Below are 53,865 nucleotides of genomic sequence, written 5' to 3'. Positions count from 1 at the left end.
ATGTAGCCATGTTGGGGGGTGGGCGCGGGGGGAACCAAAACAAAACCACAAAAAAAAAACCAAAACAAAACTAGTATTGTCTTTTCGATAGTCCAATGTACATTTTTAAGTTACCCAACCACTTCACTATTCTTCTGCCTCCAAAACCAGAGATGCAGGGTCTATTTTAAGAATAAAATTAAATTAGTTGTAAATGAAAATCCTTCCTTGGTATTTGTAAAATGGCCTGTATGTTATGCAAGCACTTAACATCGCTAGTTGAAACCAAAGTCCAACAATTTGGAAAAAAGTTTTGCTACCTAATTTTAATCTTGTAAAATTTGATAGATTATATTCTCAAAACAGATGCAGAGATTGAGGTCTACAAACATATTACTACCAGACACTGTTTGGAACAACGTTCTTTAAGCCTTTTTTTTTTTTTTTTTCACATTCTTTTAAAACAATACATATGCATTCTTTGTGCAAATTCTTGTGTTTGTCACTCTTTCGCTGTTTACTACAGTACAGATTTATTACTCAACATTTGTAACAAAGTGTTAGAAATCATTTGCGATTAGACCATCAAAAGAATATTGTGTATGTTAAAACTTATTGGGAATTTTCATGGTCTTTTGTTCTTTGCTCTAAGCATGGACCTCCGTTACTCCACCTGGTCCAAAACTGAAGGCTAGCCCAATCAAACAACAAAGAGTTCTCTCAATATTCCAGTGTCGCCATTGAACCCACCCACCCACCCACCCACACCTTGACTAAGTAAAGAAGCACCCCACCCACACACCTCCACTCCACCTACCCCTTACCTTGATTAAGGAGAGAAGCACAATTAATTTAGACACTGTATTGTTCCACTGATTGGCTGGCTGTGGGTGCTGAAAACTGTCACCAACTCCATTATTCCAGTTAATAGAAGTCCAGGTCACTCCCAAACCCAGAATTACTGTCACCAATTCTGACTAAAATTACCACCTTTGGTATATTCTGCTTTGCCACAGATGTATTACTTAATCAAAAATCATTGTAATTGAATGCAAAGTAAAGGAAACTTGAGTTTTATTTAAGCTTCCAATTTCTGGGAGGTTCAAGAACTGTAATTATTCTGGACAAAAAAAAGAAAATAGACTGTGCTTACAGATCATCTTCTGCCATACTCTTTCTTTAGGACCACTGTTTTATTGTTGTCCTTTCTATTACATGGGTTGTACATATTATCAGGTGTTAATAAAAGGTCAGTGCCTGTACAATACATTCTACAACTGAGCACCACTTTCCGTAACTGAACAGGCAAAGAGAAATTACACTGAACATCAGCATCTGGCAGTATTTTTCCAAAAAAAGTGACTAAAATGGGTTTAAATTGATTAACACTATTAAATCACATCTAATATTTGATACTACATGATTTCATTACAGCTATACGATACAATTATACAAAAATGTGTTAACATCAAAGAATACAACCAAAATTAAGATAGCAAACAAAACCTATATAACTTTTTTCTTTACAGGAAAATACTTTTGAAGTATGCATGTAACTGCCCATTCTTTTAAAGAAAATCTACTGCAAGCAAAGTTATCAACCTCCAGAAAAATCACACATAGCATTACTAAGCATATCCCCAAAAAGTGTACAATATGCACACTTGGAAAATACAAAATTAAAAAAATTGTAAGCAACAGGTGAGCTTCATATTTATAAGAATGTGAAAAGAAGTCCAATTTTAGCACTGTTGTATAAAGAATTGTCTCTTTTTGATGCAAGTTCATCAATTGTCCCCTCCTGTTGGGAGCACACTTTACAAAACACCGTGTTCTTGAAACTGGATTACAGAGCAAGGTAGAGCATCTTAGCAACGTCATCTTAAAGTTTTTATTTATTTACTACTTTATCAAAACATGTCCTTTAGGTGGGTAGGGTTCTTTTTTTAAAATTCTTTCCTAGAAACAATATACAAAGGGGAGGCATATTTATTCCCATACTCCTGTAAGATGCTTTGAGAGTTCAAGAGCTTTCTTCTCGCTTACTTTCACTGGTTGTTTTTGGCCTTAGCATGTGTTAAGATGTGAGATTTCAGGTTAGTTGATTGAGCAAACTTCTTATTACAGCCGTCAAACGGGCACACATAGGGCCTGTCGCCAGTGTGAATTCGCACATGTGTGCGTAAATTGAAGTCCAGTGAAAATCGCTTTCCACATCCTTCAAACGTGCACTGTTGGGAGGAAAGGTCATAGATTAAAAACAGTCTCAACAGGAGCAATGGATACTTGGTAAGTCAGCAAAAGATTCTTGCTTGCATTACTGAATTCCCTTTACAAATATCAGGTCCTGATCCTGCAGTCCATTTTCCCTGAAAACTCCCACTAAAACCAGTGGGAGCTTTGCCTGAGAAATAAATTGCAGGTCTTAGCATATCAACACTGAATTCATTACATCTCATTTAACATACGAAGTTTTGTTTTTTTTTAGTGAAAGCCTAAAGAGAAAACTGATGACTGGTATTTTTCTCAAAATAGTTGCAATGTACACAGTAGACTACTGTGAACGAAAATTCTGAAGATAGCAGAGCTCCAAGCTTGCAAAAAGTAAGCACTTTCTCTACACACTCCCTCTTTTACTCCTAGAAGGATTCTGCACCACTGTGCAATGCAGAATTTTGCAGAAATTAACACTGTGCACACAGAATTTCCTTTCCCCCCACAGAAATGGGCTACAGTGCCTGCTAGCCGCCACTAGGGGTCACTTGACATGCTGGGGAAGGGAGAGGGAGCTAGAGAGTTCCGGGCAGCTGCAGTTCCCAGCATGCCTTGAGGGAAGGAGAGGGTGGCACGGAAAAAACTCCATGCAAGCCTGGGACCAAGCATCAGGCTGCTTCTCAATCTGGATCCCCAGGAGGGAGGAGGGTGTCTGGGCTGCGGAGGGGGGGTGGGGAAGAGAGGAAAGGGATTGTGGGTGTCTGGTCCCCTGGCTGGGCTTGGGGGAGGGGAGGGAGCAGAGAAACAGGAACTGGGTTATCACAGAGTTTAACTCTCAGTTAAAGAAGCCCTCAGCTTTAGAATTTGGTACCCCTCCTTCCCACTTGCTCCAAAAAGCAGCTAGACTCCATTCAACTGCAGGGACTCAGACTGCAATTTCCCCCAGGTTTTTGGGGAGAGAAGGGCACAGAACAATAATGGTTATTTGTGGGTCAGATGGGCTACTGTTCAGATAAGATATTTATTTTATGAGTTGTTGCCACACAGGGGTGAGATGAGCAGCTAACTCATGCTTTATACAATTGTTCTTAATGTACATAAAGAGCCACAAGAGCCTGGATCAGAGTGGTTTTTTTTTTTTGTGCTACAAATAAAAACAGATAAATGTATGAATAAAAACTCCACAGCCACAGGAATATTTGTTTCTGGGAAACAAACAACAAAACCCACAACTTACTGAATTCAAGCCATCACGTTCTATGAAAAAGTATAAATTCTAAGGCCAAAAGGAACTACTGTGATAATCTAGTCTAGTCTGACTTCCTGCATAACTCATGCAATACTGAGTAGAGCAAGAACTTGAACTTGGGTATCCCATCTTCCAGGTGAATACTCTAACCACTGGGCTAGAGAATCACTCAGAGGTGGATAATTCAGGCAATGACTTGGGGACTTTTAATTCTTAAAATGATTAGGAACAATATTTAGTGGCTTTTTTTTTTAAGACCAGAAGAAGTGGTAGGTTTGGAGGTTTTCTGTATTAAAGAATCTCATTTTTAGAATATCAGTTTCTGTCTTATGACAGATTAGTTTCTTGAAGAAACAAATTAAAAGAGGATATCTTAACTGAACTGATGTGCATCAGTTATTTCTGCATGTTGTATAATTCAGAGTCTAAAGTAATTTTTGAATGATATTTACCATATGAAGAAGGCTGGGGACCTCTGGTGGCAGGAGCTCAAGCGTCTCCTACATTGTCGTAGCATCAGAGGATATTCAGTGGGTAGTTCATGGCTTTAATTTTAAAGTTGATTAACACTCAGAACTTGAAAGTTAAGCATTCTGATTAGCCAATGGTGCATCAAACAGCACAAGAAAAAAAGTGTCTGCTGACAACATGGGGGACATTAAAAAAAGGAGAGAGAATGAAACAATTTCTCCCCCCATGGGGAGTATCCCCACTGTAGATTTTAATGTAAAGAATTCAGGCAGTTTGTTTACAAATGTGTTCCAAAAACAGCCTCTAAAGAAAACAAAAATCCACACAATTAATATATTGTTATCCAGCTTTGCAGTCTTAATCTGCCAAGCTACACAGTAGGACTCTTAATAGCGAAAGACATTCCACTTACACACCCTAATCAGCATAACCTGAGGCCTTGTTTACATTGGTAAAATACATCAAGTTGAAAAAGAGGAAGCAATGAGGGTTTCCTCAAATATGGTTTTAAAGTCTAATTTTCTTGCAAGTAGGCTAGAATGATAGTTACATTTAAATGTGCTGATGTGTGTGCTATAATGCACCCCGCTTCCAAAGTACACCTGGAAATAAACAATCAATTTTGTCTAAGCATTAATAATTAGTGAACAGAGAACTTGTTCTAACTTCTCTAAGGATCTGATCCAATGCCCTCTAAAGTCAATGGAAAGGCTGCTATTGGTATCAACAGACTTTGGATCATGTTTTGATTCTGCCTGTCAAGTAACCACATGCAATTTTATTTTGAGACAAGATGCTTCCTTGCCTCAACTGGAAGGAAAGCCAGATAAGCATAGTCTCTTGCCTTTTTTTTGTTTTTATTATTATTATTATTAAAAAACTTGAGTACTCTGCATGTCTCGAAAGTGGCCATACCTGAAAGGGCTTCTCTCCAGTATGAACTAGCTGATGTCGCTTTAATTTGGAACTCTCCACAAAGGCCTTGCCACATTCTGCACATACATGTACTCGAGGACCATGAGTGTGCAGATGCTTCCTCATAGCAGAGTTGTCCCTGAACATTTTTGTGCAGCCCTTAAAGAGAATAATAAAAAAAAAGTCAATACATAAACACGTTCCGATAATAAAATGTCTAGCATTTTAGTAAATAAAAGTTTAGTTATCCCTCCCTTTTCCCTGGAAAAATACCTTAAAATAGAAGCTGGCCCTGAAAAGACACACTCCCTCACATTGATACATATTTTACTTTGACTTAGGAGGTTAAAAATAAAACACTTTTACAGTAAAATTATCACAAACTCTTACTATAGACACACAGTAAATATCAATAATTTAAGAGGTGAGGAAAAAAATCCAACTCACTCACCCATACAACATTAGTGTACTACATGCAGTCAAGTTTTATTAACATATACTGCATCTTCCCCATAAGATTATATCCTATTAACAGAAGCACAGGTGACAAACTGAAGAAAATTTACGGTAGTCCGAGGGCTAGCAAAAGGTAAAATGATGGTAGTCCACCGCTACCTTTGGTGGGCCCCATATTCTTTGTGCAAGTGATGTCTGTCTCTGTCCATCTCCTACTGTCCCTCTTTCTTCTTTCTTTGTCTGTTTCCTGTTCCTGACAGAGAAAGAAGCAAGAGGGTCTCCAAGGCACAGCAGCTACAGAAGAAATCTATTCCATAATGCACTGAGAGCAGAATGAATCTGATAAATTGACTAGGATTACAAAGGTAACAGCTGTGTGGTTTCTAGGGAGGGGAAAGGAGGATCTGGTGCTGCTGGGTCATGAAGACTGAAGACCACCACCTGCCTCACAGGAAGGCAGAATACAGATCTCACTCCTGAGCAACAAGAGAGTCTATGACCCCAAGTAATGGGAACTCATCCCCACTTCTTGAAGATCCTGCATCTGCAGATTCACTTATTTTTTGAATATTGCATTTGCAGAGAGACTAAAGACAGACAAGATTAGGCTGAAGTCCTACCTAGTCATAATGGTTCTTCATTGAGCTATTCCCTTTCTGCATCCCTAATCTATGAACTTCCCATTCTATCTTTCCTGGTTGCTAAGATTTGGAAAAGAGAATTATGATCATTTTTACAGAATTCTGTTGTCCCAGATATCATACTTGTTCAAAATTCATGCTACCTTTAAAATTCTCAACTCTTTCACCACACATTTTTTCTATCCCCCTTCTTACTGATCAACTGTGCTCTATTCCTTCTTTGTTTGCCTGCTGCTTCTGCCATCCTCTAGGCATCCTTTTTTAAAAGAGCTTTTCCCAACCCCCTCGCCAACTTTAAATGCCACTAAACACCAACCAATAGACAGACGAAGGACAGAAGTTACTTACTTATAAATATTACCACCTATCTTTTTCATCAGATCTCGAAGGACTCACCAAAAGTGGTAAATATCCTCCACATTTTATAGATGGGGATACTGAGGCACAGAGGGGTGAAGTAACATGCCCAAGGTCACCCAGCAGGCCAGTGACAGAACCAGGAGTAGAGCCAGTGTCTCTTGAATCCCTCCCCCTACAATACTAGGCAGCCTCACTTTCTATACCACTGAGCAAGCCCAGACCCTTTTTGAAAAAGCACCCCCTTACAAAGCTAGTCCACAAAAGGACTAAGACTAGCTACAATGTTAATAATCTAGAGGCTTTATATTTCATACATAAACCATTACATCAGAAATAAACCAACTGGATTATGAAAAAGTCCCCAAATGCCTCTTTGGCTAATTACCATACATAGGGCCCTATGAAATCTGCATTACTGAGAACATGGACAGAATCAAAACATTAATGCGAAATTCTGCTCTCCCCAGCACTTGGATCGCAGGGGCAGGCAGGCTAAGAGTCAAACTTTCTGATCTGATGTGCAGAGCCAGTCCAGGGTGGGGGCTGATGTTGGGGTGTCTCCTTCCCCTTACTGGTGTACCCAGTCTCCACTGAGCGAGGGGGGGCACATGGGAGAACGGGGGGGCACTTGTTTGTACACCAGCCTCTGGCTCAGGAGTGGTTGCAGTAGCTGCTGTCTGAACAAGCGTTCAGGCTGGTGAGTGCTCGGCTTAAAGAGACTGTGCAGACACTCCCCCACCACAGTTTTGTGGACTTCTTGTGTTACTATTCAGAATTGTCAGTTTGGTCATATTACTGAGTGCTACTTTAACAAGCAATTTAAAATGTATTACTTTTACCTTATACTGTATATCTGCCGGACGTTTTGTTTAAATTGTAGGGGTTTTTTTTTGTGTAAGATCAATTTTTCCCATTACAATCCAATTCTGAACATTTTAATGCATTTACAGTAATGCTACTTAAATTGTGGTCAATGTATCAAACAATTTTGATTTAAAAGACCATAAACGTGGAATTAAAAAAAAAACCCGAAATCAAAATAAATCCAAAAATCCACAATAAAACTGATTTCTTCAGGCCCTACATACACAGAAGATCTAACCGGATGACTTTCTTAGTCACTCATACCAAAAAAAAAATCACCTCTACTATCCAGCATAAAAGTTGGGGCAATGGATTTGTGGGATGAAGACTGTACTTCATGATAAAGACAGAAACCCTTCTTACAAATTCAACCCAGTTAAATTAACTGCGCTACCAGGGCTTCCCTGTTGAATAAATGTAAGATGGGAATATAGATGAACTCATTTGTCAAAGGTCCCTCAAAGCATATCAGAAACTTTAATAAATTCTTAAGTTTTGTTAAGGAGTTTCAGATTCCATATGAATTTTGAAGTGTACATCAAAATAAACCAGAACTGATAGTACCATACAACTGCATGAGGAGTGCAAGTTCGAAAACAGCAACTGATTGAGTGATCCACCTTCCAATCTATCAGGATGTAGCCATGTTAGTCTGTATCCACAAAAACAACAAGGAGTCCGGTAGCACCTTAAAGACTAACAGATTTATTTGAGCATGCTCAAATAAATCTGTTAGTTTTTAAGGTGCCACAGGACTCCTTGTTCCACTCTCTTTGGGAGCTACTTCTGCCAAACTGGGAATAACCGTATCTGAACAGGTCTTAAGTTCTGAAAAACCAAGGAGCCACCACTTCTAAATAAAAAAGTTTCCCCCACAGGCTTCACAATCCCTTTGACTAACAGGCTTCAAGATTTCTATGTCTTTATTCAAAAGTTAAACTTCACAAATGGGTGGGATGAAAAAAAAAAAAAACCTCTTTATATTGACTCTGAAATCCCAACTACTCTGTGGAAAGGAGAAGGGAACCCTTAAGAGGTATTTCTTGGTTACACAGAAGTAACAAAGTTGTCCTAAGAGTTACCTCTATACTGATAAAGGAACTTTTTTGGGAGGGGAAGTGGAAAAGCAGCAATCAGGAAGTATTACTTTTCTTCTCCCACTTAACATAGACAACGTAATGTTTATCAGAAGTATAATTAAATCAGAGAAATAAGAGCAGGATTGATTTCAAGTTGTGAAGAACTAACATCTCTCCTCAGAGGAAGAATAATTTAACTCTGGATCTCCAAGTACAACTTTAAGGAAAGGTGAACATACATCCTGAAAGTGTGGGATTAGAACAGGGGTTGGCAAACTATGACCCACGCCCGCATCTGGCCCACCAGCTGATTTAATCTGGCCCTCAAGCTCGCACCGGGGAGCAGGGTCGGGTGCCGCATTGTGCATGTGTGCTGTGGCTCTGCGTGGCTCCCGGAAGCAGCGACATGTCCCCCCTCTGGCTCCTACGCATGGGGCAGCCAGGGGCTCCGCATGCTGCCCCCACCCTAAGCGCCGCCCCCACTGACCAGGAATATGGCCAATCAAGTTGGGCCATTTCCAGCACAAATCCAGGTTTTCTCACCCCCCCCACCCCCATACACACACAAACTCACTCTCCTGCTGGTAATAGCGCATCCAAAGTGACCACTCTCCACACAAAGATGGACTACAAGCCGTCAAGAACACTATCCCCGATAACGTCACGGCTAACCTGGTGGCTGAACTTTGTGACTTTGTCCTTACCCATAACTATTTTACATTTGGGGACAATGTATACCTTCAGATCAGCGGCACTGCTATGGGTACCCGCATGGCCCCACAGTATGCCAACATTTTTATGGCTGACTTAGAACAACGCTTCCTCAGCTCTCGTCCCCTAATGCCCCTACTCTACTTGCGCTATATTGATGACATCTTCATCATCTGGACCCATGGAAAAGAAGCCCTTGAGGAATTCCACCATGATTTCAACAATTTCCATCCCACCATCAACCTCAGCCTGGTCCAGTCCACACAAGAGATCCACTTCCTGGACACTACAGTGCTAATAAACAATGGCCACATAAACACCACCCTATACTGGAAACCTACTGACTGCTATTCCTACCTACATGCCTCCAGCTTTCACCCTGACCACACCACACGATCCATTGTCTACAGCCAAGCTCTGCGATACAACCGCATTTGCTCCAATCCCTCAGACAGAGGCAAACACCTACAAGATCTCTATCAAGCATTCTTACAACTACAATACCCACCTGCGGAAGTGATGAAACAGATTGATAGAGCCAGAAGAGTTCCCAGAAGTCACCTACTACAGGACAGGCCTAACAAAGAAAATAACAGAACGCCACTAGCCGTCACTTTCAGCCCCCAACTAAAACCCCTCCAACGCATTATTAAGGATCTACAACCTATCCTGAAGGATGACCCAACACTCTCACAAATCTTGGGAGACAGGCCAGTCCTTGCCTACAGACAGCCCCCCAACCTGAAGCAAATACTCACCAACAATCACATACCACACAACAGAACCACTAACCCAGGAACCTATCCTTGCAACAAAGCCCGTTGCCAACTGTGCCCACATATCTATTCAGGGGACACCATCACAGGGCCTAATAACATCAGCCACACTATCAGAGGCTCATTCACTTGCACATCCACCAATGTGATATATGCCATCATGTGCCAGCAATGCCCCTCTGCCATGTACACTGGTCAAACTGGACAGTCTCTACGTAAAAGAATAAATGGACACAAATCAGATGTCAAGAATCATAACATTCATAAACTAGTGGGAGAACACTTCAATCTCTCTGGTCACGCAATTACAGACATGAAGGTCGCCATCTTACAACAAAAAAACTTCAAATCCAGACTCCAGCGAGAAACTGCTGAATTGGAATTCATTTGCAAATTGGATACTATTAATTTAGGCTTAAATAGAGACTGGGAGTGGCTAAGTCATTATGCAAGGTAGCCTATTTCCCCTTGTTTTTTCCTACCTCCCCCCCCCAGACGTTCTGGTTAAACTTGGATTTATGCTGGAAATGGCCCACCTTGATTATCATACACATTGTAAGGAGAGTGGTCAGTTTGGATGAGCTATTACCAGCAGGAGAGTGAGTCTGTGTGTGTATGGGGGTGGGGGGGGGTGAGAAAACCTGGATTTGTGCTGGAAATGGCCCAACTTGATTATCATACACATTGTAAGGAGAGTGATCACTTTAGATAAGCTATTACCAGCAGGAGAGTGGGGTGGGAGGAGGTATTGTTTCATGGTCTCTGTGTATATAAGGTCTTCTGCAGTTTCCACAGTATGCATCCGATGAAGTGAGCTGTACCTCACGAAAGCTTATGCTCAAATAAATTGGTTAGTCTCTAAGGTGCCACAAGTACTCCTTTTCTTTTTGCAAATACAGACTAACACGGCTGTTACTCTGAAACCTATCAAAAGACAACATACAGAAGTGCTAACCATAAGAGTAGGGACCAGAGTGCTCTCCTTTATTTAAGAGGTGGCCACAGAAAAGATCTGATTAAACAGTCTAGGGCAGCGGTTCTCAACCAGGGATATGTGTACGTCTGGGGGTACTCAGAGGTCTTCCAGGGAGTACATCAACTCCTCTAGATATTTGCTTAGTTTTACAACAGGCTACATGAGAAGCACTAGTGAAGTCAGTACAAACTAAAATTTCATAGACAATGATTTGTTTATACTGCTTTGTATACTATACACTGAAATGTAAGTACAATATTAATATTCCGATTAATTTTATTATATGGTAAAAATGAGAAAGCAAGCAATTTTTCAGTAATAGTGTGCTGTGACACTTATATTTGTGTCTGATTTTGTAAGTTTTTAAGTGAGTTGAAACTTGGGGAGTACACAAGACAAATCACTCTTTAAAGTGGTACAGCAGTCTGGAAAGGTTGAGAGCCACTAATCTAGGGGTATATCTACATTGCAGCTGGGAGCCAGCCTTACAGCATGGATAGAAACTTGTGCTAGAGGGGCTCACACTAATGTGCTAGAAATAGCTGTGTGGACATTGTGGCACTGGCGGAGGCTCACACTAGCCGGACAAGCTTGGCACCAAGGTGGGCTTGAGCTACTCCTGAGGGAATTATGTGCACAATATTTTAGAATTCTGCAGATTTTATTAAGAACACCACTATATAATCATGCCGGTTTCAATTATTTGGAAATTTATTTCAAGATACCTGTCGGCAAAAATTCACCCACAAGTAGAGAGTTAAAGAAACCCCTACGACAACCCAGTTTCTCTGCCCCCTTCCCTCCCAGAGCCCAGCTAGGGGGCCAGACACTCACCCCCGCCCAGACACTCTCACCCTCCAAGACCAGAGGGAGAAACAGCCTGATGCTGGGTCCAAGACTTGCACGCCGCCACCTCCTTCCTTCCGGGCATGCTGAGAACTGCAGCTATTGGGAACCCTCCAGTTCCTGCCTGTTCCCCCTAGCCCTGTGCCAGGTTCAGTGGCCTCTAGTGGCGGCCAACATCTCTGCAGCCCATTTCTGTGAGGAAAAAAGGAAATTCTGCATGCATAACATTAATTTATGCAAATTTCTGCATTGTGCAGTGGCGCAGAATTCCTCCAAGAGTAGCTTGAGCTCAGGTGCCTCTGCCAGTGCCACAATGTCCACACAGCTATTTCTAGCACAAATCCGTGTACCGGAGCTGGGAGGCTAGCTCCCAGCTGCAACACAGACATACCCTTGACCTTTATTGAATAAAGTTCTCCAATGGTCTTTCACGTTATCAATATCATGAGCCAGGTGTGAGTCACAGCAGTACAGAAACTTAAAGGAATATAGTTTGGGTTGAATCTAGAGGATTAATGGGGTATTTCATAGAGTGACAGAAAATTACATTACTGGGACAAAGGGTCCTGCCATACTCCTATGATCACCTTACATGCATACAAGGTTCCCTTTTGTGTTATGACATTCACACTGTGTAGGAAGAGTTGAGGAAATCTTTTGGCATCTGGAAAGCACCTAAAGAGAGGCAACTGCATTTAAAGTAATAGGCCTCAATATTTAGCTTTAATACAAATATTTAGCTATTCCTACCCTAACAGAAAAAAGCTAGCCACACAAAATTCATTTCCACAAGTGACTAATCACTGAAATGCTTTAAGTTCAGAGAGTTTCACTTACTTTGTGAGGACATGCTATCGTTCTTGGAGCATCATCTTCTTTAATTTTTCGTGGCTTCATTCTTACAAAACAAAGAAGAAAACACTGGTAAGTGTGTAGAAGCAACCTTCCTAAAACTGTTTGCTTTAATATTAAAAAAAATCCTGCAAGTTACATACACATCAACTGCACTTGAGTTTAATCCTGTAGTGAGGATATATTAAAATTAAAAAAATACCGTAACAGTATATTTTTGCATTTTGAAAAAGCAATTTAGTCCATACAACACGAACTTTAAAATCTGAAGATCTTTATATAAGCAACTTTCAGATACAGAACACTGTACATTTAAAAGTATGACTGTCAATTAACTGCAGTTAACAAGCAACACACACAAAACTAGATTAAAAATAGTTGCAATTAATCACAGGTTTAAACGCATTGTTAAACAGAATACCAATTTAAATTATACATATTTTTGGATATTTTTCTACATTTCCAAATATACGGATTTCAATTACAGCATGAATATAAAGGGTACAGTGCTCACTTTATTTATTACAAATATTGGCACTGTAAAAAAAAAATAGTATGAGGTGAATTGAAAAATACAAGTACTGTAGTGCAATCTCTATCGTGCAAGTGCAGAGCTGTGGAGAGAGCACACGACCTGTACTGACAGAGATGTTGTCACTAGGAACCCGAATAGTTTCTTGTGGGCTGGATCAATGGATACCTGAAAATAGGCATCTTGCAGATCGAGAACCACAAAACAGTCTTGAAGTATTTAATGAGGGAACTATAGAGGTCAGAGTCACCATTCTGAACTTGAAACATTGGATGAACTCGTGGACCTTTAATGTCTCAACTCTTATAGATTCCAAATCCAGAAGGGACCACTGTGATTATCTAGCCCAGAGATGGGCAAACTACGGCCCGCGGGACCGTCCTGCCTAGCCCCTGAGCTCCCGGCCAGGGAGGCTACCCCAGCTCCTCCCCTGCTATCCCCCCCGCCCTGCAGCCTCAGCACAGTGTACCGCCAGTGCTCTGGCTTGCCACTCCTGCCGGGCAGGGTGGCAGTGTGGTAAGGGGATGGAGAGGGACTGGATAATGGGCAGGCGGTCCCGGGGGGGCAGGGCAGTCAGGGAGCAGGGGGCGGTTGGATGGGGTGGAGGGGGAGGGAGTCAGGGGTGGATAGGGGTTGGGGCAGTCAGGGAACAGGGGGGTGGTTGGATAGGTGTGGGAGTCCCAGGGGGCCTGTCAGGGGGCAGTTGGATGGGGCAGAGGTTCTGGACAGTCAGACGGGGGAGGGGGTCCTGGGGGTGATTAGGGGCAGGAGTCCAAGGAGGGGGCGGTCCGGGGACAAGGAGCAGGGGATGGTGGTGTTTGGATGGGTTGGAGGTTCTGAGGAGGGCAGTCAGGGGGCGGGGTCCAGGCTGTTTGGGGAGGCACAGCCATCCCTACCTGGCCCTCCATAAAGTTTCGCAACCCTGATGTGGCCCTCAGGCCAAAAAGTTTGCCCACCTGATCTAGCCTGACCACTTGATAACACAGGCCACAGAACTTCTCCAAAATCATTCCTAGCGCTTATCTTTTAGATAAACATCCAATCGTGATTTTTAAAAATTGCCAGCGATAGAGAATCCACCACAATTTTTGAGTTTGATAAAAATGTACACCTTCTTTCCACTCTGAATTTGTCTAGCATCAACTTCCAGTCATTGGATCGTGTTATACTTTTCTCTGCTAGACTGAAGAGCCCAATATTAAATATTTGTTCGAAGTAGATATTTATAGACTAATCAATTACCTCTTACCCTTCTCTTTATTAAGCTAAATAAAGAGAACTTCTTGAGTCTAATCACGATAATGGCAGCTTTTCTAATCCTTTAGAAATTCTTGTGGCTTTTCTCTGAACCCTCCCTAATCTATAAACATCCTCTTTAATCCTGGATATCAGAACTGGACAGTATTTCTAACAGCAGTTGCACCAGTGCCAAAAACAGAGATAAAAACCTCTGGTCTGACCCAAGATTCCCCTGTTTATGCATCCAAGGATTGTTTTAGTCCTTTGTTTTTCTTTGGGATGAGAAAGATAATGGGACTAACCCCTTGTCCTATATCTGAGTCCCTCCTCCACTGCTCCAAATTGTAGAAGGGAGTCCACTTTTTGTTTGAACAGTATCTTGTGAAAATGGTCCCTCAAAAAAAAGAAGAAAAAAAAAGATGGAGAATGGGGCTAACAGGTAAGAAAGACTGGAACTGGATAGAATATCCACTGTTTACTATTTCCAAGACTCAGCTGTCTGAGTTGATCTGAGTCCAAACTTACCAAAAATAAAAAGGGGATAGTTGCCAAGGTGGGGGGTGGGAGGGGAAGAGACACAGAAGGGAAGAGATCTCAAGGTTCTGCCAGGCTCTCGGTAATGGCATCAAACCTGCTTCTTAGGGAAAAAACAGACTATGCAGCAGCAGAGAAAGGCTGAAACCTCTTCTTTCTGGACAGTTCCAAGGTCTGAGGATGGTAACAGTACGTGGGCACAGAAACAGTACCTGAAAGAAGTCCTGTCTCACTTACTTCCATCTTAGTACTGGAAAAGAGGTCCAGAGAATATAGTCACCCTAGATTCCTTTAAGGAATAGAGGAATTCACCACGCTTTGAAGTAAAAGTTAACTTCAAAAGGTCCTCAATTTTGGTTTGGACCTCCCTGGAAAATCCCTCAAGATTGGAAAAAGTAAGGTCTTTTCATGACCACCAATACAGACAAAGTATATTCCACTATATTGTTTACTGCAGCCTGCAATTGGATGCGGGTTATCAGCTAGCCCTCGGATGGGGATGGTCTTTAGTTCTTTTCAGTGATCGAGGTAGCCTATCTACAAACAGTGTGTCTCAATTCAAATAATTTTATTTTGACAGAAGCACTTGGTAATTATCCAACAGCATATGGAGGCTGGTAAATGAATACTTTGCATCCAAACAGGTCCAGTCTCTAAGTCTCTCCCCTTACATATGGATTTGGGAGATCCCTGCCACTTTGATTGCTCTTAGACCGCAGCTTCCAGAAACAATTTTGATACTGAGTGGGAATAAAAGTACTCCAAAGTTCTTTGGAAGGGATGTGGAATCTCCTGTCAGCCCACTTGGATGTGGCCAAAACAGAAGCTAGCGCATGTCGCAGGTCTTCTGTGGGCTGATCCTCATTTATAAGCAAGACGAGCCTGCCAACAATGGAAGTGTGTAAAACGTGCAGGAGTTGGAAAGGTTTCTCCTGCACCACTTCTAGAGTGTATCTAGAGTCTCTGCCATAGATCTGATGAGGTCCTGGAATGCCTTGAAGTCATCAGCTAAAGACAATGTTAATTTACTGCCTCATTCTTCCCCTTATGGCATTCATCACTTTCCTCCTGATACTTTTTGAGGCTCTAAGGCTACACTAGCTGACTTGACTTGTTATCTTGACTGCCTCTTTGGGCAGCAGTATCTAATCCACAAAGAGGCAGATTACTCAGGCTTGCATGAATACAGCTACATTCCCCTGGGTGTCTAGTCAAGCCAGAGCTGAAAAGGGTATGGATACTGGATTGAGGGACACATAGGGGTGTGCATGTAAAATCAGGAAGAATATTCCCCATGAGCCCTAAGTCATTTACTGCTGTCCCTTATAGATCCCTTTCTGACTCACACTGTACAACCCAAAAGGGATGGAAGGAGGAGTCCCTATTGTGCCCCAACAGGGATGCAGACAAGGAATACATGGCTTCCAAGACAGGGGTCATCCTGTCAGGAGTGCCGTGGCTCTGTTGTGCTCTCCCTAAGCAAGCAGTAGGTTAATTCAGTACTAGAGATATCTTCTTGACCTGCCACACCAACAACTTGGTAGCTGATGCTTTTTCTTCTTCTGGTATATGGCTTCTGATGGCACAAAAAATGAATTAGATCATGGGTATGTGATGTAGTCACTCTTAAGTGCATCCACCCACCATCAATATGATAAAGAGGGCATTCTATAACCAAATAGCACATAGTTCTTGAGCTGCACAGGAGCAGGATGGGACGCTCAGGAAGACCCAATGGTAAAGATGCAAATTAAACTGCCCATGACCACAACACATCCCATTGTAACAAAGAAGGATCTTTTGGTTCATATGGTTATTCTGAAGGGCTTGAGAGAGCTAATCCTGAGAGCCTAGGAAACGTAGATCTGAGTTGTCTAACTGCCAAGAAATGTGCCATTGCTCCAAAAATATAGTCCTGCAGTACCTGTTGCCACTGTGCCTTAGAAAGGTTGTCTGATGGGGTCAACTCTTTCAGAAAAGACTTTAGCAAGTGTTTCTGATATGGCTTTGAGATAAAATTATGAAGTAAGCTGTCTTGATAGTTGGCTGTGCACAGTCATGCGGCCAGGGCCTTGCCTTATTCCTAATTACTGGGGAAGCAATTCCAGCCAGGACTGGAATGTTGGAAACTGGAGTTGTCTGGGTTGTACCACTGATGATATGCAAGGCAGAATTGATCACTGAGTCCAACTTGTCACAATGATAACTGGAGCCCTAAGGTGCTTCACAGTATTAAGCAGGTGCAATCATTAGGGCATTGGTAGCTGTCCGTAAGGTTGCAACACTAATGCTCATGAATTGCCAGCAAGTCTGCAACGCAACCAGATTTTGCAAGTCTTCTTGAGGTTTTGATGAATGGACAGAGCAGTCACGCTTTATTGCCAGATATGTAGAGTATGGCTCAAAAACGACTGGCTGATGTATAATGCTGTCTTGAGTGCATTTATGTCACCACTTCAAAAAAAATACTTGGCCAAGGTGGATTAGTCATCACCATCTTTCAAGCTCTCAACGAGAGGAGACTCTGGTACTGAGCACACAGATGAAAAAAAAAAAATCACTGTACTTTATATGCCTGGTGTACTGACCCAATAGGTATCAATCCACTGGACACTTGGAACACATTTGTGAGGTTACCTGAACAGGAGCCCTGGGCGATAAAGGACTGGTTCCGAGGGAGATGCAGTCCATAGCTTTAGTGGTTATTGCCAATGTACCAGGGTGCCAAAGGGACCCCTCTCAGGCTGTTGGCGGTCCTTTGATTGTTGAGCCAGAGATGAATCAGACTTATGAGTCAAGGCAAAAGACTTAGGGTCCCTATATCTTGGGTCAGCTCTGGAGCACTGCTCCTTCCTAGCCATCAGAAGCTGGAATGAAGGCAGATGACCACATCTCTTGGTCGATGAAGCTCAAGAGCTTCGCATGGACTCTGGGCTCACCAGGGAACTCTTTCACAGGGAATGACCAGTCAACTGAGGTCTAACTGTGTCCAAGGGGGCTTGTTTTGAGTGCTTCAAGTGATATCCTCACACTTTTGAGTGCACTTGAAAGTGAGCAACATACAGTACACCACTTAGGACTGTATCCTCAAACTAAACGGGCACCTAGAGTGTGTATCACTAAGTGGTGCTGAAGCTTCACATTAAGGCAGGTTTTAAACCATGAAGATTTTGCTTCTACCATTCTTCTAGAGTCCCTGAGGTGGTGGTCTAGCCTAAGAAACAGAACATGCATAAAATAATGAATCTGAGTGCGCACAGGCTGCACCGGGGCAACAAGACTAACCAGTACTAAAAATAGCACGGTGCTCAGAGAAGTAGGCGGGGAGTTCCATCTCACTGCTGTGCACGGTAAAAAATGGAGGTTGGGCCTGCTCTGCCCTTTAAGCCCCAAGAAGGGGTATAAGGACATCTAGGGCACAGACGTGGCCCCATCAGACACTGCTGGCCAAAGAACCTGATTTTTTGTGTACCTAGAGCACATGTGCACCAAGAATGGAATCCTAGTGGACAATTGCTACTGCAAGAACTCAACTTTATATTTAAATTTATTAGAAAAAAGGAGATTTTGGTCTTTAAGAAGTCATTTTTAAATTTTGCACCACGAGAGTGGTACAAAGCTACCCTAATATAATCTATGATCTTTAAAGAGTTTTTAAACCTGGTGTTCTAGGTAGTGTTTTAGCATAGTTGGATCACAGTAAGGTAGAGAGTTGCAATAAAATGCAATAAGAATTTCTCCCTCAATTCAAGGCCCTGGAAAATGCAATTATCATTTCTGTTGCAAATAGAGAAAACAATTCATGTTTTGCACTGTGAAGGCCACATTCTCACAAAGTTGAGCAGAACAAGGTATCTTATTTTGAAATGAACGTACAAATGCGCCATTTTTGTGAGGAAACAAGGTTTTTTTTAGTTTACTGCTTTTCAAGCTTTTTTGGTGATAAAACACCCACTCAAGCATAACAATCACAGATGTCTTTAAGGCTATTAACCTGGGAGATTTAGGGCAGGTTTACACTTAAAACTGCAGCAGAACAGCTGCACCAATGCAGCTGTACCACTGCAGCACTTTCATGAAGACTCTCTACACCAATGGGAAAGAATTCTCCCGTTAGCATAGGATTAAACATCTCCACAAGAAGCAGCAGCTATGCGGTCAAGAGAAGCTCTCCCGCTGACATAGCACCATCTACACTGGCGCTTAGGTCACTATAAGTACGTCACTCAGAGATGTGAAAAATCCACACCCCTGATCAAGGTAATTATAGCAAAGTAATTCTATAGTTTAGGCCTGCCCTCATTCCAGGAACAGAGTGCCCAGAACGCTTCAGTTGGTGGCAGAAGTGGCAGTGGTTGACATGACCAATAGCTAAAAGTTTCCTCTCCTTTGCTGTATCAATTCTGGGAGGTGGGGTCAACTGCAAGGAGAGTTGCCACTACTGGCCCTCATTCAATGAGTGCACTAGGGAGGTGTGAAGGGGATGCAGGAGAGGAAGAGGATTACTGCCTGGACAGCATGCAGAAGGGGAGAAAGAAGAAAGGAGTGTGAATGAAAGAACAGAGGGGCCAAAAGGAAAAAAAAGGGAGAAGCTGAACAAGGAAGAACGTTATGACTAAGACTCAAGCCTGTGGCAACTTCCCACCCGTTATATTTTCCCCTTTTTCTTTCTTCACATTTTACTTCCTTTTTCTTAGTTTGCACTTTTGCTGTTTCTAAGCAGTTCAGCCACATAAACAGTGCTTAGAAAAAAAATCAGAGACCAACTTTTTAAACTTAAGTTTAAGTAAATGGATTTATTTTTTAAAGAAAAAGCGAAAAATAAGCCACCACTGTTCATAACTGCCAGAATTACAGCTACTGTTTACTTACTTCCACTAGGTTCTAGTACCAGACAAACATGGAATTGTTACACTTCAACATAAGTTTCGCTTAACACCAAATTTAGAAAATGCTCCATATTAGTCTTTCATTTAAAGGGATTCTCACATCCCATGCAAAGACATAAAATCTATAGGATAGATCTATTAAACAGCTGACTGAATGTAAAGAGCTTAAAATCATTCACATTTTATATTTTAAATCCCCAACAGAATTGTTGGTCTGTAATAAGCAAACAGAAGAGAAAAAAAAATCGGCTATCAGTCACACTGTTAGAAGTATATGGTTATTTATATTTTCTGGTCCTGTTTAACACAAATAATGCCAGCACTCTTCATAAACCTTGTAAGAAGATTTGGAAGTGACTAGGACAACTAAAGTTTATGCTTCCATTCATGTGAGAATATGCCTTAACTGAATAGTGCTACCCAACAGATCATACTATTCTGATGCAACTTGTTATATACAATATTTTCAGCAATTTTAGAACCTATGAACTACTTTCAGGCATAGCTGTACTATTTCCTGCAAGGTTTAAACAAGGGTCCAAAATTCCTGCTCCATAAATCAGAGACAAGGAACAACAACAAACGCTATTTTAAAAAGCATTTTAAGGGACAATCTGCCTACTCACTGTAACAGCAACACATGCTCCGAGATTAGTTTTTAAAAAAGAGTAAGTGAAATGGTATCTTTTAAAAAAGGGACAGGAGAATGTCCTAAATACCAGAAACTTGTCTGAAGTTGACCACTAAACATGAATGCAATCCGAACAAAGGCTCGAGTAGCAGAATATGTTACAGATGAGCATGAAAAAATTCTGCTAGGTTACCCAAGGGCACCTATAGTGTTAACTGACCCACAGCTGCCTGTGGGTTTGGAAATGAACTTTAGCCTCAGAACTTTGTTTTCGAGGATCAATAAAGATGCATCAATAGTGAACTTGGTAAGGGGATTTCTGCAAATCACTACTGAATATCCTCCTATCAATTTAAGGAATGTAGGGCTGCCGTGGTTGCCTCCATAACACTGTCTAGCCAGTTTTCCCATTTCCCCTTTAAGTTTGTGTGTATCTTATACACAGCAACAAGGAAGAGAAAACACATTTTTAAAGCTAGCAAAATATGACTGGATTGTTAAACCATGAAAACTGCCAATGGGACTCAGGGGTAAATTTTATACCGTAAATTACTTCATCAATTCTTTAAATTGACTGGATTTCAAGTTCAGTGTCACTTTCAAAATATTACTAGATGAGTAAAGTTTTAGAAATCCTTAAGTCATCAACATGGCTCAAATTTTTTGAAGTCGCTACGAACGAGAAACCACACACTAAATATGACCATTTGCTACTATAGCAAAAACAAGCCTCCAAGCCCTTTATATGCCCTAATCAACTGTCAAATTTCAATTCTCACTTTTTATTCTGTCCTTGTTTTGTACTCACAGTTCCCTTTCCTTGCACTCGGGTATCTTAATCAAAATAAAAACTGCATTAGTAGTAAACTTTAACGAAGGGAAAATTAGAGCCTGATCCTGCATCATTCAAGTTGACATTCCCTCCCATTGACCCAAACACTAACAGGACTGAGGCCCTAAACAGCAATGCATGGGCATCAGAGGATTAAAACCTGTTTACTGTGCCATCCATCCATAGTTTTATAAAACTGAATTATACACTAGTATGTCACTAGTTCTCTCTAAAACTGGCCCTATAAACTTACAACACAACAGCAAAGGTGGTAACAAAAAGAAGAGACTTCTTGAAAGCGATTCTCTACTGACTGAAAACCTCAAAGCATTCACTTTTTTAGGAAGGTTTTGTCCATCCTGTTCTTCATATAGGACACAATTATACTAGCAGGCAGTGACATGGTTGGGTTTTCCTGACAGTGATGAACACAATGGTTGGTAAGTCAAGTTTGAGGCTTGTCAATTTTGACAGTATTCCTAATGTGTTCAGATACCACAGGAATGGCTCCAGTATAAAAACTGATGGAATAATTTTAAAGACATAACTGACTTCAAGGAAAATCTGAATAGCAACTGTATGCTCAAAAACTTTAATTTACCTGTTAGATTCATAATGCTACTTGCTAAAAATTCTAGGACAGCAAAGAAGTTATGAACTAACTTGAAAACGTCATCAATATTTGCTTATAAGTCTCTTTTCTCTGTAAGATAAAATATACATTTTATTTATTTATTTTTTAGTAAAAAGACCCAACAGAAGCAGCCATGTGGCAGTTAGAGCTAAAAACCTCAAACTCTAAACCTGGCAACAGACAATTCATCAATAAGAGAACAGTTTGAGTAGTCAGACAAGCCACAGTATAGCAACAATTCAGTATTTGCAAGAGTAATTCACATTAAAAAAAAATCCAGAGGAGCATTAAATAAATTCTGTAGCAGGTGACCACACTCAGTTATAAAGTAGCACAACAGAACCAAACACTTAAATTCATTTTAAAAACAAATGAACACCCAGATACTAGCCTGATGGATGCAACCCACAGCAATATGTATATGCGGGATAGCATACAGAACTAAACTTGCTTTGACAAAAATTCTAGATAATACTGACATAAGTTAAGATCAAAGCAAGTGTTTTTCTTGTAATCTTATTTTCTGAAATTAGTTTATTATGATCAATAGCAAATGTAGGAATATATACACCAACACTTCATAAGTAGTTATGTAATATTATAAGCCACATAGGTGGAACCACCTATAGTTAATGTTCAGGCTGAACTTTTTCATGTCTGCTGCAGGCTGACTTACTGGAAAAAGTTTCAAATAAATACATAAATAAATCCCACAGTTGAACCATTTCCTAGAATGAGGACAGGAAAAATATATATTTTTGCCCATATTAAAAAATTCTTACCACCATTTAATTAAAATACGGTAGTCAAAGCGTGGAGGTACTGGCGCATTTCAAGTCCATGCTCCAATCATGTCAGCAATGTACTTTTTGCTATCCTTGGAAAAATCTGCACAAATTTGGCCAACATATAAGAATTTGGGGAGAAAAAAATTGCAGTTTGCACACTTTCGGTAAAGGCTGGTAGAAGCTAGCAGCCTCATAGTCAGATTTTATATGCACTGAGCATACTCTATTGCCACGCAGTTCCTACAGGTCAGCTGAACTGCACATGCGCCATCCTCAGATTTTGATCATACCCCACCATGGAGACAAACATTTTCAGCACAGTTGTTCCTCCCAGCTGCTGGGGAGCCATTCTGGTACCAGAAACAGCAGGAAGACTATATATTCTGTTTTGTCAGTGCTACTCTGCTAGCACCTAAGCAGCACAAGGGAGATGACAAAAGCAGAAGTAGACTATGAGCAACAGGAGCTGTGGAAGGGGAACAGGAATAGAGGGAGCAGAGACAGAAGGGTCTATGTACACTCCCCACCAAAACCTGGAATCAAACCCAGTATTCCCCTGCTGTCTAGCAAACAGCTGTGAATCCCACTGGCAGAAATTACAGTAGAACCTCAGAGTTATAAATGCCTTGTAACTGAACAAAACGTTATGGTTCTTTTAAAAGTTTACAACTGAAATTGACTTAATATAGCTTTGAAACTTTGCTACGCAGAAGAAAAATGCTGCTTTCCATTTATTTTTTTAGTAGTTCATGTTTAACACAGTACTGTACTTGGTTTTTTTTTGGTGGTCGCTGCTGCTGCCTGATTGTGTACTTCCGGTTCCAAATGAGGTATGTGGTTGACTGGTCAGTTTGTGACTCTCGTGTTTGTAACTCTGAGGTTCTACTGTACATCTCTTCCCCCTCTAGTGGCTGGCCCATACAGATATAACAACTGACTACTGCTACTGATTTTGCTATTATCTCAAGTGGTAGAAATCTGGGCTGTGGGTCTAATGTTCCCAAGCTCTGCTAACAAATCATGTGGTACCACACCACATGGGCTAATATTTCAGTTTTTAAAACAAGATTACTTAAATGCTCAAAGTTTAGGAAATGCCAGAATTAGGGATGCTTATACAAGCAGCCAGTCAGTGATCATGTAATTAGATGCTGCATCATAATGCATACGCACAATCGACCAAATTAAGATTGCACAGGCAACCTGAGCTGATGTTTCCTAAACTTTTAAGTGCTGCCTATACAACCTTTACCATTCTTTTGATGTTAAGGTTTTTTGCGATAAACACAATATAAAAAATATTCTTCATTACTAAGGAAAAAAAGGATCAGATTGGTTTTGTAGTTTTACAATTGTTGAAAACTAAATCTGATATAGTGGAGCAAGTTGTAGAACCCACAAACACTGGTAGGGGTTGAGGTGGTCAAGAATGAAAATAAAACTAATAAATAGATCTTCATACTGAACTCTACTGGTCTGTTCTTATTGTATTGAACAATTTTTGAGTGTCGCACATTTGATTTGTCAAATCTAACAAGGAAGTAGCCACTTCTCTCTCAAATGCATTTTTAGCTTCAGGTAATCTTTCAAAACAGCAATAGTAAGGACACGTGTAAAAATGCAACTTCTCAAGGTATCTGATTCCTGTCAGCCACAAAAAGACTAAAGATTAAAGAAAAATTATCTGGCATAGATAAAAATCAAATATATAAAAAAAGACTATAGCATTTGGGAAATGGAAACAAAGTATTGAGAATACTGTGTTGTAAGGACCCAAGTTCCTGTTACTTTAACTGCTTGTTTCACAGGCTCTTTACATGAAGTAATATAGGCCACAATGGAGTCAGGCAAAAGTAATTTGACAACTAGTATTCATATTTTTTTGAAGGTTTTATTTAAGAAAACAATGGAATGATAGTCATTTTAGATTTAACAGATGCTCTTTTGTGACTTACCTAGCAAATTCAGCTAGCTGCTTGGGGTCTGAAAGGTCAATGCCTGGTATTCCTCCAGGAGGAAGTTTCTTTCCTGTCATGTACTCTGAGTAATCAGGTGGAGAGTTCTCGCCAATGATCTGTTCTTCCACCACTGTTTCATGGTCAATATCTTTTTTATCATCTGAAATAGACAAAATTACCCTGTTGGTTTACATATATTAAATCAAACACCATGAACACTATCATTAGGCATCTTGCATGGCTAGTATTTCAATGCAAATTAGCTATTGCAACAAGTAAAATTCTAATGTTCTCCAGCCACTCTCAGTGCACTTCTAGACTCCTATGCTACTTGTAAGGAGTCTACAGGAATCAGTTCCACAAATTATAAAAGCCACAATAGATATTTTCTGAGGCATGATGAACACATGCACACACTTTTTAATTAGGTGTGTATACAGATCTAGTAATAGTGCAAGTTTTGGGGAATAACTAGGAACATCCTAGAGATGACACATACACTTAACAGGTGGACCTTGGAATGTGCCAAAGTATGTATTTAAAAAAAGAAAAAAGGAAACCGGCATACCACAACACTCAAAGTGTCTGGGTAAAAGCACCTCCAGAGATCACCTTTGAAGGCAAAATACTGAGAATCTGGTGGAGGATTTTAGTAGCCAGAGCCAATAGGTGTGTAGATGATTATGGCAGACAAAAACACATCTACCTTCCTATACCTGACCTGTTTCCCTGCAGCAAACCCCAATATGTCTAACTTCGGCCCGATCTACACCTAAAACTTAGGTCAACCTAGCTACATTGCTCAGGGCTATGAAAAGTTTTGCCTTGTGCAACCTATCCCCACAGTAGCTGCAGCTAAGTCAACAGAAGACTTCCTCCATCAACCTACTTACTGCCTCTCAGAGAGGTAGATTACATACAGCTATGGAAAAACCCCTTCCATCGGTACAGGAAGTGTCTATGCCATGGGTTCTCAAACTTCACTGTACCACGACCCTCATCTGACAACAAAGTTACTACTTTGTCGACACTTGAGGGGTGTGGGGGAGGGGTAGAGCCCGAGCCCCGCCGCCCCGGGTGGGGGTTGGAGCTCAGGCTTAAGCCCCGAGTCCCAGCAAGTCTAACATTGGCCTTGGTGACCCCATTAAAATGGAGTTCCGACCCACTTTCGGGTCCCACAGTTTGAGAACCGCTGGTCTATGCTGTGTCGCTGTAGTGTAAACAGGTTTCAGAGTAGCAGCCGTGTTAGTCTGTATTCGCAAAAAGAAAAGGAGTACTTGTGGCACCTTAGAGACTAACCAATTTATTTAAGCATAAGCTTTTGTGAGCTACAGCTCTCTTCATCCGATGAAGTGAGCTGTAGGTCACGAAAGCTTATGCTTAAATAAACTTGTAGTGTAAACATGGCCTAAATAGGATATCTTTACTGCCTACTTTGGCAACAGTCCTGCCAACTCTAGGGTTTTTCCTTTAAACTGCAGGTTTTCAGACCTTCCTTGTAGGTCCTACAAGGAAAATCCATGAATCAGTGGAGACAACTCTGTTGGCTGCCTTCCTAATCACACAACATGAGAGCAAAGGACAGTCAATGAAATCTCCTGCACATGCTGAGGGGTCTCACTTCCCTATCCCATCGTGTAAACAAAGGACAGGATAACTCAGACCTTTGATCAGAAAGCTAATTAGGGAGTATTCCTCTCTGCCAGCTCTGCAGATCCTCCTTTGGATTCCCTGTTCCCACCAGGCCGGGGAGCAGGGAGGAGTCCCCAAGCCTGCTGAAGTGGTGAAGATACTGGTTTCTCTACAGATATTTTAAAGCCCCTGAGCCAGCAGGGGGAGCTGGCTAATAGCTCTCTTCAGTTTGGAGAGGGCCTTAGGGAAGTATTCATCTCAAAGTGTTTCCCTGCGGGGAGAAACACTCCCAGAGCCATCTCCCCTTTCCCCCACATCCACAAGGAGCCTTCCCAAAATACAGTGAGGATCAGAGTAATGAAACATCAGGTATGATGTTAGCAGGTATGGGGCACCTTTATTCTACTCATAGTGCCTCTACCACAGCTCATAGTGGCTATGTCTACACTACCGTGGTAAGTCGACCTACGCTACATAACTGCAGCTACGTGAAGTACGTAGCTGGAGTCAACAACATGGGGGGGTCGACAGGAGAAAAATCTCCCATCGACTTACCTTACTCTTCTCATCGGGGGTAAAGTACAGGGGTTGACTGGAGAGCAATCTTTACTAGACCCACTAAATCCACCGCCGGTAGATCGATCTCAGAGCGTCGATCCCTGCCGTAGTGTATACCTGTCCAGTACGTACAGTGTTATAAATAACCTCCTTGCCAGTATAATCCTACTTCCACTGCCCTGCTTATTTAGGGTAGCTCTGTCAAGCCACCTTTGTCCCATGAGTGAACTCCAGACCCACACCAGAAAAATATTAACTCCCTCCCACTTTGTAGCGCAACAGAAAAGAGTGAAGACTCAGCATAAGAGAGGGCAGATACAGCTCCCCCAGTTTTAAGAAAAGGCAAGGCAAAAGGAGTTGAAAGAAAATGTACTAGATGGTGCAGGAGGACTACAGTGAACAAGAAAAAGAAAAAGAAAGAACTAGCCTGGGTTAGTATGCTCCAGTTATTCATGATACAGAAATACAATAAAATGCAAAAAGTAACAAACCACCTTTGTTCAGTAAGGTAGAGAAGAGAAAAAAGAGTACTAAAAGACTTGCATTGTAGGAAGTTTCTCTTTTCTTTTAGCTTTGTGTTTAAAAATACCACCAAAATGACAACTCTCTCTCCAATTTGTAATGCCTGCTTTTAAACTATGCCACACCAAGCTATTTCTAGAATTGTTACTGCTAGTTTGAAGTTTAATCTTATCTACCAACTCAAAAAGCAGTTCACTTAAATGTTTCATGGTGAAAAATGAAATACATTTTCATTTTGTTAGAAAAATGTGTTAAAGAGTTATAAAGAGAAAGCTCTAATATACTTATTGAACAAAAAAACCTGGAAAGTCTTCCTACTCTTCATATTACAGATTCTCCATCTTTCAATCTCTAATAACTGCTGAAAATACTGTTCACATTTAACTAAAAGTGAAAGTACAAAATGTTTAACATATACGTTTTCCAGCACCTACAAGAGAAGCCACCACTCTAATTTAGGAAGGTATTATAAATGCAGAAGCCTCAAGCCCAACAATGTTCTTCCAAATGGTTAGTAGCTTATGAACAGTATTAAGTGACATTTATGACAGGTAGAAACAAAACTTCTAGGAAGTTTATAGTTCTGTGTATTTCTGAATCAAGTTTTACACCTCCTGAATCCTTGGAGCAGAACAAATTTTGATAGCCTCTCTTGTTTAGCTAGTTCTATACCCTCTCCCAACTTCCAATCTGAGTTTGGTGATATTTACAAGAGACAGGTTAGTTTTCGCTTTCAGCCTCATGTCAGATGAGCTAGTAAATAAGAAAATTATATACATATATTCCTAAAGAGTATCCTTTTTTCTAGTAGCACGAGCCACAGATTCTATAATGCTTACTTACAGCTTTGGGGGAAGAATTCAGAACTGTCAGAGACTACCTCAGAGATATGCCTCTCCTTCTGAAGAGCCTGCCAACTAAGATCATTTCCACAAATATGTTGAAAACCATGTTCTACATGAGTAAATTACTGAGTAAAACACTAGTAACTATGAGTGCGCCTACCGCAAAGCATGAAAACTTTGTTTTGGTACCTAGCAAATAGTGATCTTTTTTTAGCCACAAGGCTAACAAAACAAAAACAAAAAACACTATCTGGGGAACTTACCCCAAATTTTCTTTTTGGCAGGTAGTTAGTAAATGTTTTTCAGCACAGTAGTTTCTATAGTTTTTACAATGGAATTTCATCAGTATGTACCCTAGAGTGAGAAAATTTTCCAATGTAACCTAAAACAAATTAAAATAACTATGCATAAAGCAGTTCTTGAGACATTACAGCATTCAATATCCTCCCAAAGACAGCAACAGATCAGGCTTGCACCTCTATTACGAAGTATTTTATAAGTGAATGAACAAGACCACCAAGTAGCTGTTTGGGAGATTTCTTCTTAGGAAGCATACATTTCCAAAGAGCCTGTTACTGCTGTTAGGGTCTCTCTGTAAGCCATGGTTCTTACTTAGGGATTGCCTCTAACCACAATCCTTTCCACACACAAAACTTTCACCCAAAGTTACTGGTGCTTTCAACCTTTGCTAGCCGGCTCATGTGGGGCTACAGACAAAAGCCCAAGTCAGGCTTTCAGTTTCGCTGGTAACCCACCACTTGTGGTGAGAATGCAGGCTAAACTACCTTAATGCTAAGAGTCCCCCAAGGTCTTTACAGAATCAGATATATACAGGGCCAGAAGGGACCTTCCCACTCCCCACCCTGCTGACAATGTCCAGAAAGAGAAAAAGATCTCCCACAATTCACTGGGAAAGATGCATATAGCAGCTCAATTTACTGCAGCATAAAGAACCATGGGATATGCCCCCAGAAGTCTTAGTACCACACAGGTGAGTAAAGCACCACTGAGCCTCATACCTGGGCTAGGCTAATCCATATGCTAATCAACTAACTCTACAGTAGTTGACATGGGTGAAGGCAATCTATGCCTTGTATATCAGACACCAGCTGATGCCCCCAGATATTTTAGGCTTCAAGACTTTTTTCCCTTACAGCCATGTGAGAGCCCCGATTATCTTGATTTTCTCAACAGTCTGGATTTGACTAAACATATTTTAGTACAGTGTCCATATGCTAGGTGTGCCACAGCTTTTCCAATGATAACATGGGACAGGACTAATATGTGCTATCTCCTGTGATTTATGGGATCTAGAAGTGACTTCATGGACGAATGCCAGGTTTGCCCACCAAGAACCACTTTATCAGCATGAAAATTGCACTACCAGCAGTCTAAGGAGAGAGCGTCTAGTTCCAATACTCATCAGGCTGACATGACTGCTAACAAAAAACCAAACACAAAAAAACCTGACAGAGGGCATACAGAGATACTGTCTTTAAGAGAATCAAGAGAGACATTGGGATGTCTACATCATGCTAAACATCCTCTTGCAAAGTGGAATCCTGAGTCTCTGCTGAGGACACGAGAGGATGCTTGGATAAAGCTCCATACCTGAAGTGGAAGTTCTTCCTACTGGACATTTCCAGTACCGTGGATATATGTGATACACATCTTAAGCGGGGCACCTTCAAACTCATACTGACACTATCGTGAAGAAAAGGTGTTCACAACAGTAACTAAGTTATGCTCAAGCTAACTGTGTTGTGAAGACACCCCCTAGCATACAACGTATTTTACTGATTTTGGTGCAACTCCACTGTGTATGGCAGATTTTAAATTACAGTAACATTACAAGATACATTCTATTGTTGGATTTTATCTGGAAACTGAAAGGGTAGAGATTACCCTGTCCAAATATCTTGTCAAGTGGCAGCCAGCTGGTTTGGTAGGAACAGTGGAAATGGTCATGTTTATTAGGTCCGATAATTAGGGTCCTCCATACTCTGGGACAACGGGACAAAATTCTGTAGCAAACACTCCCAAATGCCATGAAAAGAACTCTTAGCTTCTGCAGTCAATATTTTTGTTTAGATCTCCGTAGATACCCTTCATTTCCATGACCTGTTTTTTCCAGAGCCCTGTTATCTGGCTCCATCGATTACAGAGCAAGGAGAATATACTGTAACTGAAATAAATCCCACTTCTGGGAAAGCTGGAGAACATAAGGGAGATGCAGACAACTCCTAAGAGTGCACAAGGACAAAGTCGCTGGTTGCTTGGTTCAGTAAATGCCAAATTCTTGCATCCCTCCTTCCCCCACCAATCCCCAAGATGCCACAAATTCTGCAATCTTTGAATCTCCTGACTGAGATGCAGGGCAGATGAATCTAAGAGCTATTGTTTCAGGCCTTCTGTAAACTCGGAAAGACAACACTCCATCACCTTATTCTCAATTCACCTTTTCAATGTTATCTTCATAATCACAAGATTAGAATGTTTGGTTTAAAAAAGTTAAAATTTTGGAATAAAATTCTGTGGTAAAGAATGAATTCAGTGGCTGAGGAATACACAGGACCATCTGCTAATAGTAATGGTCTCTTCAAGCCTTGTCATCAGAATCACAATCTCCTGCAACATGCTGACTTTCTGCGTTGTCCTGGACAATGGCAAGAATGGTTAAAAGATATACAAGCAGATTTGTGTGGCAGGACTGGTACAGCACATCTGTGGCCACTGCTCGTTGATCTCTTCTGGCAAAGTGGCTTCTTAGTTATTATGTTTGGAAGAAAATTGTTGCTAGCTTGCTAAATTCTCTAGTTATGTGCCAAACCTCTTGTTACAAGTTCCATTCTGCCTCACCTACTGTTTACCTAATTGACTGTTGGTTGTGTGTAATGTATTGTGAACAGGGTTCTTCTCTGCCCAAGTCACCCAACCTGATCATCACATCACTAGATGATGTATGAATTGATTAAGTGCTGCACATATTGATCTTGCCATGATTTGACTTCAACATTTATGTGAGGCCACCATGAGACACTTACATTAACTCTCCAGGTCACCAAACATCCAGTGGAAGGGAGAAGAAAGCCACAGTGTGAGGATCTGGGAACTGGTTGGTACTGTGACTTCACCCTCCATTAACGTGGACTACCCATTAGCGGTCAAGGTAGTATGCAGTCCACCTTGCACAAAAGCACTTACAGCACTTATAATTATTCCAAGATACACACATTGCAGCAGTAACCAGAAACCTCACTGGTCTGGGGTGACCAGTCTGCTGTGTGCTCCTCCCCAGCCAAACAATTCAAACATTTGTCACCTCCACATAATATTTTGTGACACTTCACCTGGGGCTGATCTTGAAGGCCACCTGGTAAAAAAAAAGTAAATGGGAAGTCAAAAAATGGAGCGAGAATGGCAATAAAGAGTAGACCATGTGTGTAAGGCACCAAAAGGAGTGTTTTTGTGCACACGTCTATGCCCACACACAAGATTTTATTTTAAAGAACTAAGCCAATAAAGTTGCATTACGCAAAGCAGAATACAACTTCAGCTACTAAGCAAATGCTGAAGATGTGTGTTCTTCCCCTCATTCACATATGCACCATTAATGAAGGATTGAAAATTAGACCTTAGATCAGTGTGAGATTTCCTATACCAACTCCTGGATTGGTACCAAAAGAGTACTGCACTTGTCCAAACAATCCACACCAGACTTAAGGTACTTTTTCTCTGTCTGTCTGTGCTAGAAATGAATGCCACCCACCACTGGAAAGATGGGGTGTCCACCTATACAGTGGTGGACTCTATTCATTTCCAGCTGGGGCAGCTGAAAAAAAATACCAACTTTAACTTAAGTCATTCTAATTAACTTCATGCCTCAGCTCCCCATCTCCATTCCAAACCAATTTTAATGACTGTTACCTCAAGCACTGAGATGGCACAAAGCTTTTTAAAGCTACCTGAAGCTTAAGAATTCCAGTTTTCAATGGAAGATGACGACAAAAAACACAAACTTTTTTTTGTATTTCACTGGGTTACTTAACCTCTTCCTGAGCATAGAAACAGCAACTCCGACAACATATACAGCCTATGGGATCCTAACCTTTCACCGCTGCGCAGGATGCTGCAACCACAAAGGTATAAATAAGATAAAGAACTACCTAAAAATCCAGCTTAAAAACTCCTTTGTATCTGATTCTTTATGATGTATGCAAAAGTTCTGAAAAGTTCTCTCTCCCCTTAGAAAGATCAGGAACATGAAGTCTGATGTTTTGTTTTGCTGGAGGACTTATAGGGTTCTTAGATATGTTGTGCGTGCTCTCATTTTAATTGCAAGGCACAAGTCTTTAACTGAACCTTTAACAAAAACACCCTTTCTCCTATATGTTAATTATGCATCATAGTTATTTTAATCTATTTAAAACTAAAACAAGTTGACTAAAAGCTAAAAGACTAGGACTCTAGTACAGAAACAACCAAGTGAGAAGCAATTTGATAGGTATTTAAAATAATTAATGCTACAAATGTGAGACTTACCCTCACAATTGAAAGACATTACATTTAAGACAGGGGAAAGAAAATATTTACAGTTGAACTTGTGACAGTTTTACAGTCTGTCAGCAGATTAATACTTAAGGATCCCCAAAACGTCCACTGTTTTATGAATCAGGATTAAAAAAAGGTTATTGTCCTCTGCTTGAGGGTATAGGCAATCACTACTTGCCTCAACTGGGAATAAGTTCTCCGATAAGCACCTTATTCCATAGTTGTCCATTACCTGGAGATTTTTGCACCTTCCTGAATTAGATGTCTGGTCTGGTAAGTATGGCAGTTACTGTACTTCTAATGACAGACAGCACTAGATGCTGGAGAAGGAAAAACAACCCACGAAAGTCAGAAGTCAAAACCTCCTAGATGCTTTGATGTGAGGCTGAGCATAATCTTAAACTGACATTTAAATGGAAGCCCACTGAGATGGAACCATAAAATTATCAAGAATACTACAATTTTTATCATTCATGTATTTTGGCCCTCTCAGACTACTACACCTTGTACTCCCAGGGGAATTGTGTGACAATTAAAATTCTGCATATTTTATTTGTCAAAACAACACAATAGAACCACACCAGTTTCAATTAGTTTGAGAATTTATTTCATTTCAAAATACCTGTCAGCAAGTAAGCCTAACAAAACAGATCATTTCCCCCCTCACCCCCCCCCAAAAAAGTCAGGAAATGTTTTGACAAATAGATTCCTAACAAGGCATATTAATACAGAACTTTGAGTAATTCATTTAAACTACAAAACAAGAACATATTTCCTGCATCCCTCAGAAGCAAAGGCTTGGGGGAGTCAGGGGCTGAGGGAGAGGGAAGGAGCCTGGAAGGAGGATTGTTGGGTGTGGGTCAGAGAAGTATGGAACAGGATGGTTTGTTTTTTGTTTTGGTTGGTGGTGGATTGGTAAGGAGTTGGGAAGCCTCGCCCATGCAGACCCTAGCTAACCCCTCACCTCTCCCCATTCAGCCAGGCAGACCTGCCCCATCCCTGTGTGTCCCTGCAACCTCCCTTCCCCCATCCCCATGTGTCCCTGCAGCTCCCTCCCATTCAACTCCTGGCTCTATGCTGTCACCCCCACACCCCAGTCTGTACCTCCACTAGTCCTTCTGAACCCCAGTCTGTGACACCCCATCTCGAGCAGCCCCATGTGCCCTGCTCTGTCCCGACTGTGAGGAACGCTGTCTTTCCATCCCTCTCCGCCCACTGACTGCCATCTCTTCTGGCACCATGGCAGCCCCTGGTGGGCGAAAGGTGTAACTGCAACACCTCTCCAGTAGAACCTATATTTTGCAGGGGGGGAGAGAATATCTGTGGGGGGACAAATTCTGCACAGGCGCAGAATTCCCCCAGGAGTAATTTTTCTGTCAACTCCTGTCTGAGCATATGACACTCAAAAATGTGTTTTTTTGAACACAATGCTCAACAGCTGAAGGGGATGGCTTAGGACTGGTCTACTCACAGAAATTGCACTATTTAACTAAATCAATGCAACTCTTTTGTGGTATTACCAAATTAAGCTAAATCAATTTTAGCCACAACCCTATTTTAAGAGGCCTCACAGAAGTAAGTTATAATTTAGAAGCTAATTTAGTTGAATCCATGCAGTGTGTGTAAACCAAGCCCTAATGTTCTAAGCTTAGTGTTTAAAACAACAAGTCTTTCTGGAGCCACAATTTCAGTACTGTCTTCCTCAGTCTCCAAAGAGCTCCAGTACTGCTCAGAGCTTTGACAAGCTTCAGTAAGAGTGCAATCTGACTGGGGTTTTGTAAGTTTTTACTGCTACTATCCAAACCCAGCACTGACCCTATTCATTGAAGATGAGGACTCAAATCAAAGCTGGGAGGGTGGTGGAAGAGAAAGCTATGATGCTGGGGAGGAGGGAGGTGTAGAATCGCATTTCCTCAACCCATTCTCCCTACAACCAAGAAGCACGTAGTCGTTCCACATTTCCAGAAAACAAAAGTTGTAAGGTGTCAGGGAAACATCAAGAACACAGAAGGGTAAAGAGAGAGACAACTTGATTCATTATAGAAAGGAAAAAACAAAACTGTTTGCATAGTCCCTACCATAACGAGGCTCCGATCCAGACTGTGGCCTCTGAGTGCTACTACAGTATATATTTTAACAACAGTGGGGTCTGAAGCCAGGAACAGAAAACAGGTATAACAAAAAGCAACAGATCTAGTAAGTTACAGATTTTGAAGTATCAGTTAAAAAGCTAAATGGCAATGCATTACTTTAAATTACAGATTATATTTAAAAGTTATAAAAAAAACAAGTGTGCATTCTTGTGCCACAAAAATCCCAGAATTTTCCCAGTTTATAAAGAGAATCAGGGCCTTTTCCTCACTAGAGCAAACAGCACCATTCATTCCACACACTTTTTTCTCCGATCATGAATGGCACCCAACGCATACGTTGGAGATAAACTATGGACAGTACAGAGAAGCTACTCAGTGTAGGACAGGGGTTCCCAAACACTGGCCAGGAACGGCAAACCACAGCCCCTGGGAGCCGCAAGCGGCTGTACCTGCGGATGCTCAGGTAAACAAAGCGTCTTGTGGCCTGCCAGGGGCTTACCCTGAACAAGTCGCAAACCAAGTTTGGGAACACCTAGTGTAAGAATACGCTTGAAGAGTTTATAATAATTTTCAAATATCTGAAGAAATATTTAACAGATCAGAGATCACTGTTCCTTGTACTTCCACATATATGAAAAGAAGTAAGTCAGAAAGCTTTCCAGATGCAAAGCTGAAGTTAGCTTGAAGAACTGCTATAAAGCATTACTGTTTTCAAACTAATATTTTATTTAAAACCAACCTTGTGTTTGTCAAGTTCTGATATGGCAGAATACAGAAGGAGACATAAGAGCACTTTTATGGAAAGCCTAAATGGTTACCAACAACAGTGCTGCAACAGACAACCATACAACACTAAATACTCACCTTTTTAGGTACACAGGCTCACATCTAATAGATTACTATATATGCATGATTTTAGAAGATGTATGGTAACGCTCATTTGAAGGAAAGATCTGAGTTTAACAACACTTAAAATTTAACACTGGTTTATCAATCACTTTAATAGCATTGGAAAATGGCATGGAGCTGTTAATTTATATTGCTCAGTAGCAGTGGTCACCAACCGGTTGATCCTGGAGACTCTTCCAGTTGATCGCAATCTCCGGCCGCTAAAAGTCCAGTGGTGTAACGGGGCTGCTGCTAAGGCAGGCTCCCTGCCTGCCCTGGCCCCACACCACTCCCAGAAGCAGTCAACATGCCCTCCCGGCCTCAGGGGGGCAGAGGGGGAAAAAAAAAAAGAGGGTGCAAGGGTCTCTGCACGCTGCTCTTGCCTGCAAGCACCGCCCCTGCAGCTCCCATTGGCTGGGAATGGGGAACTGTAGCCAATGGGAGCTATGGAGGCAGTGCTGGCAGAGAGGCAGCACGCGGAGCCACGTGCCCCACTCCAGGGGCATGTTGGCTGCTTCTGGGAGCATTGTGGGGCCGGGAGCCTGCCTTAGCCCCACCAACTAGGAGCCACCAGAGGTAAGTTCCCCCTGACAGGAGCCTGCACCCCAACCCCCAGGCCCTCCTGGAGCCAACACCTCATACGCAGTCCTGCACCCCAAATCGCTGCCCCAACTCTGAGCTCCCTCCCAGAGCCAGCACCCCATACTTCCTCCTGCACCCCAACACTCTGCCCCAGCCCAGAAGGCCCTCCTGCATCCAAACTCCCTCCCAGAGCCCATACCCCCTCCTGCACTCCTCATCCCCTGCCCTGATCCCCCTCCCTGAGCCTGCACCCCACACCCCAACACTCTGCCCCAACCCGGAGCCCCCTCCTGCACCAAAACTTCCTCCCAGAGCTTGCACGTGTCACCGCCTCCACAGGCTCAGCCCAGAGCCCTCTCCCACACCCTGAACCCCTCAGCCCCAGGCCAGAGCCCGCACGCCCTCCCAAACCCCAACCCCGTGAAAGTGAGTTGAGGGTGGGGGAGAGCAAGCAACTGGAGATGGGGGGGACGGGACACAACCTTGGGGAAGGGTAGATCCTAGGTTTCACTTAAATTCAAAATGTGATCTTATGCATAAAAAGGTTGGAGACCACTGCTCGACAGTGTTTGAAGGCAAAGCGCCCTTGTTCCTCGTTGAAACACCCAGAGGCAAGCCACACAGAATCCATATCTTGACATGCCACTTGTTTATTTTTCTCTCTTTGATGAACTTTTTACTAAATTTCTAAGTCAGACATGAAGCCTTACCAGGTAATTAAGGACTTGTTCACGCCATACACTTTGCACAGTTGGCTCAATGGTGCAAAACATTTAAAAGCCACTAATTTAAGCCTTGTTTAGTTGAAATATGTGGTGTCAAAAGTCCTATTTTATTATCTTCTCTGATAACAGTATACTACTAACAAGCTTCTCCCCTGTTGAGGGAGGTGGAGCTTTTGGGTATGCTGCTTGTGGAGTTGTGATTTTTCACACCCCTGAGCCAGCAAGTTAGAGCGCTATAAAATGTAAGTGTAGCCAAGCCCTAAGTGTGCTATTGTAGCACTTCAGCATAGGTCATGTTTGCACTGACAGGAGGGGCTCTCCCATCTGTGTAATACACCTCCATGAGAGAAGCTAGGTGGATGGAAGAATTCTTCCACTGGCCAAGCACTGTCTAGAGCAGGGGTAGAGTCAGCATAGCTATGTCTCTCTCAGGGGTGTGGATTTTTCATACCCAATACTCATACCACACCTGAGAGATGCAGCTCTGCCAGTAAATTCCTAGCGTAGACCAGCCCTAACAAAGAAAGTAGCCTTGATTTCTAGCAAGACTATTACTATAAGAATTAAAAATAAGCAACCCCACATCATTGGATTACAATCTAAATATGTGGAGCAGTCAGTTGTGCCAGTATAATTCAAAAAATCTCTGATAAACTATTATAAACATGGACAAATTCTCCTCTCATTAGTATAAGGATCAGAGTCCACTGATATCAGTGGGGTTTCTCTCATTTATACCAGTTTTATATTAGGATATCAGGCTCATTCATTACATCTATTTTACTTCATTTAAATGAAGTACTAATCTGTATGTATAACAAGCTTTTAGCAAGCACCATACTGGACACTTTGAAGCGCAGAATTCAAATGCACACTAGCACTTGCTAATGGATTTTGGCAATCTCCTGTAGCATGTTTATTCAGTTGTCCCCCGGTCATTTGTTTTCAGCTATCTTAACAGTACCTTCAACTGACCACAACTAGACACAGGCTATGGCAACACTACACAGTTTACAGCTTAGTTTACAGCTTACAGTGGCAGATGCTCTAAGCTGTATTTTTTGTGCACATTGTCTCTTCTACCTGCTTCACCACTATTGCATTCTATGAGTTAAAATTCAGAGTATAAATTTTTTTCAAAGTTATGACACTCGAGGTAATAGTAGTAGTTAGCAGTGGAAGATGGAATTCCAACCTCTTCCTCAAGACTCATAACAGCCAGCTCTTCATGAACAGCGTACACACATACACACAGTTTCAGCGTACAACTGATCTACTAATATATTTTGCTGGAGGGCAGGTGTTAGTGTGATTCTTACAGAGAAGACACAGCAAGTAACAATTCTGCACTGATTGTTGCCTAGCTCTTCCAGAAATCTACAAAACACTTCAAAAGTACGGGAGAGAAAACAATATCTGGAATAAAACACATTCGCAAATCCAGAAACAAAATCAGGTTGATTCCTAACCCTGCAAGCACAACCGTCCACCATCCCTATCACAAAAGGTTAAAATGTTGTATTACACTGGATTTTACATTTTCTAAGAATTTCTTTGACAGGTGTAAACTCCCCGCCCCTAAAACAGACGAACTGAAAGAACATCTGACACTGTTATTATCAAATGGAAAAAGGCAGAGCTGAAACATTTCCAAGCGCACAACAGGATCCACAGGCAAACCCTCCCCCACCCTCCAAGATGCTGCCAAGGACCAAGGCTTCTCCGACATAAGATCCACCCCCTTCATCCAGAGCTGCTGACAAGAGATCCAGGCTCCTATCTTGGTTATTTCTAAGGCCACTATCATTTTGGTATCTGAGCACCCTCTAGACAGAGAAGAGCACGCACACACACACAAAAAGTCATCAGAAAGGTGTTTTCCTCTCTTAGCCTCCACCCCATGTCAGGCAAAGTACCCACCCACACCCAGCCCCTCTTGCAAAGGGCTTGAGTCCCCAGTGCAGAAGCACACCAGGGCTGGCTCGCCCACTGGGCTCACTTGGAACCAGGGAAGTCATAAGTGCCCCAATGAGGCACAGGCACCCACCCCTCGGCAGGCAGCGCCCGTAACCCTCCCACTGCCCTAACGACCAACTTGCAGCGTGAGCGCTGAGGCAGGCGTCGCTGAGGCAGCCATTTATTCCCCTCCGCCCCCCTCATATAACGGTCACGGGCTGAAGTACACGCGTCATCCGGGGCTGCGGCCCATGTTCAGCATTAAAATGCAGCCCAATGGGGCCCCGGGTGTGCGGCGGACAGAAGGGAGGGGAAGGAGGGAACCGGCAGGCAGAGCGAGACGGGGCGCGGAAGGGGCGCTGGTGGAGGCGGCTGCGAGGGAGACGAGGCGGAGAGCCGACGCGGAGAAGTGGGAGCAGGGAAGGGAGAGAGCCGATGGCAGGGAAGAGAAAGCCGGGGAGAAAGAGAAGCGGGGGGGGAGGAGATGGAGCCAATGGGGGCGAGGAAAGGAGGCTGGGTTCACCCCGCACCGTGCCCGCCCGCACACCCCGCCTCCCCCTGCTGCAGAAACTACGCCATTGCGGCCTAGTCCAGAAACCAGCAGCGCGCTGCCTCCCTCTCGCTCCCCCTCCCCCCCGCCGCCATCTTGGCGGCCGCCGCCATCTTTCCTTCCCCCCGCCGGAGCCGGGCAGGAGCAGGAGCAGCAGCAGCGCAGACCCCGCCATCTTTTCGGGGGAGCCGCCATACTTGCCCTGGCGATGAACATGGCGGCGCCCATCACACACATCAAAACATGGCCTCCCTTCAAAACAAAACCGGCCTGGCAGAGCTGATGGGCGCCCGGCGGGGCCTAGGGCTCGGGGAGGGAGGGGCCCGGCGCGCACTTACCCGAGGCCCACATGGTGACCGAGAACTCCCCCTCCAGGGTCTTGATCTGCACCTGCTTCTGCTCCCATTTCCTGCCTCCGCCGCCTTCGGCCCCACCGCCGCCTCCCCCGCTCAGGTAACTCTTCTTGCTGCTTTTCTTTCCGCTGCCGCCCTTCTTGACGCGGCCTCCGGCCGAGGACGAGCCGCCGCCCCCACCGCTCTTGCTGCCGGCGGCGGCCACGGTGACCAGGGTCTGCTCGATATACTCGTCCTCCCCGGCGGGGGCCGGCACCGGGATGAGGATCTGGTCCTCGAAACCGTCGTCGGCCCGCAGCCCGTCCGAGTCGTCTCCCCCCACCACCTCCTCACGGGTCTGCACCAGGATCACCTCCTGGTGATGGTGCAGGTGGAGCTGACCCCCACCGCCGCCGCCCGCGCCGCCGCCTGCTCCACTGGGGTCTCCGTCCGAGACGAGCGGCTGCAGCGCGATCATGGGCTGGTGGTGGTGGTGGTAGTGATGGGGCGGGTGGTGTGGGCCGCACTCCTCGCAGCATTCATCCTCATCCTCCTCGTCTTCGTCCTCCTCGCCGCCCACCACGGTCGTCTCGATGGTCTCCACTGGGATGGTCTCCACCTCGATCTCGTGCAGCTCCACGATCTCGGCCGGCATCTCCGAGCCGTCCGTGGCGATGTAGAGGGTGTCTCCCGAGGCCATGGCGGGGCGAGGGAGGGGACGAGCGGGCGGGGGGTCCGGTCCGCTCCCCTCAGCGGGCAGGCGAAGGGGCTCGGGCTCCTCTCGCTTCCCTTCCTTCTCCTCCTCCCCCTTCCACACAAACACCAGGCAGCTCCTCGCAGCCAGCGAGAGGGAGGCAGCCAGCCGCCAAATCCCGGCTACGCTCCCTCGCGAGACTTCCGCCGCTACCGCCGAGACGGACCTCAGCCCCTGGAGGCTGCTGCCGCCGGGACTCACCCTCTCATGCTAAGCAGCCTATCATACCGCGCCTAGCACTGGGGACACGCCCCTTCAACCCGGACAGCCTACTGGAGAGCGTCTGGCACCGAGGCCCTGCCCTTTACCATAAACAGCCTATCGCTGGGCCGCAGGGCACGCCCCCTAGCCCTCCCAGCCTATCCCTGCTTCTTGCGGAAGACCCGAGCCGACAGCGACTAGGGAGGAAGCTGTCATTCTTTCCAGGTCCTTTCTTTTGCCCCTGCGGAGCGGAAACGACGTACGAGGACGGTTGCTATGCTCGTGACCCCGCTTCTCTCCCGGTCTCTGTGACGGGCCGTGGCGGAGCTGCAAGCGCCCCGGGGAACACGCCCCAGGGCTGAGCCGGGGTGAGTCGCCCCCGTGGGGCTGCTGCGGGGCGCTCGCTCGGTGCTCCCGCCGCGCCCCTGGAAACCCGGCCGCACCGGCGGGCGGAGCCAACCGTGGCTCCAGCCTGTTCTTCTAGAGGGCCCGAGAGCTCGCACCTCTCGTCCGCAAGCTCCTGGCTCGGCACAGCTGGCAGGCGACTGTGGGCGCTTCCCTTTATTATTCCTAATGCTGGGGTCAAGTAGCGCTCTCCCAAGCGATCCTCCTGCTCAGTGTCTGACGCTTTCTGACGAAGTTACATCTGATTTATAGTGAAGAAAAAGCACTTGCGGCGATACTGTTTTAGTGTAACGCATCCCTGTGTTTTAAACCGGATGACTCGCCCTGGCCAAAACAACAGACAAGTGTTAACCGGAAGACATGCACCTTAGCAGGAGGAGGGTGCTTTGGGATCTGTGCAACAAGTAAGACAAGAGGGGGAGACTATAGTAAATCTACAGGACTGTACTTTACAAGCTCGGTTAATTACTTTTACCCTGTCACTGCCATGCAGCTGGCTGCTGAAGGAGAAATCCTATACTTTTGTAAAATCAAACGGTTTAGGATCAAAAGTGAAGAACCCCTAGCAAACTGCAAAATAAACGGCTACTTACTAGCTGTTGTCCATTTAAAGGAAAACAAATAGGCTGTGTCTCCTAGACTATTCCACTCCTACCTCATGAAGTGTCTCACTGTCATCAGTGAGTGGAGCACTAGTGTAGACTGACTGCTGGCTAGCTGCTCTGCTCAGAGCAGGTCCAGGCAACAGCAATCAATAACACCAGTAGACAGTGACCTGACTACTCTCCTATCCTTGCTATTATTTAGGTAATTGTACAGTGTTAGAAATTGGAGTGTTTTGTTGTTTGTTTTTTAACTTTCGGGCAGGTAGTACAGTAATGACTGCATTTAAATTCTCAAGGAGGATTTTGGGAAAACCCTGTAGTCTATTTCAGTCACAGATTAAACAGTGTCAATTTAAATTTGGTTCAGAGTTTCCAGTTTGTAAGAATGAGTTCCTTTTAAACATAAAAGCTTATAAAAATGACTCAACAACTTATTCAGAAATTCCACTGTAAAATTGTTTTAAAACTAAGTTTGCAGTACTGAAAACATTAAAATGAAACTGATTAAACAAAAGTGAAATTGATTTGATTGTCATTGTCCACCAGTAAAGTGACAGCAAATGGATTTCAAAACATTTCATTTAATATTCTGTGGTTTGTAATGGGTAAGAATTACTGCATGATTATGATGGTTGTTTCCTTTTAATCCTTTCTGTTGACCTAGGCTAAATCTAAAAATAATGACACCCCCTCCATTCTACTCCACCTAAGTACAAATAAGAACCACCCCCACCAACCAACTAGGCTGCCTAGTATACTTGTGCCAAGTTAATCAGATATGCAAAACTTCAAACATGAAACAGAGTTCAAGTGATCAAAGAGCCTTAATGAAACAAGATGAAATATATCAAAACAAGTAATATGAAAAATCAATTGCAGCTTTTCAATATGATATTAAAAATGTAGTAAATGTAGACTGCAACCAACAAGTATCCTTATTTCCTAATCACTTTTTAACTTTCCCCTCTGATCCTTCCTCCTCTGTTTGACCTGATCTGCAAGCCCTTGATTTTGGTAGGACTACTACACAAGAAAGACCTGTAGAATTGGGCCGATGCAGAGTTTTGTACCTACATGAAGTCCTAATGAAGCACTTCCTGAAGAAGATCCCTATGCAGGACCAGGGCCTTAGATTGTACAGTCTTTGGAGTAGAGGCTGTGTATTATCTCTGAAAAGCACCACAAATCCATACGGGGCAGTTTGGATAATGAAGATCTACTTGAATTTTACAACTGTGTTGCTGCCTACATGCTCAAGAAGGGGGAAAAAAGTTGTTTCTCGGAAGACATGTATACTGCACGGTGTTTTTCAGCAAGCTATCTCATTCAATCGTAAACTAAAATTATGCAGTTAAAATACTGCTTGCCAATGAGAACGCTCCATCTTGCTCCTGTGCAGATGAACAATATTGAAGACAATCTCCCGAATTTGTAGATTTAAAGCAATGCAACTTCTATAATCAAGTGAAATGAACAATAACTTGGTTCACTGAAGTGTAGAATTTAATATGAGTAGTACATTGCAGTTTGTTAGTTGTGTACAATTGCTATGTGGAGTGAACACTACATGTACAATATAATTACCTGCTACTAAAAGTCCATAATGAGTAGAATCAGGTTAGGGAGGGAGGATGGACATGTTAAGTGGGGCATTTTCCCACCCCTAGCAAGGCTTATGCCAGATGGATTTTTCCCCCAAATAGTGACTCCAGGTATGAATGGATATTTTAAGCACTTCTTTGTTTTAGCCTTCTTTCTTCTGAAAACACAACCCCTTCAGTCACAGAACTTAACAGCCCTCAAAAAAAGGACACATTGCTGAAAAGCATTGGCTTTCTGCTGTAGTCATTTCACTTTCTTTGATTCCCCTCCCCCGAACGGCTGTAGACCCTTCCAGTTCCAGCCCTTTTCGTGTTCCAGGGACTTTAGCCCAAACACAGGTTATTGTGTGAATAGCTACAGAGGAAAAAAAATGTCACTCCAAATGCTCTGCATTCATGGGGGTGTTTTCTTTATCTTTGCAAACATGTAAGCATGTGTGCATTTAAATATAAAATTAAACAAATAGACATTAGTTGTTGTCCCTGTTGTAATAAGCTATCTCCTGGGCTGAATAATTGCAGAAGTCAAAGTGTTTGCAATTAGGCATGCTCTAGTTAGTAGACAGAGCACTGGGCTGGATGGGACTCAGAAGATTTGGATTCTTTTCCCAGCTCTGCCACTGGCCTGCTGCATGATTTAGGGCAAATCATAGAAGATTAGGATTGAAAGAGACTTTAAGAGGTCATCTAGTCTAATCTCCTGCTCAAACCAGGACCAACTGCAACTGAATCATCCCAGGCAGGGCTTTGTCAAGCCGGGCCTTAAAAACCTCTAAGGATGGAGATTCCACCACCTCCCTAGTTAACCCATTCCAGTGCTTCATCACCCTCCTAGTGAAATAATTTTTCCTAATATCCAACCTAGACCTGCCCCACTGCAATTTGAGACCATAGCTCCTTGTTCTGTCATCTGCCACCACTGAAAACAACCTAGCTATTCCTCTCTGTGCCTCAGATTCTGTATCTATAAAATGGGGGTACGATACTTAACTTCTTTGAAAAGTGCTTTGAGATATACTGACGGAAAGTGCTGTAAATAAGTGGTAGGTAGGTATTGTTAAATAAACTCATCTTGGAGGTATTATTAGCCCTGGAAATGTTTAATGAGTAAACAAGCATTCCATTTATAACAAAAACATAATATTCACATGTTAAAGGAAACAAAAAAACAAAAAATGGGCAAAAGTGTTGTTAGACTGCTCCTGAAAGCTAGCCTGATTTTAAAATAATTTAACACAGTTCAAGCCCTACCTTTCTATCATGCTATCATCTCTACTTCTCTTCCTACTTTTTTCCCCTCTTTTCTCCTTTTGATAGCCTCACTCCTTCCCTACCTAGAAATCTCCAGGTTTCTTGATCCTCAAATAATGTTTTGGTTTTCAATATTTCGTATTGTGGTAGTGTCATGTAATTAAATTCCATTTTTCATGCACCTCTGACCACACATGCTATCTGACTACTAACTAGTCCATCTATCAAGACTGGTATTCCAAACATGGGTGCATCTTTCATATAGCCACCATTTAAAAAACAAACATTCCTGCTTTAAAACAAACAAGCTTTCCTCCTGCTGCCCCTAACTGTGGAGTTTTCCCACAAAGTTACACAAGTCTGAAGTTCAGGATAGGTAATATTCAGTTCTGGGCCAATGACAGGATTAGAGTCCAATTTCTCATGAATTTTCAGGGTTAGAAGAGACTGGTCTTTACCAGTGGGAATCTGTAGAACTTATATCTAGTCTTAAACTGGATGATACGAAACCTTAGCATTGCAACGTTCTTATGTATAAAAAAGCTATTTTTGATCCCATATAAAAGTTTCCAGAATGTACAAGTAGTAATTTTTCCCTCTGTCTGAGCAGTTGATTCGTGGACCTAAGGCATCCTTGATTTACTGGCAGAGGGATATGGAAAAACAGTGCTTGCAACATTTTTAAAACTCAAACATTTCTGACAGATTTTTTTCTGCAAAATATGAGTAGATTTGACAGTATGCAAATTTTATGTTTTTATATTTTTGACAGATAATATCAAGGTTTATTTTAAAGCGTTTTTATCAGTTTAATTTTCACAGTGGGGAAGTTATGGGTGGTCATAACATAATGCCCTGTAGTATTTTTTATGTACATGAATAGTTTCATTAGACCTATTGTGTTAACTCACCTGGGTAAAGTTACTCATGTGCATAAGGTTAAGGGCTAAAAATCCACTCTCGGTGTTTTAAGATCCTTGAATGAAAGGTTCAGTGAAAGTGCAAAGTACTACATCTCTGCTTTCCGTGTGCATTTCCCTGCACTCAATACTTTTGCCAGTTATGGAAGTATTTTGCACCCAGTTCAGTTCCCCAGATTCATAAGAATATTGGTTCCACCCCTTGATTGGCACATGACTCTCTCCTTTCCATATGGAGATGGGGGATCATCTCAGTTTCAGAAATCTGGCATGGGGGAGGCAGTGAGCTGGGGACAGCATTGAGAGCATGCATCATGCCCTCCCCATCAGCTTTATGGAAAGGTGTGAAAGGACAGGCTCTCATTCTGGTGCAGAGGAGACTGGCAAACTCTCCTGGGCCTGTTAAACCTAAGGAGGTGCAACTGCAAGGCTTGTTCTGCCAAGAACAGGAGGAATTTAAAAAGGGAAACCTGCCCCAAGAAGGGGTGGTGAACAGAAGAGGTGGCTCCACCTCAGAGACTGCTGACAACAGAGACAGGTCAGCTAAGAAGGAGACCATTGGAGGCTGCACAGGCCACATGGGTGGTGGGTGAAGCTTCCCCTGAGGGAGGGTAGTCCCTATCCCACCTGTTCTGCCAATGGCCATAGGGCTCCACTCCTGCTCTGCCCCTGACCCCACCCCCTCCACACAAGGACCCCCCACCCCCATGAGGTCCTCCCCACCTGCTGCTCCTGGCATCCCTCCTCACACCGCTTTCTCCGTGAGGCTGTCTGCCATGTCTCTCCTCCACCCCCAGCCCTGCAAGACCCCCCTTTCCCACTGTGTCCCTCCTCTACTCCGCCCCATCCCTGATAGACCCCCCCCACACCTGCTGTTTGCCCGTGGGGGTGGAGGCAGCAGTGGTGGAGCCCTCCCAAAAGTGGGGGGGCCAGGGGCCCCCACCACCTGTGGCTCTGCCCTGCTCCTTCTGTCTGAGGCCCAGCCCCTGGCCAAGCCAGAAGCTGGAGCGGGCCGGGAGCTGTGGACCCTCCACCTGCCTGGGATGGAGGGTGCCAAAAGCAACCCACAGCCTGTGTTCCCACCTCGATGGCCCCCACCCAGGGCAGACGGAGGGTTTGTGGCTCCCCCAGCCTAGCTCCGGCCAGGGGATGGGACCTCGGAGCTGTAGCCCAGCCACAGTAAGAGCCAGGCAGCTTTGGGGAGCTGCAGCATGGACCCTCCACCTGCCCTGGGCAGGGGACCTGGGAGGTGGGGACACAGGCTGGGGACTGCTCTTGGGGCCCCCCCACCCACACCTCTGGCTGTTGGAGGGCACCCCCTGTTGCCTGGACTCCCCAGATGGGCTCCAGCTGCCAGCCTGGCCAGGGGTGGGGCAGGGAGGCCCGTGGCAAAAAGTGGATGGGCCAGGCCTGTTCACTTTCAAAAAGTGGGAGGGCCATGGAGGGAGGTGACATCACTCCTAAGAATATGATCCACCTGCAGTGTATCCATTGCGTTGTCAATACATATCGTAGCCAAGTCATTAATACACAAGCCCGGGTAGCAAGGAGACCCTGGGCCAATTGTTACAACCAGTTCTCTGGAGCTTGGTAAGCCTTGGGGAACCCCGAGGAAGGAACATCCCAAGCAATATGGCCACTGACCCCCACAAGGAAAGAAGAGGCAAGCAGCTGAGACCTGGAAGTCCTCCTATAGGCTGGGAATTTTGTGCAAGAACAGAGGAATGACCCTACATTGAGCCATGCATACGAACAACTGGCTTCCGTAAATGAAGAAGTAACAGAGCCTCAGCATGGTGAGCAGTATCCACACGTCACACTCAAGAAAGAGTGCTTCTACCAAATGGAAAGGAATCAGCAAACCAGGGTGGTGAGGGCCCAGCTGCTGGTGCTGCGCAAGAACTGCCAGACTGTGTTGCAGTTTGTGCATGATATATGATGCGCTGGCAGCTGGGAAGAAAGATGACATTGTCTCGGGTATTAGCCTGTTTCTGTTGGCCCAGGCATGCATCATGAGGTGAGAGAATACTGTTGTTCCTACCCAGAGTGTCAGCTAGGCACCCTTGTTCCCTCTGACCTTGATTGAGACACCCTTTGTGAGGATCTGAGTGAATGTGGTTGGACCCCTAGAAAAAACTGCATCATGGCATCAGTACATATTAGTGATTGTCGACTACACAACCAGGTACCTGGAGGCTGTTTCTCTTCGCTCCACAAAAGCCACAGAAATAACTCTTGAAGCTCTTCTCACACATGAGGTTTCCCAGTAAAATATTAACAGATCAAGGGACTAACTTCACCTCCCAGTTGATGTGTGAATTATGCTCCTTTCTGAAGGTCAAGTCCCTGAAAACCTCAGTGTACCACCAGCAGACCGATGGCCTACTAGAGTACTTTAATAAGACGCTGAAGGGAATGTTGAGATGCTTTGTCAGTCACAATCCAAAGCAGTGAAACCAGCTACTTCCACCACTCCTGTTTGCCATAAAGGAGGTCCTGCAAGCCTTTATGTGGCTCTTTTCATTTGAGTTGCTTTATGATCGCCAAGTGTGGGGGATCCTGGACTTGCTACGAGAAGGTTGGGAGGAACAAGACATGGGGGGCCTTCCGTGCAACCCAATATGTTTTACAGTTAAGGGAACAACTCGGGGTGTTCACCAGGGAGAATCTGAGGAAAGGCCCAACACACACAGGAAAAAAATTACAATAGAGGGGCTTGACTGTAGACTTTTCACCCAGGTGACCATCTCCTTCTACTACTACCCTCAGCCAAGTCTACATTAATGACCTGATGGCAGGGTACTTTCGAAGTGGTCAGACAGGTAGGGCCTATGGACTTTGATATAAGAGGAGAAAAACCAAGGTCTTTCATGTGAATCTTCTCAAACTTCGGAAGATATGGGAGGTCCTGCTGCTAACTCCCTTTCCGACAGGACCTAAATTAGGGCCCCAAGGACCCAGCGGCCAAGAACTGGCGACAGTTCCAGGGGGTGAGGGACTCTCTCCTGTGCAAAGGAGGCAGCTCATCCCACTGATCCAGGATTTTACGGCTGTATTCTCCACCTGCCGAGGGAGAACCTTAAATTGTTGCCACAAAGGATACAGTCTGAGAGGAAATGCAAGCGATGCTGGGGGAGGGGGGGAAAGAAATGTGAAATCCAAAAGTGAATAGAGGAGCCCCATAGTTCTTGTTCCCAAACCAGATGGTTCGCTTTTGCATTGACTTCAAGAAGGTTAATGCCATCTCGAAATTCAATACCTTCCCAATGCCAAGGGTAGATGAGTGGCTGGGACCAGCAGAATACCTGAGCACTACTGACCTAACAAAAGGTTATTGGCAGATTCCCTTCTCTGCATCCTCCGAAAAGCGAACTTTCTCCTCCCCCTTGTGGGCACTTCCAATTTAAGACTATGCCTTTCGGCCTCCACAGAACTGCGCAACCTTCCAATTGCTTATGAACAGGATCCTCTGCCCCCACCATCAATATGCTGCGTCTACAACATCATCATCTACAGTCCTACCTGGGAAGACCACCTGCAGCACTTAAAGGCAGTGTTAAAAGCCCAGTAGGATGTGGGATTTATGGCCAACCCTGAAAAACATAGGTTAGCTGTAGAGGAAATAACCTATTTGGGATACTGCAGAGGAGGTGGCCTTCTGAAACCAGTGGTCAACAAGGTACAGGTCCTCACAGCATACCCCATTTCCCCAGATGAAGAGGCAAGTGAGGTATTTTCTCAGCCTGGCAGGATATTACTGGAGGTTTATCCTTGGTTTCACCTCAATTGCAGCACCCTCCTCCTATGAACCTCATGAAAGGGAGCAACCATAAGAGGATCCAATGGGATGAGAAATGCGAGGAAGTTTTAGCAAACTGAAAACACGACTATGCCAGGCACCCATGCTGTTCAGCCCCCATTTTTCCTGGGAGTTCATACTGCACACAGATGCCTCAGATGTCAGATTTCGCGCCATCCTCTCACAAGCTTTCGGGGGAGCAGAGCAGCCCATCCTATACCTATGAAGGAAGCTATTACCTATATAAAAGATGTGTTTAATTATTGAAAAGGAGGAATTAGCAATGGACAGGATGTGGACTCTCTCAGATATTACCTGTTGGGTAGCCCCTTCTCCCTAGTCACAGATCACTCACCCCTACGGTGGATCCACACCATGAAAAACACAAACCAATGTATTATGTATTGGTGTCTTGCACTATCCTATAGTTTCAGAGTACAACATCAGGCGGGAAACACCGATTTCTTTTCACAGGAGATCGGGGATGAAGACAAGGTGCCCCAGAATGGCATTTTCATCTTCAGGGGTGGGTTATGTGAAGGGACACGCCTTTCTTCTGAATGTTTGTTTGACTCAAAGAACACCTCGTGTGCTATGAACTGGGGAGGATTGGACAGAGCAGGGTCTGGAAGGGGTCAAGGGAGCCCCTGCCCGCACAAAAGGTAACTCCTTTTTCTATTACCTTTTTGCAGCCCTATCTTCAGTGAACATCCCCACCCCTCACTCCTTTAAGGGTGTTCTGAGGAACAGCAATAGATAATAAACAGGGTAGAGGGCCTCCAGAGCCAGTACAGGGAGTGGATGCCCGTGGCTTCCTGCACATCCCCTGTTTGAGTGGAGACCCCAACAGAACAGTTCAGGAGGAAAATTCACAGGGGGAAACATTTTTGCTATGTCTCCCCCCAATTCCTGTGGGTTTTCTCAAATGAAAGGGTGATTGGGCTCATAGTTTCCTCCATATCACCCTCAACACAAATCAAGACAAATAATATGGAGATGGCTTGTCGGAGGTGCACAGGGTGATGGGCAGAATGGAGGAATCAACTTGTTCAAACTTAAGGGACTTTTTGTCCTATGTTCTCTCACCAGTGGTTCTGGGGTTGTCTGCTCAAACTATCAAATACAAGGAGGAAATAGGGGAAAAAGTAGGGTGAGGAAGGAAGAGAGGGAAACAAATGAAGAACATTTTCTATGCATGTTTTTATGAAAAATCATTTTTGTGAAGCCTGCAGAAAGCTATTTCAAAAATTTTCATGAAAAATCTTTATAATTTTTGATCAGCTCAAATAAACATGTAACATTTTTAGAAATGATAATTTTTCTAAAATAATTCACCTCCTTTCTTAAAATCTGCTAAACTAAATCCTAGTCCTAGTCCTAGTTTGTCAGAGCCAATTTCTGCTGCTCATCATTTCCTTTTTCTTCACTCCTCTTCCCTGGTACTGCTAAATTCTTTCAGGGCATCAGTTTCAGATATGCATGTGCACATCTTACAGGCAAGAGCAGCACTAAATTCCCCCTTGAAAAGTCTCTTCTCCCTACCATTTCTCTCACATGTAACTGGCTGAGTTACCTCTCAAGAATGGATCCTAAATGCTCTTCTAGGCTCATATCCTGCACAGACTTATGCATGTGTTTAAGCCCTGGTCTACACTAGGAGTTGAGGTCGAATTTAGCAGCGCTAAATCGATTTAACCCTACACGCATCCACACGACGAAGCCCTTTTTTTCGACTTAAAGGGCTCTTAAAATCAATTTCTTTATTCCACCCCCGACAAGGAGATTAGCGCTGAAATCGGCCTTGCCGGGTCGAATTTGGGGTACTGTGGACGCAATTAGATGGTATTGGCCTCCGGGAGCTATCCCAGAGTGCTCCATTGTGACCGCTCTGGACAGCACTCTCAACTCAGATGCACTGGCCAGGTAGACAGGAAAAGGCCCACGAACTTTTGAATTTCATTTCCTGTTTGGCCAGCGTGGCAAGCTGCAGGTGAGTGCAGAGCTCATCAGCAGAGGTGACCATGATGGAGTCCCAGAATCGCAAAAGAGCTCCAGCATGGACCGAACAGGAGGTACGGGATCTGATCGCTGTATGGGGAGAGGAATCCGTGCTATCAGAATTCCGTTCCAGTTTTCAAAATGCCAAAACATTTGTCAAAATCTCCCAGGGCATGAAGGACAGAGGCCATAACAGGGATCCGAAGCAGTGCCGCGTGAAACTTAAGGAGCTGAGGCAAGTCTACCAGAAAACCAGGGAGGCAAACGGCCGCTCTGGGTCAGAGCCCCAAACATGCCGCTTCTATGATGAGCTGCATGCCATTTTAGGGGGTTCAGCCACCACTACCCCAACCGTGTGCTTTGACTCCTTCAATGGAGAGGGAGGCAACACGGAAGCAGGTTTGGGGAACGAGGAAGATGATGATGATGAGATTGTAGATAGCTCACAGCAAGCAAGCAGAGAAACCGGTTTTCCCGACAGCCAGGAACTGTTTCTCACCCTGGACCTGGAGCCAGTACCCCCCGGAACACACCCAAGGCTGCCTCCTGGACATGCCAGGTGGAGAAGGGACCTCTGGTGAGTGTACCTTTTTAAATAGTGTACATGGTTTAAAAGCAAGCGTGTTTAATGATTAATTTGCCCTGGCATTCGCAGCCAGTACAGCTACTGGAAAAGTCTGTTACTGTGTCTGGGTATGGAGCGGAAATCCTCCAGGGACATCTCCATAAAGCTCGCCTGGATGTACTCCCAAAGCCTTTGCAAAAGGTTTCTGGGGAGGGAAGCCTTATTCTGTCCACCATGGTAGGACACTTTACCACTCCAGGCCAGTAACACGTAGTCAGGAATCATTGCAGTGTATGTTTGCTGGCATTCAAACAACATCCGTTCTTTATCTCTCTGTGTTATCCTCAGGAGAGTGATATCATTCATGTTCACCTGGTTGAAATAGGGTGCTTTTCTTAAGGGGACATTCAGAAGTGCCCATTCCTGCTGGGCTGTTTGCCTGTGGCTGAACAGAAATGATCCCTGCTGTTAGCCACGGGGAGAGGTTAGCCACGCTGTGAGGGAAGGCAAAATGCGACCTTGTAACGAAAGCACATGTGCTATGTATGTAATGTTAACAGCAAGGTTTACCATGAAAGAGTGTACCCATTGTTCTAGAAAACGTGTCTTTTTAAATACCACTGTCCCTTTTTTTTTCTGCACCAGCTGCATGTGTTTCAAGGATCACAGGATCTTCTCCTTTCCAGAGGCTACTGAAGATTAGAAGGCGAAAAAAACACACTCGCGATGAAATGTTCTCTGACCTCATGCTGTCCTCCCACGCTGACATAGCACAGACGAATGCATGGAGGCAGACAATGTCAGAGTGCAGGAAAGCACAAAATGATCATGAGGAGAGGTGGCGGGCTGAAGAGAGGGCTGAAGCTGAAAGGTGGCAGCAGCATGATGAGAGGAGGCAGGACTCAATGCTGAGGCTGCTGGAGGATCAAACTGATATGCTCCAGCGTATGGTTGAGCTGCAGGAAAGGCAGCTGGAGCACAGACTGCCGCTACAGCCCCTGTGTAACCAACCGCCCTCCTCCCCAAGTTCCATAGCCTCCTCACCCAGATGCCCAAGAACACGGTGGGGGGGCCTCTAGCCACCCAGCCACTCCATCCCAGAGGATTGCCCAAGCAACAGAAGGCTGGTATTCAATAAGTTTTAAACTTTTAAAGTGCTGTGTGGCCTTGTCCTTCCCTCCTCCACCCCGCCCCCCGGTGCTTCCCTCCTCCACCATGCCTTCCGGGCTACCTTGGCAGTTATCACCCTATTTGTGTGATGAATTAATAAAGAATGCATAAATGTGAAGCAACAAAGACTTTATTGCCTCTGCAAGCGGTGATCGAAGGGGGGAGGGAAGGGTGGTTAGCTTACAGGGAAGTAGAGTGAACCAAGGGAGGGGGCGAGGGGGGGTTCATCAAGGAGAAACAAACCGAACTTTCACACCGTAGCCTGGCCAGCCATGAAACTGGTTTTCAAAGCTTCTCTGATGTGCACCGCACCCTCCTGTGCTCTTCTAACCGCCCTGGTGTCTGGCTGCGCATAACCAGCGGCCAGGCGATTTGCCTCAACCTGCCACTCCGCCATAAACGTCTCCCCCTTACTCTCACAGATATTGTGGAGCGCACAGCAAGCAGTAATAACAGTGGGAATATTGGTTTCACTGAGCTCTAACCGAGTCAGTAAACTGCGCCAGCACGCTTTTAAACGTCCAAATGCACATTCTGCCACCATTCTGCACTTGCTCAGCCTGTAGTTGAACAGCTCCTGACTACTGTCCAGGCTGCCTGTGTATGGCTTCATGAGCCATGGCATTAAGGGGTAGGCTGGGTCCCCAAGGATACATATAGGCATTTCAATATCCCCAACGGTTATTTTCTGGTCTGGGAATAAAGTCTCTTGCTGCAGCTTTTGAAACAGACCAGAGTTCCTGAAGATGCGAGCATCATGTACCTTTCCCGGCCATCCCACATTGATGTTAGTGAAACGTCCCTTGTGATCCACCAGTGCTTGCAGCACTATTGAAGAGTACCCCTTGCAGTTTATGTACTCACCAGCTTGGTGTTCCAGTGCCAAGATAGGGATATGGGTTCCGTCTATGGCCCCACCACAGTTAGGGAATCCCA

The 53,865-nt window shown here is 43.9% G+C and overlaps 1 protein-coding gene across 4 annotated transcripts; it reads right to left on the bottom strand.

Annotated features, from left to right (window-relative positions):
• Nucleotides 1–1,153: 1,153 nt before the first annotated feature.
• YY1 (YY1 transcription factor) lies at nt 1,154–44,349 on the bottom strand. 4 transcript variants are annotated; one of them, XR_006291500.1, is made up of 7 exons: nt 39,667–44,349; nt 24,424–24,586; nt 12,375–12,435; nt 5,444–5,537; nt 4,829–4,987; nt 3,895–4,216; nt 2,001–2,210 (listed from the first exon to the last, which is right to left on the bottom strand). XR_006291500.1 is itself a non-coding variant. In XM_043548536.1 (6 exons), exons 1-6 carry the CDS (start codon nt 40,358–40,360, stop codon nt 2,200–2,202), a joined length of 1,182 nt encoding a protein of 393 aa, XP_043404471.1. In that variant the 5' UTR covers nt 40,361–44,349; the 3' UTR covers nt 1,154–2,199. The 4 variants fall into 4 exon arrangements, 2 of the variants coding, with proteins under 2 accessions (XP_043404471.1, XP_027683116.2); XM_043548536.1 differs by lacking the exon at nt 3,895–4,216 and having other exon boundaries at nt 1,154–2,210; XR_005225604.2 differs by lacking the exon at nt 5,444–5,537.
• Between the last annotated feature and the right edge of the window lie 9,516 nt (nt 44,350–53,865).

The sequence above is a fragment of the Chelonia mydas genome, chromosome 6 (genome assembly GCF_015237465.2).
Source record: "Chelonia mydas isolate rCheMyd1 chromosome 6, rCheMyd1.pri.v2, whole genome shotgun sequence".
In the NCBI taxonomy this organism is placed as follows: domain Eukaryota; kingdom Metazoa; phylum Chordata; order Testudines; family Cheloniidae; genus Chelonia; species Chelonia mydas.
The sequence above is the reverse complement of the archived record's forward strand: the minus strand, read 5'-3'. Positions and strand labels throughout refer to the sequence as shown.

Bases quoted from the DNA above. Each gene is read 5' to 3' on its own strand.
- YY1 (XM_027827315.3), bottom strand. From the start codon at position 40,360: ATGGCCTCGGGAGACACCCTCTACATCGCCACGGACGGCTCGGAGATG. The intron at 24,587-39,666 runs GTAAGTGCGCGC...TGTCTATTTCAG, and splicing joins GGTCACCATGTGGGCCTCGG to ATGATAAAAAAGATATTGAC. The intron at 2,211-4,828 runs GTATGGCCACTT...TCCTCCCAACAG, and splicing joins CTGGAGAGAAGCCCTTTCAG to TGCACGTTTGAAGGATGTGG.